At 36.9% G+C, this 69,169-nt stretch overlaps 9 protein-coding genes across 16 annotated transcripts; 2 read left to right on the forward strand and 7 right to left on the reverse strand.

Moving 5' to 3' along the window:
- On the reverse strand, nt 2,751-4,349 carry LOC18792714 (protein PLASTID REDOX INSENSITIVE 2). Its single transcript, XM_007224250.2, has 3 exons — nt 3,993-4,349; nt 3,815-3,910; nt 2,751-3,199 (listed from the first exon to the last, which is right to left on the reverse strand). The coding sequence occupies exons 1-3, from the start codon at nt 4,239-4,241 to the stop codon at nt 3,008-3,010; spliced, it is 537 nt and encodes a 178-aa protein (XP_007224312.2). The 5' UTR covers nt 4,242-4,349; the 3' UTR covers nt 2,751-3,007.
- Nucleotides 5,315-10,000, reverse strand: LOC18790721 (DNA polymerase lambda). Of its 3 annotated transcripts, XM_007226196.2 has the most exons (13): nt 9,602-9,998; nt 9,372-9,509; nt 8,948-9,260; nt 8,725-8,855; nt 8,263-8,325; nt 7,832-8,011; nt 7,683-7,736; nt 7,318-7,406; nt 6,914-7,004; nt 6,452-6,532; nt 6,155-6,222; nt 5,706-5,793; nt 5,315-5,616 (listed from the first exon to the last, which is right to left on the reverse strand). In XM_007226196.2, the coding sequence occupies exons 1-13, from the start codon at nt 9,710-9,712 to the stop codon at nt 5,518-5,520; spliced, it is 1,506 nt and encodes a 501-aa protein (XP_007226258.1). In that variant the 5' UTR covers nt 9,713-9,998; the 3' UTR covers nt 5,315-5,517. The 3 variants fall into 3 exon arrangements, with proteins under 3 accessions (XP_007226258.1, XP_020417283.1, XP_020417286.1); XM_020561694.1 differs by lacking the exon at nt 5,315-5,616 and having other exon boundaries at nt 5,704-5,793; nt 6,445-6,532; nt 9,602-10,000; XM_020561697.1 differs by lacking the exons at nt 5,315-5,616; nt 5,706-5,793; nt 6,155-6,222; nt 6,452-6,532 and adding an exon at nt 6,545-6,802 and having other exon boundaries at nt 9,602-10,000.
- LOC18792606 (DEAD-box ATP-dependent RNA helicase 22) lies at nt 12,957-16,840 on the forward strand. Of its 4 annotated transcripts, none has more exons than XM_020555012.1 (9): nt 12,957-13,906; nt 14,032-14,322; nt 14,477-14,590; nt 14,712-15,133; nt 15,250-15,568; nt 15,904-16,056; nt 16,235-16,286; nt 16,499-16,560; nt 16,656-16,840. In XM_020555012.1, the coding sequence occupies exons 1-8, from the start codon at nt 13,598-13,600 to the stop codon at nt 16,549-16,551; spliced, it is 1,713 nt and encodes a 570-aa protein (XP_020410601.1). In that variant the 5' UTR covers nt 12,957-13,597; the 3' UTR covers nt 16,552-16,560; nt 16,656-16,840. The 4 variants fall into 4 exon arrangements, with proteins under 4 accessions (XP_020410601.1, XP_020410599.1, XP_020410600.1 ...); XM_020555010.1 differs by having other exon boundaries at nt 12,958-13,906; nt 16,496-16,560; XM_020555011.1 differs by having other exon boundaries at nt 12,958-13,906; nt 16,659-16,840.
- Nucleotides 16,944-18,614, reverse strand: LOC18794038 (UDP-glycosyltransferase 74B1). Its single transcript, XM_007224918.2, has 2 exons — nt 17,963-18,614; nt 16,944-17,768 (listed from the first exon to the last, which is right to left on the reverse strand). Exons 1-2 carry the CDS (start codon nt 18,608-18,610, stop codon nt 17,004-17,006), a joined length of 1,413 nt encoding a protein of 470 aa, XP_007224980.1. The 5' UTR covers nt 18,611-18,614; the 3' UTR covers nt 16,944-17,003.
- LOC18790001 (protein NLRC3) lies at nt 28,963-35,937 on the reverse strand. Of its 2 annotated transcripts, XM_007222871.2 has the most exons (20): nt 35,695-35,937; nt 35,292-35,592; nt 34,698-34,910; nt 34,282-34,340; nt 34,017-34,154; nt 33,709-33,783; nt 33,499-33,582; nt 33,331-33,392; nt 33,080-33,149; nt 32,609-32,684; nt 32,342-32,472; nt 31,919-31,978; nt 31,718-31,792; nt 31,524-31,628; nt 31,318-31,413; nt 31,137-31,217; nt 30,951-31,052; nt 29,220-30,838; nt 29,074-29,112; nt 28,963-28,975 (listed from the first exon to the last, which is right to left on the reverse strand). In XM_007222871.2, exons 1-18 carry the CDS (start codon nt 35,734-35,736, stop codon nt 30,770-30,772), a joined length of 1,839 nt encoding a protein of 612 aa, XP_007222933.2. In that variant the 5' UTR covers nt 35,737-35,937; the 3' UTR covers nt 28,963-28,975; nt 29,074-29,112; nt 29,220-30,769. The 2 variants fall into 2 exon arrangements, with proteins under 2 accessions (XP_007222933.2, XP_020411406.1); XM_020555817.1 differs by lacking the exon at nt 35,695-35,937 and having other exon boundaries at nt 34,698-34,917; nt 35,292-35,377.
- On the reverse strand, nt 37,270-39,951 carry LOC18789400 (IAA-amino acid hydrolase ILR1-like 1). Its single transcript, XM_007222997.2, has 5 exons — nt 39,445-39,951; nt 38,788-38,913; nt 38,374-38,688; nt 38,149-38,277; nt 37,270-38,040 (listed from the first exon to the last, which is right to left on the reverse strand). Exons 1-5 carry the CDS (start codon nt 39,784-39,786, stop codon nt 37,654-37,656), a joined length of 1,299 nt encoding a protein of 432 aa, XP_007223059.2. The 5' UTR covers nt 39,787-39,951; the 3' UTR covers nt 37,270-37,653.
- Nucleotides 44,885-46,393, forward strand: LOC18789516 (peroxidase 41). The gene has a single exon (XM_007226594.2). It carries the CDS (start codon nt 45,271-45,273, stop codon nt 46,273-46,275), a length of 1,005 nt encoding a protein of 334 aa, XP_007226656.1. The 5' UTR covers nt 44,885-45,270; the 3' UTR covers nt 46,276-46,393.
- LOC18793003 (chaperone protein dnaJ 16) lies at nt 46,480-50,911 on the reverse strand. 2 transcript variants are annotated; one of them, XM_007222644.2, is made up of 12 exons: nt 50,490-50,909; nt 49,410-49,533; nt 49,126-49,208; nt 48,921-49,032; nt 48,729-48,833; nt 48,574-48,624; nt 47,970-48,059; nt 47,759-47,867; nt 47,497-47,645; nt 47,361-47,414; nt 47,008-47,231; nt 46,480-46,916 (listed from the first exon to the last, which is right to left on the reverse strand). In XM_007222644.2, exons 1-11 carry the CDS (start codon nt 50,624-50,626, stop codon nt 47,013-47,015), a joined length of 1,233 nt encoding a protein of 410 aa, XP_007222706.1. In that variant the 5' UTR covers nt 50,627-50,909; the 3' UTR covers nt 46,480-46,916; nt 47,008-47,012. The 2 variants fall into 2 exon arrangements, with proteins under 2 accessions (XP_007222706.1, XP_020411407.1); XM_020555818.1 differs by lacking the exon at nt 46,480-46,916 and having other exon boundaries at nt 47,101-47,214; nt 50,490-50,911.
- LOC18789189 (zinc finger protein 5) lies at nt 58,956-60,264 on the reverse strand. Its single transcript, XM_007226848.2, has one exon. It carries the CDS (start codon nt 60,146-60,148, stop codon nt 59,351-59,353), a length of 798 nt encoding a protein of 265 aa, XP_007226910.1. The 5' UTR covers nt 60,149-60,264; the 3' UTR covers nt 58,956-59,350.

Below are 69,169 nucleotides of genomic sequence, written 5' to 3' on the forward strand. Positions count from 1 at the left end.
CATGGACAGAGAATGACGTAAATTGTTGTTGCTCGTTCAAACTAAAATTTTAGAACTTGAATTATAGGGCTCAGCCAATAATGGCCAAGTCCTCCAAAAATGGGCGTATGCCGCTAATCGCAGTGCGCACACGGTATTCTTTAGTAAAAGGCGAAAGAATAGTTCGCTTTGTGCTCATTGCACGGCTCCGTGATTTGTACTTGAAGCTCAAGCTGCTTAATATATTAGCTTCTCAGTCATTGGCTTGTCGTTCTTTCCGATGTGGGACTTTGTTAAACCATCCCTATCTTCACTTCCTACCTAATCGGACTTTAAGAGCATTTTCATTTGGGAACCTTTCCTCTGTATTTGGTAACGACCATCACTTTTCTCACAGATAATCGAAGACAAACTACATAAATTATAATATATATATATATATATATATATATATACACGGATGAATCAGGTGGTGTGTTGAAACTTTCTCTACGTCTATGACGATAGTTTTTTTGTTTTTGTTTTTGTTTTTTTTTCGGAGAAAGAGAATTCATTTATATAACTAAAGACGTATAAAGAATGTCATGATACAGTGGCCTCGTTAAAACTTTTTTAGGACAACCTCATGGGACAAACCCCAGAGGAGGAAAGAGTACTACACATGTCATGAACTAACAAGAGAGATAGATTTAGGTCACTTTGAACCATTACAATAAAAGAACAAATCAAAAAAGAAAACTAACACATAGACCTCCGACGAGAATCACAACTATAGACCAACACAGTAGACTCATATAAGAGGACTGTAAAACATCTCAACTTTTAAAAGAAGCCTTCTATGAGCAAAATCATAGTCCTTTGACACCCATACAAACTACAAGCCATACCAAAGCAGAAACTAGGAGAGAATACGTAGGAGAAACACATAAACAACAGTAAAAGGACCTCTGAGAAGTACTCAACTTCAACTCAGAACCGAACAAATAAAACCTCCTATGACCAAGCATAGTTCTTTGGTCGGTGCAGAGTAGAGAAGAGCACCACATCTCAACAACTACCACCAGCGTTGCTACTGCCGTTGTCGTTGAAACAGAGACAAAACATCAGTCACCATATATCACAACTCTCCCAAGGAGAGGCACAATCCAACGTCACCACATAAACAATAATTAAAAGACCCCTGAGAAGCACTCCACTTCAACTCATTATCAAACAAAGAAAACCTCCTATGACCAAACATAGTTCTTTGGTCAGTGCAGAGTAGAGAAGAGCACCACACCCCAACAACTACCACCAGCGTCTCTGTTGCTGCCGTTGTTGAAACAGAGACAATTTATCAGCCAGCAGGTATCACAACTCTCCTGAGAAGAGACACAATCCAACGTCACTACTGTCGTCGCAGTCGAGACAAGACAACACTAGCCACCTAAAACACTACAAAAATAATCAAACAAAACAAATAGACAAACGACCTAGATCCAAATAGATCTAGACTATCTAGAGAGGGGAAGAGGAAAGGAAAAGATGGGAGAAAAGGAAGGGGAGATGAGGAGAGGAATGAGAAGATGGGCAAAGGGAAGGAGGGGCAGTGGCCAACTCCCCTCTTAGCTTCCTTGCGGTTGATTGTCGACAAAGAAAAGGGGGACCAGAGTACGGCTAGGATTTTTTTAGAGACGTCTATATATAGCACTTAAAAGATGATTTCAAGAAGGCAGGAATATCAGTTAAAATGTTGCTCACTACTTCTCATATAAAATCAATTATTTGACTTACAATGTCTATTAGCTTCTTCACTCCGAGATGAACTTAATTTCGTGTTGATTGATAAAGCCCTTCTACAACTAGAAATTAGATTTTCACTTAAAATACAAGCACACAGCTATTTTTGGTTAACATTGACATAAGAAAATAAAAAGGGCTCTACGCAATTTTGATCGCATTAAAGTTACAACATTTCAGATACAAGATTAGACTGTAATTGTAGGGCACCGCACCACAAGAATGATGCACCCTTGAAAAAAATAGTCGTATGCCAATATTAGCGGCGAGCACACGGTATTCTTTAGTAAAAGGCGAAAGAATAGTTCGCTTTGTGCTCAGCGCACGGCTCCGTGCCTTTTCACCGTCAGCGCAAGAAGCACAATGTAGTAGCTCTGTGGTAGGTTGTGCAACTCCCCTAGTCGATGTGGGACTTTCGTTGCAATTAACTTTCAACACCTTATCATTTGTCTTGTACTATACGAGTTTCTATAGATTGCATTCGAAAACCTCATGGGATGTTTGATACATTGATTGGGTGGTTCAAAATTTAACTTGTTTATTTAAAAAACAAATCTATATCAAATTGGGTCTATTCTGTAAGACTTTAAAACCATCTTTCAATATCCTTCTTTCCTTTCCTTTTTGTCCTTTGGAGGTCTCATGGCCTGTCTTTAATCATTATATTTTTATTATGAAGCTATCCAGCCTCACCACGAATGTGTTTTACTGAGCAGTAGCATTCCATCCCCTTGCACGCCAAGGTTAGGGTCAGATTCCAAAATTGGACGATTTCCATGAAATCGGATTAAGCCTTTGTTAAGAAAATTGATTCAAAACAAGAACGCAGAATTTGAATGATATTTCCTCATGACTGGATCCCAGTGTGGTCAGTATGATATTTGCATAGAAGACCAACAATGAGAAAGCTTAGTCGCCTATTGCAAATTTCCAACACTGAGTACTTTGACTATTGGACAAAGATAAATCACAAAGACAAGAAGCAAAAGATGAGATCATAAGGTAGAAAGAGCAGCTTTTCATTGATGGTTGGACCAAAAGCCTTCAAGTAGACACTCCCATCCCCCAGGAGTACATTTTCACAGCATAACATTACAACAAAAGGCAACTAATTGACTTTCGAATTTTTCCCTCGTCATCAGTTTTACAAGCATAACAGGAATCAAAACTGCTTGGCTAACTCTATATATAACCTATGCTTACACTAGCAAACTACAGAGAAACAATCTTGCAGAACATGAGCTTTCTGTTAATTTTTGTCACCAGTCCATTCATTCCAGTCCTTGTCAACATGATTTTGTGCCCATTTGATTGCTGCACGCGCAGCTTGCTGTCCACCAGGTAATCCACGCTCATTCAGAGTATCAGCCATATCAATGAAAGGAACTACCAAGAGTGTCCCAGGACCACCATACTCGGTGTGCAAGAAAGTACTAAATATCTGTGGCAAAGAATCATTAGGGAAAACAGTTTAGTGCCTATATACTTCCATTCAAATCAACAAGAATCTTATCCCTAATGAGACGATATATAACACAAAGTATCCAAATCCATACACAAAAGAAGTGGCTTTGAAAGTAGAAGCTCTGAAATGACAATATTTCAGTGCAGAAGCATTTCTATGAACAGCTTCAAATAGGAAAATAAGGAATCATTGATAAAATTGTACACTATTGTAGGACGAATATAACGGCAAAGAACGTGCTAGACAATGATGCAATGTGAAGAACTTTCTCTCTTTCTATTTCCCAAGGAACTCATATAACACATTATGATTACCAACATATCTGGCAACGATTGAGAACTCCCAACGCAAATTTGTCATTACAAAAGAAATATCAGGTTTATGGATATACAATGCCAAACTTAATTCAAGCAAGGATTTTTGTTCTCCAAGCTACTTAGTCGCTTGCCCTGAGTAAATTCCAAAACATAAACTGATAAACTTTAAACAGCTAATCAAAATATTTGGTGTTAAGCAGGCAAAGTCGTTTTTATCTCCAGTCTCTCTCTTACAATTACAAAATGAGGCATACAAGGGAAGTTAACTCAGTACCTCAGTGCAGATCCCAACGACCTCTTCAACAGAGTCTTCATACAAATCTTTCTTGGAAAGCTTATTCAGGAGATGGGTCCTAAACTTTTCTGTCTCCTGGACCCCAAAAAAACCATAAATCGAATAAAAATCAATTATTTTTAGAGAAGGAAAAGATGGTGAGTTGTAAGAGACTCACTTCATCAGCAAATTCAGGAATTGGGTCGGGAAATTTGTATTCTGCTGCTCTGCATATTTGCTTTCTTAACGACAAAGATGACGAAGATGAAGAAAGGTATCTGATACTAGTTGGTCTAAATCTCCATGACAAGCTTAACGAAACCCTAACACTTGAAACCGAAGAGGAAGAAGAAGGCAGGAAGGAAGAGGATGAGTCAAGTTTTGAAGGAGTTACAGATAGAAGCGGAGCTACACTACTCCAGCTCATCTCTTTCCCTTCTCTTATCTAAAACCTCCTCTAAATCTTAGCAATGTCTGCTCTTGGAATTATGGGATTTTATTATAAGGCTGACAGCCTCGCTATTCTTATATTACAATTTCACCCCTGCACCAGGGAGTAGAGAGCTGCCATTTTCACAATTTAGGACAAGAGAAGAGTTTTTATCAAAAATAGTCAAAATTTATCTTTTATTTTCATAAATGTCAATTTTTAAAAAAATTTTAAAAATAGAAAAACACTCACTTAAATAGACTCAAATGCCCTCAAAACTAAAACTCACGTGAACCGAAAAAAATAAAACCTGCAATCTTTGTTTTCATTTGATTTCCAACCTATATTCTCCACTATGTTTCGATCAATGTTATATCATTGGAGGACTTGAACCATGAAGCTTCCCTACAGTGCCCCCAAGCCTATATATCTTTCACTGAGTTGCATAGTAGTACAACTGCTGGTACATGCGTAAGTCATTTGAATCATGATCACCATATGTTTGCTCAAAGTCCTGTGTTTGATGATGCGCTTCTAATTGCTTCGATGGTACCTTCCTGTTCCAATGATATAACATTGATCGAAACATAGGGGAGTTTACAGGTTGGAAATCATATTCATGGTTCAGTCCTCCAATGATATAACATTGACTGAAACTTTGTTTTTATTTTTGAAATAAACTTGAAAACAGAGATGCAGGCTTTGCTTTTTAGATTGACATGGATTTTAGTTTTGAGGGCATTTGAGCATTTTAAAGTGAGTTTTTTGCTATTTTTAAAAGTTTTTATAAACATTGACATTTATAAAAGTAAAGAGTAAATTTTGACTATTTTGAGAAAAACTCACAAGAGAATGTATTATCTATATCGTGCCAATGCGAACGACAGCAAAAATTGTAGAATCCAGTAACTCTGAACTTTTTTTTTTATTTTTTTACTTTTGCATTTTATTGAATTTTAACAGTAATTTTCATTTTTATGTCCCATTTGAATTTTTTTTCTTTCTTTCATCTAGCAGTTGTGATTTGTGTCTCTGAAAAATGAGAAGCTCATCATCCTGATCGTTAGACTGTATTTAAATAGTTCTTCGGATTAATTGAAGATAATCATAACAATATCATTCGACAGACTCAAAAATTTGCAAGGGTTTGTATGTGAACAAGACTTTCCCTCTCTCTCCTTGTCTGCAAAATTGGAACTGAAGTGTGTTTCCCTTACAAGGCCGAGTTTGTTTACTTTACATGTACACATTGCTCATACAAAACATTCACACGTCACAGATTTCTCTCATGTGGTTCAAGCCAAGGAAACCCAAGGAAATCAAACACCTCCTTTTCTGTGTCAAATTTCAAGCTTGCGCTAGCTCTCACCCCCTGTAACATGCAAGATACAAGCATGCATTCAGTGAACCATGAAGAGATACAAAGTGGGGGAAAAGATACAAAAACCAACAAGCCATTACCCGTTTACTGCCGGAAGAGCCATGAGTAGCTGGAAACAACCCTGTATCATCAAGCCGGAATCCTTTAGATTCAGCTAGTAATCTCAACCTGCATTAGATTGTGACAAACTTGAAGATGGTGTATTGAATTTCTCACCAACAGAAGGAACAAAATAGATAAAATTTTACAAACTTTTCGACTTAGCATTTGGGTGAATAACACTTTACCCCCCAATAGCAGATCAGAAAGTAAAGAAGTGAATGATAACTATGTACAGATTCTAATTGGTATGAGGGAAAAAGTAGATACGGAGAATGTTCAAGTAACACGGATCATCGAGTCGTGATGTTTATAGAATCTACAAGACTGAGAAATTAAGAGCCTTGCTTTTTCCCTCTAAATTGAGAGGATGCTTAAAAAATATGATACTATGCCTAACATAGTATAGAAGTCAATAAAGAAAACGAACCTCCTATTCAATACATCATTCCCTGTCCAAGCTATTAGTCCAAATGCATATATCTCCAATGGGTAAACCTATAAAAACAAACCAAAGACATTAGAATATATCAGAAAATTGATCATATATAATAATGTGACTCTCCCATAAACAATCACAAAAAGCAGGCCATAGTGTCCCTGCCTGGGAGGAGGGACATACTACACAAGTATAATTGTACAAGTATGAAATGAAAAATCGAAAAATAAAGACTTTCGGCTAACTTTGTGTGATATAATAAAAAATGATAGAGAGATCACCAAAAACCTTAAGATCTATGCGATGTCGCAACTCTCTTCCTAGATATGTGCAAAGTCCGAAATATGTGTCAACGCCAGAATCAGTACCCTGCTCATGTTGTTGAAAAAATAAGTTAATGCAAGCAAATTTATGTCATGGCAAGTGCATAATAATATCATAGCATCATAAACAAGAAAAATATTAAGAGAACATTAAAATATATTTTGAGAAGTCAGATGACTCTGATGTTCAACGAGGGTATAATACATTTTGCAGCATTCTAACTTGACTGCTTCTTAAAATTATCACCACTCAACTAGTTAATGAAAACCTGAGTTCAATTTATGACAGCATGTGTGTAACACTGACATATGTACACTGCAAAAATCATGAGAAGAAATGGCTAAAACAGAGAAAAAAAAATATATGTATGCTAAAACAGGAAGAAAAAAAAAATACGTATACATATATATATATATATCATGTTACCTCCTCACTATGCGTACTGAAAATCAAATCCTCTCGTAGGAACTTCATATCCTTTAACTGCTTTACATATTTTGGTAGAAAACCTTTATGACTGAAAACACAGACCAAAGTAAGTAATCCTTTCAAAACTAAAACCAAGGAGAAATTTTACTGGTAAATAGCAAGAACACAACTATAGTAGTAGTATCAAAGAATGGGATCTGAAACAATGATGAAAAACATGGACTAAGAAGAAAAATGCAAGCTATCCACAAGGAAAATTACAGGCAAATTAAGTAGCATCTAACCAAATTGAGCCCAGGGTATAATGAGAGCTCCCTTTAGCTGGTATACATCATTATTCCAGAATACATGTATTTTTTTTAGTTTTTTTCAAAAAGGGATGAGAAACAATGGCTTCATACCTCGTTCCATCAGGATGTGTAATTACAATGTCTAGATCCCCACAAGAAGCTTTCCCGCGTCTATATGATCCACCACATACAATGACCACCTACAGGTAGATATAGCCCACATACAAATATCAAGCCACACACTAGAAGAGAAGAGCAAGACTAATTCTTTTAAAGAATGGGTCACTGAATGTTACATTGATCCACATTCATTCCTCTAAAAGGTCATACTTAAACAAGGAATTAGAAAAAGCATACGTTCAATTTGGCTCAATTAAATCCAGTATATAGTAGCAGTGCCATGCCAGTGTGAACATGCAAAACCAGTTCTTTTTTGCCTCACATGGCAGTTAGTTCAAACATTATTATATGCTCACCCCGGGCAAAACATTCTCTCCAACTTTCTGTAGAAGATGTTCCATCTCTTCAGCCTATTGAATAAAAAAAAACCAGTTTGTTGTGGGTAAGTAGATGCAAAGGAATCAGGTTAGCATAGAAATCGGGAAAACAAATATTATAATTAGACCTCATGGCGTGGGATCCTCTGTTTGATATCGTCATAATATCTTAACCCCAACTTTTGCGAATTTGTTAATGAATCTTCATTCTTCAAATCATCTAACGTGCGGTGTCCTTTCTCATATAATTTCAGTGCAGTAGCTGGACCAACACCCCAAATTTCCTCAAATAAGGCGAGTGTTCGTACCTGCAATTCATTAACCAAATGAAGAAACCAGAATCGTCAAACAATAAAGAAATGAAGTTATAGCCTTAGAATTTGATAAAATAGTGCATTCCCTTGCACACACAAACATAAAACATAAGTGAATCAGTGTCTTTACACTTTAAAAAAAGGAAACATCTACTGGAGCATGAGTTTAACAAAAAGAAGAATTCAAATTTCAAATTAGCAGCAGAATACTGAAACCATAGATTTACTGAGAACCTTTCCAACACCTTTTCATCTGTTTCAAAGTGCTCCAACTTGGATAACTTCCCAGTAGTCACGATCTCCTGAATCTGCAATCACAGATCAAAAGCTTCTGTTATCAGATGGACAAAGTAGGAAGAATTCACCATTCCTCACAGAGAGGAATATGCATACTTTCAGAATAGGAAGCTCCAAATGAAATATAATCTCTCACGTAGCTGACTGATATCTAATTATAGTTTAAGTAACTGAAAACAATTTCTACTCGACTATCTCTTCATGATGGAAGCATAGACCATACTAAATTTCAAAACGCCGATAAATAGTAAGAATAATATCATAAGACTTGTGACTTCACAAAGTGCACCTAGTAACATGTACTTGACACAAAACATATTCAAAGAACTAGCAAATCCTCCTCTATATACAAACCCATATCGGAACAGAATCCTCCCAATACAAAATTTAAACTTAGGCATGTGTCTCACATGATCTTGCATAGACTTTCCAATGTTGGGTAGGTCTTTAACTTGGTCCACACTTTGAATCTTGAAAGGCAACTTCTCTATAACTGGTACAGCCTTGTAATAGCTAAACGATCTTCGGTCATCACCCAAGGCTTTAATTGAAACACACAAGATTACCACCAAACATCAGAATTCTGGAAACCAAAAATGCAAAGTGAACAAACAGATGTTAAAGAAATCCCACCTCTATAAATATTGATAAGTTTCCCGAATATCTGGGTTATGTTCTTATTCAAGTCAGGTGGGTTGTAGGGCACAGCCGACTGCAATGCAGTGATCTGATCCTTATTTGGAGATTCAGGGGTTTTGGGTATTGAAGTGTGAGCCAAGTCATCAGGAGAAGATGATCTTAGCTTTTTGGGTTTTGGCGGTTCATCATCGCTAGAAATGTAATCATTGGAAGACTTGTCTGCTTCCAATTTTAGATGGTACATATCCTCAGATACCTTCTCTCCTGAGCTCAAACTATCCTCTAGCCACTGATAAACTACAACTGTCTGCAAACCACCACAAGTTTGAAACTTGGAAGATTATACTCCATTCTAAAACTGAATTGAATTCAATTAATCAAAGCATTAAAGAAAATGAAATGGTGAATGAAAACTCACTCCTTTAAAGTGCGCCAAGCGCTCACTACCCAGTTGTTGTAAGAGGGCTTCTGGGTCCATAGCAAGTATGTGAGTGACCCTTTTGGTTAGGCTGTCTTCGATTGTAGCCCCCATTTGGACCAATTTTTGCTTCCAAATCTGAAAACTTAGGCACCAATGCTCAAAATATGAAGAAGAAGCTACAATAAAAACGCATGGGCCATGGAGTCGAGAAGCTATGAGTGTTTTACCTGTAAACGACGGCTCTGAACTCGTTTTTCGACTAAGAATACGACCAATCCAGCGAACATTCCCTGAGGATCGGACGGTGGACTTTGATTTCTGGTTGTCTTTGGCGCCATTACTTTGACTGGGTTTCGTTTATTTGGGTGTGTTGGGGGGCCTTCTACAACAAGCCGAGGGCTTTTTACAGTTTTACATTTGAATTGGGTGAGCTCGTCATCTGCGAGCTTTGCGTGCAACCGCTATCAATGCTGTCAAATTTTCAATCCTGATCGTTGGAGGACACGTGTGTTTCGAGGAGGACATCAAAAACCGTTTTTCCCTTTGATGGGTGACAATCAAATACGTAACAGATAAAATATGCGATGTGTATTTTTTTTTTATAAATATACGATAACAAATTTGGCAATTATATCACAATTTAAATATTTTTAGTTCTTTTCAATAGTACAAGAACAACATGTATTTATTATAATATATTTAATAAAAGTGAGTAAGAATACTTAATAAGTGCATACGTCTATAATACATGAATAAGTATATTGAAAAGTATAAGAATATTGAAGAGTCTATTACAAGTACATACGGAGCCTGTTATATGCAAATTGGGTTAATGACCTAAATGGTTTCCCAACTATTGCTCTAGTATCATTTTGGTCCACCAACTAAAATTTTCATTTCAAACGTCTTTAAACTTTTTATTTTGTACCAAGATGGGTTTATCCGTCAAAGTCTGTGTATTTTTCCGTGAAATCGAGGGATAAAACCGTATTTTTAGGTCAGTATCCTCCTGTAAAACGACCAAGGCAACGTAGGAATGCATTCCCTCCCAAAAATCCTTTACGCTCCACCGCCTAGACGACGACGTTCCAGTCGACTTGCCTTTCGACCAATTAAATAAAAAATCTAAGCCACCAACGCTTGCTTCTAACCCCACTGCTTGTATACTCCTCACATACCTTTATTTTTTTGGGTCAGAACTCCTCACATACCTATTCCTCCAAATTCACAGCTTGGCGACCGCGCATTCTGGGGCAGGTAAGGTGAAAGTCGTGCTCGTAGCTATCGTAGCCAACCACTTGGTCGTGAACCTCACGCTTGCCGTAAAAGGAGCAATCGAAGCCGCGAGCCGAGTCAGGAACACCGAAACAGAGAGACCGATTTTGCTTGGATCTGACGGCTCGGGAAAATTGCTTGGATAAGGGCATATGGCGTCGTAGGAATTAGAGGGGGCTGGAGGCAGTGGCGGACCTCATGGCAGCCATAGAAATGGGCTTGAAGGTCCTTGTTTGCTGGTGATGCAACTTTGAGTTCCCACCAGTTGCTCGACGGAAGTCCAGAGGAAGAGAATGATTTTTGTTGGGATCTAATGGACCAAAATCTTTGGAATTCAACCTCTTTGTGAGGCCATCAAGTCATTAAGGATCTGTGCAGGGTAAGGAAAGGGGAGGGGTTGTGTTTTGGGGATGGTCAGGGAAGACTAGATTTGGCTGGGGTGGGTTGTTTCTCTTTCTCTTTTTAACTTTTTGTTATTTTATTTTTGTATTTATCTGATTTTTAAAATTAATTTAAATAATTGGGAATTTTTTATATTAATTTTTAAGTCAATCTCAACATTTTTATATGAAAAATAAATAAATAAATAAAAAGAAGAAGAAGAAGAAGAATTGTGGCTGGTGAGTGGACTACAGTTGGTGGTGAGATTCAAGATTTTCAATTTTCTAAGTTTTTTCTAAGTTTTATAATAGGTTTCTAATTTTTAATTTTTTTAATTAATATTTTAATTTATGTGGACAATTTTACCCCTCAATTTAATGGTAATATTAACAGTTTTTAACGGTGGGACCGTTTTGGTACCAAATAAAAAGTTGAAGTACTATTGAAATGAAAATTTTAATTGGTGGACCAAAATGATAATGGGGCAAAAGTTGGGGGACTATTTAGGTCATTAACCATATGCAAATTTATTTGTGGTTTCACATTTTTAAGTTGAGATTTAAATTGTCTTTGTCTTAAGGATCTAACCTAGTGTTGAGGCTAAAAAAAAAAATCAAGGTTGAGCTCAAATATATTTTCGGCCCAGTACAACACCAAGCGGAAAATCCTTATTTAAACAACATGACACGCTACAAGCTTAAGTGGGCCCAAGCCACGGGAATACCTGGGGCTTGCTGAGCGGGTTGTGGTATGGATGGTTACGAGTATTCACGAGGCTCATTAATGGTCCAATGAGTGGAAGTTTTTGGCTATTTGGGAGCACCAAAACTCAAGCTCATTCCTTGAGCCCAAACATATGGGTAAGCATGAGAGAAAACCTAGTAGCCCATCACCTTAAGAAAACCTAATAGCCCATAAAAATCCCACATTAGCCAAAGCTTCCAGCAGTCTGACGAAATCAAAGGGAACTCACAAGCCGTTGGAAACAAAACAGCTCAGCACCTTATAAAATATCTAACGTCGTGCATCTCTATTAAAACCAGATCGCAGCCAAACCACCAAAACCAAGCAAACCCATGTGCTGATCACCTTTTTGAGCAAGCACCCTTACCCATTCTTTCCTCCTTAAGCTTTAGTGAGAAAACAAGAAACAAAAGTGGGTGGCTCTTCACCCGTATGGAGAAGTCCAGCTGCCTGAGGACCTTGGAACTCCAAAAAGCTTCATGCCTACATGCTCAGGCTATAGAAGTTTCACCAAATAAGGTGGAATGGAAGAAAGTGAAGGAAAATGGGAGAGGGTGGCTTGACAAAATTAAGGTTTTCAGCCCCTATAAAAGGAAGCACTTTCTACCTAGCAAAAACAACTCACCTTGGTCGCTGCTAGCCTCCCAGCAACCGTAAGAATTCATCGAAGGCAAGCATCCCCTCTGGAACCCTTCAATTTCATGCTTTATTCTTCCATCTTCCTCTTTTCTCTCTTTCAAAACCCACATCTAGAGAGAGCAAGCATCATCTCTCATCGCTGGAACCCTTTGATTTCAAGTCTTGTTCTTCCATTGCTTCCCATTTTCTCTTTTGTCAAATCACCCAGGAGCTTGACGAAGCTTTCGTCAAGCTACTGGAAATATGCTAAAGCCACCCATGCTTCTATTTTCTTCCTCTCTTTCCATAAACACAGATCTAGAGAGCAATCATCACCTCTCATCCTTGAAACCCCTGCAATTTTGAGTCATATTCCTCCATCTCCTCCCATATTCTCTTCTGGAAATCGCAGCTCTTTCTCTCTCATGCTAAACTCATGAATGCTCAGCTCCCATGCTACAAGCTTCTCATGCCAAACCAAGAATTTATCTGTAAGTGACTGTTGGTTTTATTGGTAGAGAAGACCAAAGTGTTTCCTAAGGCTCAGCTACCCTTTCGAAACACTCTTGGGATCTGATCCTTGAACTCAGACTCAAGGAGCAATTTCATACATGTTTTTCTTTTCGGCAGCCCAAGCCCATTCATCAGGCTGCCGGAATAAAAAGACCCCTACACCTAGACACACACACTCTTGCATATCTACGCACTACTAACGTAGTATATTCGTTACATACTTCTCACTTGTAACACAAGAAGACTCGAATATCCTTTTTTCTTGAATAAAAAATCATACTACACACCATCTTTACTAAAAAATTAAAATAAAAAAAATCATACTACCACGATACCATCATCCTCATGTATGTATAAAGCCATTTGTGATGGAACACGTTTTCCCAATATTCATATTTGTTTTCTGCTTAAATTTACAGTTTGGAGGTAAATTCCAAAGAATTGAAAAAACAAAAAAACAAAAAAACAAAAAAAAAAACAAAAAACAAAAAAAAGAAGAAGAAGAAAGGAATTACAAGATTAGCGGTCCTTGATCCACGAATTATCCAACGGACTCAAATGCGTCAGTCAGGAACTGCTTTCACTGTCGCTGTCGCTGTATCTTCTTCATAAACCTCTCCCTCCATCGCCAAACCCAATCTTTTACAGCAAGGGTTTATCCATATCCCATAAACCCTAACACAAAATCCCAAATGATACTCCATCGCTCAGCAACAACAATGCTTCCACTCTACAAACTATCGTCATCTCCCCCTAAACTCTTCTCTCAATTCAGATATTCCTACTCTGTTGTCTCCAATTCTTCATCTTCGTTCCGGATTAGCTTGCTTTGGCTGAGCCACCCCCGCCGTTTCGGAACCGTCACTACCGCCGCGTATCGGAAAGAAGGAGGAGATACGTTTTTCACTGAAGAAAGCGTTTCATGGACTTCCCTTGGAGTATCCGATAAGGTTTCTCAAGCTCTCTACAATGCCGGCCTCGGCCAACCATCTCTGATTCAGGTGCCAAGTTCAGTCCTAACCCTAATCTACTCTTTAATTTCTCGATGTATTGGTTCGATTTCTGAAATCATTTAAAAAGTTCGAACTTTTTATTGAAACTTTTGTTTTTGTTTTTTGCATTTTAGGCTGCTAGCATACCATCTATACTTTCAGGAAAGGATGTGGTGGTTGCAGCTGAAACTGGTAGTGGCAAAACGCATAGCTTCCTTGTCCCTCTAATTGATAAGCTATGCAATGAACAGAACGATTCTGCGAATATTGCTTCTTCTGATCAAGGAGTCTCCCAACCCCGCAAGATTTCTCTTGTTTTGTGTCCAAATGTAACACTGTCTGAGCAAGTGGTTCGGATGGCAGACGGTCTTTGTGACGAAAATGGCAAACCACTTCTAAGTGTTGTATCCCTATGTGGGAGACAGGTATTGATTGTTCTTATTATTCTGTTCTGGGTATAGAATTCTGTATTTATATGGTGTTACTTCTATTACTGAAGGATGCAATTCTTTTTCTCTTTGGCTTTGCGTATTAATTTTTTGTAATGAGGTTCTCACAAATAAGAAACTTTGACTGCAGGGATGGCGGGTTAATGAACCTGATATTATTGTTTCAACACCAGCTGCTCTTCTGAATAATATTGACCCAAAAAATTTCCGTCGTACGGATTTTATACGGAGTGTAAAATATGTGGTATGTTTTAGTTTCATTCATACTCTGCATGATTTTTTTTTGTCTTCAAAATCGCATATGTGAAATTTCATGCATATAAATAGAAAAATCACATGATTTATGACTCATATGGCATTTGCAGGTGTTTGATGAAGCGGATATGCTTCTCTCTGGGGGCTACCAGAATAAGGTTATCCGTCTCATACACATGCTCCGCTTTGACGAAAAGCTATTGTCACGGTCAAATGAACAAAATCTACCAGAATCTGAAACTTCATCACATTTCAGTTCAGAAGATGAAGACAATCTGCAGGATGAAGATTTGTCAGAAGAAGAGGGAGATGCTGTGGAAAATGATGACTTAGATGAGGAGCTAGAGGCAGGGCATGTCAAAAGTACAGACTGGAGGAGAGTGAGAAAAGTTTATAAGCGCAGTAAACAATACATTTTTGTTGCAGCCACTCTTCCAGTAAATGGAAAGAGAACTGCCGGGGCAGTGTTGAAAAAGATGTTTCCCGAGGCCAATTGGGTTAGTGGAAACTACCTCCATTGTCACAACCCCAGGTACACCATGTTTTAGCTACCAGTTACTGTCTGTAATTTTCTTTACCTCCTCACTAGTCAACTGTTGTGTTGTGTTCATTTCACAACATTTTTTGGTTGCTTCTGTTATATTTCAGATTAAAGCAAAGGTGGATTGAAGTTACTTTTGATACTCAAGTGGATGAACTTATAAAGGCTGTGAAGCATGGATTTGAGTCGAGATCAGTTTCTGGTCAGTGCCGAACAATGGTATTTGCAAATACTGTGGAGGCTGTGGAATCAGTGGCAAAGATATTGATGAGAGGTGGCATTGAATGCTACCATTACCATAAAGATTGCTCCTTGGAAGACCGAGCAAAGACATTGGCTGATTTCCAAGAGAAAGGTGGTATTCTTGTGTGCACAGATGCTGCTGCACGTGGCATTGACATTCCAAACGTATCACATGTTATCCAGGTGCGTCTTAGTTTTTAAATAATTAGCTTGAAGACCAACAAAAAACATTAGTTTTGGTTTTGGGGTGGGGAAGGTGGTGTTGGTGTTGGGAAGGGACAAATGAATTCCCCAATTACTTGCTGCAGGCCGCTTGAGACTCTAGATGGAACTCTGGATGATTTTTTTCCTCATTCATTATGTGCTCTCTGACACTATTTTATCTAGCATGCTTTCTTAAGATATATATATATATATATATTTGTTCTAGTTGTGATCTATTTATTCATTGGCCTCTGTGATGCTATTTATTAGTAGTATGAACAGGAGCTAACACTTGGCATTGTTTACTTATCCAGGCAGATTTTGCCACTTCTGCTGTGGATTTTATACACAGGGTTGGTCGAACAGCCAGAGCTGGTCAATACGGACTTGTAACTAGCATGTATACTGAATCCAACCGAGATCTGGTTGCTGCAGTTCGTCGAGCAGGGGAACTTAGTCAGCCTGTGGTAACTACTGAAACTTGCTATTTCCAACAAGATATGCCTGGTTGTGATTCAACAGTTTTGCAACCTCCTAGTCCTGGATTTTAGATAATGAATTGCATATGTTTATGTTTCTAGTGTTCTGGTTGACGATGGAATCTTTTAGTTGCACCTTGGTAACTAGTTTGCTTTCTTATTACAGGAGACAGCATTTAGCAGGAAAAGAAGCTTTCGAAATAAGCTTAAGAAAAGAGGTAAAGTTCAGATCTTCAACTGTGTAAAATTAAAAATCAGAAGTCAAGATGAAAAAATTAAAAATAAATCAAGTGTACACCCTGCAAAATCTGTAGTAAAGCAGAATTTGAGTTTTGGTTCACTTGCATCTTCAATGGTTTTGTTATGATTAGGGACAGATTGGTTATGATATATAGGGGGCCTGATTCTATCATTTTTGTTCTTTCAGCAGCTTTGCAAAGGATCACAGATTCACGAGCTGATGAAGAGCGTGTTCTAGCATAGAATGGCTAGGTTAGTGGAACAAACTTGCATCTTGAATAATTTTGTTATGATAGATTTCATGTTGGTTATGATATACGGGACTGACTATCATTTTTATATTTTAGCAGGTTTTACGAAAATCAAGCTCATTAGATGTTGATGAGGATGTTCTAGCATAAAAAAGCAGGTTGTGAGGATATTTATGTGTAAAGAAGCATACACCGTTGATCTTTATAGATTTTTTACTTTTTTCAACAATGATTTTGTGCTTCAGTAACTTCTCAATTGCATTTGATTATTAATATGGAAATGACACAAGATGAATCTGTCACTCTCTCTCATAAAAACAAGGTAAGAAATTTAAGTTGAAGAAAAAGTCTTTTACATATAAAAATAGGAGCTAAAAACACGACAACGAACACAATCAACCACTTTATGCTTGACTTTCTCACACATACCAGTCATAATAAAGTTTAATCTGTGGCATTCAAGAATTGCTTTGCCTCTCCTTTCTTGTTAGCAAGCCTCAAATGCTCAACAAATCCAGTAATATTCTTGTCAGAGCTCCCCCCTTCACTAAATTCTTTCTTAGCCAACTCCCTCCACATACTTGAATTCTTCCTAATCTCTTGGCTTCTCTCTCCCTCCATTACTTTCTTCAAACACCCAACAAACTCTTCTTTCCTCACAACACCCTGCTCATCTTCTTTGGCTCTGACCCCAACCTCCCATATCTCCTCCACGAACTTAGCATTAGTGAGCTGGTCGGTCCACTGCGGCACTGCCACCATAGGCACTCCGAGGCTAAGCCCTTCAAGTATTGAGTTCCAGCCACAATGAGTCACAAAGCACCCAATAGCTTCGTGTGCAAGTGCTTCTAGCTGGTTGCACCATGTCACAAACAGACCCTTTTCCTTTGCTGAGTCAGAGATTTCTTTGGGCAATTTGCTGCGTTCAGATTCTCTCACCACCCACAAGAAATGCACCCCACTTTCTTTCAACCCCATTGCTAACTCTTCCATCTGCTTTTCTGTCAAAGACACCATACTTCCAAAGGAGACATAAACAACCGATTTGGGTGGCTTTGCTTCTAACCATTTGGTGCATTCTTCGCCAAGAGGCTTCCATAGGCTTGCTCCATATCCTCTATCTCCCGTAATCTGCCCATCCAAATAAGCTGAAGGGACCATGGGGCCAATCAACTTCCCAGAGAACAGCTTTGATAATCCGTTTGCAGCCTTTCATTGAACTAAAATTAGAATTGGAATTTGGCAACATGATATTTAATTGAGCAGCTAGCACAAATGCATGCAATGCTGATAAGAAAGCTCGCTTATGGACACCAAATGCCTAGCATATGTACTTGATTCATGGAAAGAGATTGATAGTCTAACAACATAACATGTCAAGTTGTCTAGATTAGCATTCGTACCTGGCCTTCTAGTGCCTCGAATGTGTTTACAAAGACCCAATCAGCCCTGTCCAAGTCAGGAAACTGGTTCAGTTTCATCTTCAAGTAAGCTGGGTAGCTATCTGGCTTCTTAAGAAAAGTAGGCAGGTCAGGAAAGTTGAGTGGAGGCAGGCCAGGAACGAACAAGGGCATATCTTCCAGCTTACATGGAAGAGAAAGCAAGCCATGATGAATGCGGCAAAAAATGCTGCACACCGTGGCCGAATTGGTAAAGAATGAAGCTCCATATATGCGACGCTTCTTGGCCACATCAAGAGCCCATGGTAAAAAAGAATCATAAACTACACAATTGACTGGAAAGTCGGAGTTTTGGTATTTATCCAAGACTTGAGATAGGGTTCTTGAGCCATTGGTTTTGAATGATTGAAGGAAAGTGTCCTCATCTGTGGCTTGAGCAAAGCCGGCCTGGTCGAACCCATCGGAGATGGGCTCGATCCCCACGTTCGGGACACAAATGGAGTTGACAGTGTAACTGGTTGTGGCCAATGTTGCCTTGACGCCTTTAGAGGCCAGGCGTTTTGCAAACTGAAGGAGAGGGTTGATGTGGCCTTGGCTTGGATATGGAAGCACCACAACATGACCTCTATATTCGTTATGATGATTCTCCATTTCTTTTGCTTCTGTTCTGTGCTTGGTTTCTTCTAACACTGGCGCTGTTTATTTATAAGCTACCAGAACTACCATCCCATTGTGTCATGATAAAAGGTAAGGGCAAACACTATTCATGTGAATAGTGACTACTCTAGCAATTTTTTGATGTATTTCCACCCACAATTGCCATGACAACGCAAGGGCAATCACTATTTACATGAGATATGATGAGAAGAATTTGTATGGATTTTGGTGTGGGAAGTGAAGAATGTGGCTAGGTAGTTATAGAAGAAAAATTCTGAATTTTTTGGTATTTTGTTTTTAGTGTTTAAATTGGCCATTGACATCACGCTAATGTCAACATGACGTCAACTTGTCCAAACAAGTCTTCCCTTCGGCAAGGTTTACAAATATTGCCATGTATATATTTTAAAACAGAAATTAAATATTTGTTTGCAGTTGGACTTATATTATGAAATAAAATTTGAAATTTGAAAAACAGAAAAGAAAAAAAATTTATTCGCAACCGCTGCCCCTCCCCTAAAACCCCACTACGTTCCAAGGATGCCATCTCTCTCTCTCTTCCTCTTCCTCCCCGTCTCTTTCCCTCTTCACCATTGCCACCAGCGTCCAAACCCTCATCTTCCTTTATTCCCCTTTCTCTGAAATTGATCTTGACAATCTTTGCCATCATCATACTATTTCCAAACCCAGATGCAATACTGTAACTCCTTGGTAACAATTACTTCAATCAATACAATACTGTTGTAAAGTGAGAGATGAAGCCCACATGAATGATGTATTAGTCAAAAGCTTAATGATGATGTTGGAAGCTTAGTCAAAAGCTTAATGATAATGTTGGAAGCTTAATGATAATGTTGGGTAATGAAGCCATCCAATTTGCCTATAAATAGGCTTGCTCATTCAATTGTAGAACACACCAAAGGAGAAAAGAGGAAAGAAAGGAAGAGAAGAAATGAAGAGTGAGAGGAAACAATTTTAATCGTATTTTATTCGTTAAAGCTCCGATTCGAGCTCACTTCGTGTCTATGAACTCATTTCGTCGTGCTCTACGCAACGGTGTATGTGGACTTGTCAAATTCCTTTTCGGTCAAAAAGTCAACTTTGAGTTCATAATTTAGTCAAAGGGCAAAATTGTCTTTCCGCATAATAAATTACTAATTAAATATGAATTTTAGGTTTGGGTCTTTACACTTTTCATACTCTCTTATTTTATTTCTATAACACGTTATCAGCACAAAAGTCTCTCCCCTTTACTTCTAAATTTTCTCAGCTCAACATTATGTGGTTATTTATTTTTCTCCTCTCTGTCATATATTATATTTATTTGCTCTTGTATTACTAACCACTAATAAAAATGGACCCTTGGTAATAGTAAACATATTATCAGTGGAAGGCCGTTAATAATACTACACTTTTCTTATTTTATTCAGTGGTGGTTTTATCCCCACATTTACTTTATTTCCCGTATGGTGTAGGTTTATTACCCATACAATTTATTTACTGTATGGTGTAGGTTTATTACTCATACAATTTATTTACTGTATGATGTAATTTTATTACCCATACAACAATATTTATTTAAAAGTGTGGTGCGGGTTTATCTTCCACACTACTGCCTTTATTCTTATTTAAAAGTATGGAGTAGAATTAATGCTCATACAATCACATTTACTTTATCACACATTTACTTTATTATTTAAAGTATGGTGCAGAATTAACGTTCATACACGAGGCAATTTAACTTATGAATTTACTTTATCGCACATTTACTTTTACTTAAAGTATGACGTGGAATTAACCCTCATACTTTATGAATTTACTTTATCGCACATTTACTTTCATTTAAAGTATGGTGCGGGATTAACGTCCATATGGCAAGCAATTTACTTTATGAATTTACTTTACGGCATATTTACATTTATTTAAAGTATGGTGAGGGATTATCGTCCATACCAATAATTTATTTACAAGTAATTTAATATATGAATCTATTTTATCGCACATTTACATTTATTTAAAGTATGGTGCGGGTTTATCGTCCATACCATCAATTTAATTTATGAAATTATTTTACTGCACATTTACATTTATTTAAAGTATGGTGCGGGTTTATCGTTTATACCAGCAATTTATTTACAAGCAATTTATTTTATGGATTAATTGTGCGGTATGATGAGTTTTTACAGTATATAGATCAGGACCAGAAACTCCTTGATCCTCATCATACAACTACATCAGGACTTGAAGATCCTTGATGATGATATTGATATGAGAGCTAGCAGTCTCTCCAATACTGTATTTGTAAACAGGTGATCGGATTTGAAGATCCTTGATCCTTGACATATAAATAGGGACCTGGAGTTCTTTGATGATGTAATAGTACCGTATTGGTTAATAGTGCCGTACACATGAATAGTAACTATACTGGAAAATGTACTATATGCATGAATAGACACAAATTTCATGACTTGGTGAATAGTACCGTATACATGAATAGTGATGTATGCATAAATATTAACCATTTTGGGTAAACCGTCACTATATACAAAAGGGAATATGCAATTCCTTAAACTCATGGATGAGCAATTAAATGAGATGCCAGAAGTTCCTTAAAACATGGACAATTATGTAAGGGCTTGAAGTTCCAAAATATATACAAGAAATTATAAAAATGTCCATACCATGAGAATATGTGATTTTGGCCCTATGTTCAAAATCTGACAATATTGAGAACATGAAAGTTCCAACAGTTAAATGGACAACCCTTGAGGTATTATTGCAAATTGTTGTACACCACATATTTCTTTGGTATAAGAAAATGGTGAATTTAATAAAGTTTGATTTTGTTACAATCAACACCTCAAGAAAGAAATATATTTTGTGAATTCTGGCTGTTAAGAATACACCGTGAAATGGATAATATCAGGATAAACCTCAAATGATGAATTGAGGCTCCCCATATATTTTGTTATATTATATGATCTGGGCTGAAAGCAAATGGATCCAAATATATGAGAGATCCCGAACCTAAAGTTTTGGGCATATAGTAGTTAATTCTCTTTACTACTATATTGCAATATTATCATGGCTTTTACTCAATTTATATTTCATGCCCATTTGAAAAGGGGAAATAAATTATGAGGTCATGTTTAGACCGAGCCAGAAGTTCTGGACTCACATGCATTGAAATATGTAATTTTGAGAGATTTGATGTGATTATTTGAACCTATAAGGCACAAGGTTCCAAACCGTCATTTTAAAAAGACGTAACAACCACAGGTGCAAGTTTAATAATTTGCGCAATTATTATAATAGGAAAGAAGACATACAACATATAGATTTTTCCACCTGCAAGGAAAAGCAGGCTCTGCAAAATCTATAAAATTACATTTGTTCTGGAGGCCTCTGAAAGAAGATGACGACTCCTCTTAAGCTTAGCCATGAGCCTCTCGTGGTCTCCCAGAATCTTTTCATTGGAAACTTGTAGCATGTCTAGCCTTCTCAGCGTATCAACGGAGTATGAACTCACCAGTTTCAACAAGACATTATTTTCCTCTTTATGTTTCTCAACCTCCTGTTGAGATTCATGAAGCATTCTCTGGAGAGACGAATTTTCAGTGGTCAGCTCCTGAACCTCATTTGCTCTAACACGCAAACGATCAGTCATGTTAGAAACAGAAGCAGCACTCTGAATGCTAAAAGCCATTGAGTCATCAATAGCCTCTTCATCTGACCTCATTGATAACAGCATTTCATCCATTGGAATAAGGAAATTCCTAGCTACTATGACAGCAGTCGCATCATTCATCATCACAGAATCATTAACCGTAAGATGACGATTTTGGGATACAAAGGATGGACGCTAGACTTTGGCGTCACGAGTTGTGTTGGGAGAAACATTTAAATCAAGATGGTTTGGGCAAGAAGAAGAGGAAGCCATTTTAAGAAGGTTTCGAAGAAAGTCTTAGAAAAACTGAAGTTTCAAAAAATGAAGGAAGTTGAGTTGAAACGCAGTTGCTCCAATCAAGTTTTGCTGAGGCAATATCTACAGGCGAAAATATGGCTACGGTTTCCAAGATCTCAATATTATCTCGGATCCCCATATTCTCTTTTTCTTTCCCAGATTTCAAAACTTCACGCAGCCTCCATTAATGTTTGTCGGCACTTTCGGCGTTTTCAAGTATTATTTTGGTCAAAGCCGATCTTGCTTTGCGGATTGCACGGAGCTACTTTTTCAAAAGCACCGAGAACCTTGCAAATTTTTATGGTTAATTTATTCACCGGTTTTACCTATTCCTCTTATTTGTGTATAAATATGTTACTAACGAAATTTTCTTTCCAGAAGACATCCAGTTTTCTCTATACCTAGTGATGTGATATCCACTTGTTTTTCCTGTCAGTGAGCACTCTATGTGCTTGAGAAGTGAGACTATCTCTGATCATCAATTCAGGAAGCAAGACTATCTCTGATCACGTTTCCGCTACATCAGGGAAATGTAATGACGACCACATGCTCTGATCTCCTGGAGTTCTTCTAGACTAGGAGAAATGAGAGTTTATTGTCTACTTTCATCAGCTTTCTCCCCTGATTGCTTACCTTACCTTGCAATTAATATCACAATTTTTGTATCTTTTCTTTCTTTTTATAACTCTCTGTTCATAAGGGATTTTATTTCTTTAGAACGAACATTCGAAGAAAGAATCCATGAAGTGATCCTAACTCTGAGGGTTATTTGTTTTGACAGAGGCAAAAGAGTTGTGATTTTTGCTCTTGCAGGATATAACTAGATCATCAAGCATTACATTGTATTTGTTGAATCGATACGAGCTTGGAAGATATTTGAGCAAAGTCTCTCCCACCTAAGGATGTAAGCAATACTTATGTTATTTTATACTTGTACTCTTATTTTGATATTTTGTACAACATCCTTGAAGGTGATAAGGCCGTTCCAGAAGAACACCATGCAAAGGACCATTCCAGAAGAATGACTTGCATTATAGATCGTTCCAGAAGAACGACTTGTATTATGACCATTCCAAAAGAATGGCTTGTATCATTCTGATATGTATTCATGAATTATTAATGCAAATTTCATAGATTGCAAGTCGAATACATTAACGATACACTGCATAGATTAAAGTCTCATAAGAACAAAACATGGGTATAGTAGTGATCAATATGATGCACGCCTGTTGCGTAGCAAATTATATGAATTGAAGTCTTGGAAGGACAATCCTTTAACATGTCAATATTGATACGAAGCACGCCTAATACGTAGCAAATTATATGGTTTAAAGTCCCAGAAATTAATTGACATGTATTTATTAATCTGTGGCATGCCTGCAGTATGACAAATATATGAGTTCTAAATGTTCCAACTCCCTAAATGGAGATTATCCACACCCTACTGTAAAATAACGCTCCATTGGAGGTTATGATCTACATTATCACATAATTCATCTTATAAGAGATGTCTGTCTGGAAAGAGACAATAAAAGCCCCTCAGAAGTGGCTTGGGTACCCAAAAGCAAAGAAATGCTTATAATTGATGCATGCGCATGCACATGAGAATGATGTGATCATGAATTGATGAATGAAAATTTTTGATTTTAGAGTAACTACTCAAATCATCAATGGGCTGTGTTGATTGAAACCACGTTCTATTATTAAATGTCGACAATATCATTGGCCAAAATGGAAAGAGGCAACTCCACTGTAGATGAGAATGAATGTGAAAGAACAAACCCACAGTACGAACCACAAAATATGTTAATACTGAAAGTTATACTTGGGTGTTCGAAATAAAAGGGAATATACCCACTTTGTATGACACAATGTTTTTGGCAGAAACAAGAAATGTTGGGTTTTCTCTATATTTACAGATTCAATTGTGCCCCCTTATTGCACATTTGCGGAGACCAACATGTTATTTTTAGGGGTTATTAGAAGCGATTCCCCAAAGATGTATAAATAGCTGGGTTAAAGCTATATAATGTGTTATAAAGTTTAATCCCTTAAACAAAATCCCTGAAAGAATTGCAATTGCATGAAGCAAGTCCCTGAAGGACATGTGCTTGAAGTACAAAACCTGTACTCAATACTAATGTGCATAAATTCCCTAAGTGAGTACATTGATTATAATATGTTTGCAACACATTAAAACTCCTGAAGAGTTCAAGAAATATTTGTCTTGGCCTGAAGATCGAGCATTATGCCAACGAGATTCTTGCTTATACTAAGAAGATATTGAAGTATTTTTATATGGATTATCCGTTGGGCACTTAAATAATTTTCTAGAAGTATACTGGACCGGATATTATATTTTCTATATTGGGCTCAGCTCCATCACCACCACTTTGGAATGATGTGAGGCATATTTGATGCGATCTCCGCAAAACACCATATATGGGCATATTCTTTTCAAGTGAACTTACAAATAGCCCAGATTTTGTTAAATACGCGGACTCTGGAAATTTCTATGGTCGCTTACTGGAAAAAGTTAGTCATGAAGATTTCAAGAGGAGATTTTTCAGGGCGAGCATCCAACAATATTACAAGATTGACTTACAGAAGCAGTGTCAACATATGATCAACAGTATGGCTTAAGGATATTTTGCCAAGCATCAAGGGAAGCGTGCTATCAATAAAGACCTTCACACACTGTACTTTTTTTTTTTCCTTCGTCCAGGTTTTTATCCCACTGAGTTTTTCCTAGCAAGATTTTAACGAGGCAGTGTCGCACGCGTGTTAATATACACAGAATTTTATGTTACCCATGGTTATGTACTCTTTTTTCTTCGATTAGGGTTTTTCCTAGCAAGGTTTTAACGAGGCAACATGAGCGCATTTAACATTATCCTTATGTCCCAAATAAAGTTGTCCTCTTTTTCCTTCGCTTAGGTTTTTTCTCACTGGGTTTTTCCAAGCAAGGTTTTAATGAGGCAACCAATCTAGGGACATGTGGTTTCCAAGGGGGAGTGTTGTAAAGTGAGAGATGAAGCCCACATGAAGGATGTATTAGTCAAAAGCTTAATGATGATGTTGGAAGCTTAGTCAAAAGCTTAATGATGATGTTGGAAGCTTAATGATAATGTTGGATAATGAAGCCATCCAATTTTCCTATAAATAGGCTTGCTCATTCAATTGTAGAACACACCAAAGGAGAAGAGAGGAAAGAAAGGAAGAGAAGAAATGAAGAGCGAGAGGAAACAAAAGAGAGTGAGTTTCCATATGAGAGGAAATTCTGTTAGTGTAAACATCACAAGAGCAAATACAATTCTACTCTCAATATTCAGGGGTACTTTTCATACTCTATTTTTTATTTTTATAATAAATACAAAATTCTCTCAAAGGGTCTCTCTGTTTTGTATTCACTCTAACATTTCTCAACCATTAACACAAACACCAATGCTTCCACTATTCCATTTCATCATCATCATAATCATCAATACTAGTTTTCTCTACCTCTCTTTAAACTCTATTACCTAGGTCCCGTTTGGTTCATGGAATGAATTTGAGGGGAAATCATTTCCTATGTCATTCTCCAAGGAATGAGAATTGAAGATTCTTTTCCCACGTTTGGTAATACTGAGAAAGTAACCGGGAAATATCACTTTATTTCCTTTCCCATATTTGTTTTGAGTAGGATTGGAAAACAAAGTTTGTATAAATTTTCAATTATACCCATATTAAATCAAATAAAAAAAGAATGCATTTAATGATATATTGTAATTCTAAATTGTTATTGGGGATAAAATGGTCATAAAAATATGTATTTAATGTTAGCATGGCAGGTATATGGGTGGCAGTCATGGCAGGTAGTGTGGAGAAGGGTGGCAGTCATGGCATGTTTTTAGGATTATAGGTGTTGAGTTCGGGACGGGTTGCTGTTGGGAATTCTCTTTTTCTTAAGTTTTTCTAATTTTATTTCATAAGATAAAAATTAAGAAATAAATCCAGCTGTAAAAAAAAGCTTAATTTCTATTTAAAGAGAGGTAGGGATATGGGTGGCAGTCATGGCAGGTAGTGTGGAGATGGGTGACAGTCATGGCATGTTTTTGGGATTAGAGGTGTTGAGTTCGGGAGGGGTTGCTATTGGAAATTCTCTTTTTCTTTTTCCTTTTTCTTATGTTTTTCAATTTTCTAATTTTATTTCATAAGATAAAAATTAAGAAATAAATCCAGCTGTAAAAAAAGTTTAATTTCTATTTTAAAATAGACATATGACAATATTTGAATAAGAGTATCATATGCTGACGTGGTACATCCGTACTATTCTATAATTTCTCCTTACCTTCGGGCTTGTTCAATTTCGTGGCTCACTTTTGATCATGGACTATTCCTTTGCGGGTGGTGTTCTTGCAATTTCAAAAGAGGAGGAATGAAAATGCTCTTAAGCGATAAAATGTTATTGCAATTGCATGTATTATAAAGGCTGTATTTTCACATGAAAACTCCATGATTGCCCATGGGGTCATCGACAGGAGGAAGGTGCCATATAATTATTAAAGAAGCTGGTAGCTGCTGACGCATGAAAACACTCAGCAGGCCATCCATATTTTGCGGTTTCATAAAGGTACACGTACAACACGAAAGGGGAAAGGAACTTAAAAGGAGTAGTTGAGATCAACCCCTATGGATTCGACACCAATGGTTTTTTACCAATTCAATTCAATCTAAATTTTTATTAGATTACAAAATTTACAATTCAATTTAATATGGTCGGATGTCAGGATCCAATCTAATCTGATTTAATGTATATTGAATTAGATTAGGTTGAATGATTGGTTTGTATGAAAAAATAATCATCACAAAAAAAAAATTCATAATCTTTCATTATCATATAATACAAAATTCAATATGATCAAAGATATGACATTAATATAAATTAATATAATAATATATTTAATATGTTAATGTTTTTTAATTTTTTTCAAAAATAATTTTAATATATTAGTGAAAAACAAAATGAAAGTGTAGATATTATACAATATGAATGTGTATTAATGTGTACATTGGATTGGTTCAATTTAGGTTAGATTTTCAACTTTTGATCCGTCATCTGAACCGATTCAATTGAATTTTTATTTTTCTAATCCAATCAAATATGCCAATGTCGTCAAAATGAATGAAAATTGAATTGAATTGGATTGGATTGGTCGATTTTAGCAAATTGATTTGAATCCTGCACAGCACTAAGATCAACTATTATTTGTTCTTCTCCTGGGTTCACATGACAGGACTGCCATGGAAATATGGATGTGTATAACGTGAGCAAATTGGGTGGTAGAGATTGTGCAGCAGCAAAAACAATAGGGGGGCGTTGATGGACAGGTTCTGCTCCTTTGGAAAGAATACGTCAGATCAACTTTGAGTGGCTTTTAACCAAAGATGTAAAGCCGTTCTCATGAACTTGAAAGGAAGGGATACGATTGGTATGAAGAATTTCCCTGCACAAGTTTTTATTTATTTATTGTTACAAGCACTATCGGGGTAGAGGAGACGAGCATCGGACTGAATCCTAAGATCTCGAGTGCAAAAATAAATACTTTTTAACCAATTGAACTACAAATCTTTTATTTTCCTCCACAAGTTGAAATTAGAATAATTTTATATTTTTGACCCACGGTGGATAAAACCCGAAATAAATCGAATTCCTAGGTGTATCGGTTGTTCTGTCCAGTAATAAAATGGACCAAAGAGGTTGGGTTTTATGATTTCAAAAAGAACAAAAAGGGTTGGGTTTTAAGAGCATTGGACGTGAGAGGAGGAGATACAATCATACAGATACACAAGTCTGCAATATTTATTATTGTTCGCTACAACTTACAACAAATAACACAAGACTCATTAACTGAACTCAACATTGATACAAAGAAAGAAAATACAACACTCACTGATTAAATATCTGAAATTTATTTCCTAGTGCGATTTATTTATTTTTGGTTTTTTCAATAATTGGCCTTGATTGGAAATATAGTAGTAATTAAGGGCACTTGAGGCGATTGCCATGGGTGGTCATATCAGTGTAGCACCTTCCACAGGCCTCCCGGTTGCCGGAGGTACCCGGAGGAACACACTTGCACCTCACACAGCAGGTACCGCATGCCCTTGTGCACACGTTTGGCCTTGAGTGCAACCTGCACCTCGAGTTGCATAACTCATCACAATCTGCATTATTATTAATTATCAAATTAATACAAAACAAAACACATTTAATTAACACACACCGCTGTGTTAACGTATGTTATTTATTAAATACTAAATGAACTACATGCATGCATCATAAACAAAGGCAAGGGATTGAGAAAAGGCATACTCAGGTAGGGTAAAAGCCTTCTGTTTGCCCCTTTCACCACCTAGAGTAATCGGTAAGAATGAAGTAATTAAATATCCAGCACACAAAACAAACCCAAAATAGAAATAAAAAAGAAAGGTCGTGGTGATTAGTCTAAACCTGGGTTTCATGGTCTTGTATATTCGAATCAGATGAGACCTGCATGTATGGAAAAACATGTAAATATTTTGGTGAAGGCATGATCTCCAGAGGAAAAGAGTTGAGTAATAAAGGGAAGGGAGTGGAACTTGAAGGCTTTTATTCACCTGCGTCTCCATGCAGAAGAGCAAAACCGCCATAACAAGAAGCAAGCGTAAAGCCATTTAATTTAAACACAAGCAGAAGCAGTGTTGTATATATCCGGAACTGAAAGGCAGAGCTCTTGATATACATAGCATAGCAGTTGCCTCTTAATAATACAGTTACCTTATTGCCCATGTATCTTCTCCCATATTGCGCATGTCTTGTCTTCTACTCTTCTGCGTTTAATTAGATGATGAACACAACAGTGTCGTTTTATTTTGTGATTTTGTTTTCAACTAAGTACGACGCCATCGGGGTCTGAAACCATGACAGACCCCATTTTGGCAGTAGCTGACTTTGTTTTGTAATACAAACATATGATATCTTACAAGAAGTAGATATACTCTTCTCTCTCTCTCTCTCTCGTCTTTCCTTTTTGGATGTGAACCAGTAATAGTATGCATGCATAACATAACTATTTTAGGATAAGATAAGATCATAAAAAATGAATTTGAAATAAAAATGGTGATGGGCAGCAGGATGCAGGAGGCAGGCTACGAGCTGGCTGGATGCATGGATTGGAAGTATGCATGTATACAGGAGACAGATCTGCTCTAGTTGTATTGCATGCATAATGTATGTATGAAAAAAAAAATGAAAATAAAGAGAATGATACGTCATAGTGCATATTTTGTCACAAGATGAATTTTGAATCAATCTTTTGTTACAAGACGGATTTTGAATCAATAATGTCGAACATGTCTGAATTATTGTGTTTTTTTTTTCTTTCAAACAAAATAATATTTTAAATTAATCTAATATACGAAGAAGGTGATAGAACTCAAGTGCAAAGAGCGTATGCACAACTTTACCCAACTGAACTAAACCACGAGTGCAGAACAAAAATAAAAAGTGGGCCAAGGCACAGAAATTGAAACGGTGGGTGTGTCCTGCACTTAAATTTCAAGAGGACCAGCTAGCTCACTAGAAGTTGAGGCGGTGGTGCGGTGACACAACAGTCAATGTTCCCAGCTACGACATGAATGCTGTTTCCAAAGTGAGCCACGCACACGCTACACCGCTTAACAGTTCAACAGAATCATCCATCCAAGGCCATATGGCATTGCATTGCATCGGCACCCTCAAAACTCACTTCTCTAATTTATAAAGGCACCACCACTCATCTTTTCTTGGTTGGTCTTGGTACTAAATACTAATAATAAATCATTACAAAAACTTATCTGAATTTATCAGTACATTGAAAGATACAAAGCTTTGTAGACTTATACTTCAACTCTCTAGTGAATAACACCACCCCCAACCCCCAACCCATGAAAAGAAAAAGAAAAGCCTTACGAACAGTACCTATCTATGACTGAAGAGCTAACTATGATCTCTCAATGTCAAAATTTCCAATTTGTTCCTCAGTAAGTGGAAGTCGATAAGAACTCAAAATTTTCAACCACAAGTTTGGATATTGGAGTTCTTACCCATGCTTCCTGGGAAAAAGAATAAACCAAAAGACCTCGTTTCCCACATACCACCCACATTTCTAGTCTAATAAGTAAGCCTTCTAGAAAAAAATGTTGATTTCTTTTTCACTCATCTCATATACATGGTCTCTTGCATCTGTCAAAGCACTCTGCATCATGCAAAAGTTCATTAAGATGCATGTGAAAACAAGCAGCACAAAATAAAATGCCAAAATGGTGAAAGACAAAAAAAAATAACCCTTAAGAGGATGAGAAGGTTACCTGCCCAAATTTGGTGAGGAAATTACTCGCAAGGTTCAGAGATGTGACTGTCACATCTTCATTGGCCTTCAGTGCTTGAGCAATTGCAAACGCCCCGTCATCCTGAATACAAAACCATTTTCAAATTGTGCAAAATACTGCTAAAATGTGAAAAAAGCGCACGGAAAACACAAAGTCAATACATACTCTGATTTCATTGAACCCTAAATCTAACGAACTTAAAGCTTCATTCACCACTTTTAAGCTACGAGCCAGGCAGGATGCACCCTGCATTTTCCAATGCATAAAAAGGAAAATAACATTAGATTGGAGTGATCAAAACGACCCAAATGGAGTATAAAGACATTGATTATCTACAGGAACTAACTTCATTTCGAAGTCCATTTGCCCGCAAGTCCAGAACGCGTATTGTAGTATTATATTTTAACATATCCGCGATGAACTCTGCACCCTTTGCACCAATCTGCAAAAGATTTTTATATTACATTGTTACCAGATCCTCTCAAACGGATACAGAAAACCCAGATCGAAGATCTAGAAATAGATAAGCATATGTGAAAAACAATAGATCACCTGGCACCAGCCAAGCTTAAGGGTTTCTATGTTTCCGTGAAACTTGAGAACTTCGGATAAAGCCTTCACCCCATCAGGTCCCATGGGATTATAACCAAGCTCCAACTGAGAGAAGAGAGAAGTTTCTGCCATTACATTCATGAATAGAAATGAAAAAGGAAAAAAAAGGAAAAGGGCACAGATTAGAGACTTACAAATGTAATGACAGAATTAACTTTCAACGCTTCAGCTATGGCAGTGACTCCCTTGGCATGGATGTTATTTCCTCCCTTTGAGAGCGACCCAATGTTTTTTAAATTAGTATGTTCAGGACCTCTCTTTTTTCGTTTTTAAATAAAATAGAATAAAACATGTACATAAAAAGTTATGCTAACAAAGAAGCATGCTCTTCTCACCAGGTCTATGGTTGTTATTGTCCGGTTTTGCTTCAAAGCATCTGCAATGTTTTCAGCTCCCTAAACATGAACAGGATTTACACATCAGCAAGGATGAACTAAGTTTTAGCACAAACAATGAACTAAGTTCCAAAATAAGTATGTAGATAAAAATTAGTTTTCAATTCTCTTTTATGTCTTAAGCTTGTCAAATGCCAGAAACATCCAAACAGTGATAACTGTCGCAGTAGCAGTAGTTCAAAGCAAGCTGACAACCTTGAAACGACACTTAATGGAGGACTTGATCCATCAATCTAATTTCACATACAAAAATCCTAAATATTCTATGTTAAGTGATTTTAACCAATGAACAGGGAACCAAATAAAAGTACGAGTTCGCATAAGTGTGCGGCAGAAATGGTTAACAACTTGAAAATACCATACCTCATCACCTATATCATTCATGTAAACGTTCAACCATAACAAGCTCTTGGTCTTTTTGACATATCCACCAACATGAAAGGCGCCTTTTGCACTAAAAGAGTTGTTGCCAATATCTAGAAGTGTAAGTTTACCTGAGCAAATATGCATATCAGATCAATTGCTGAAAAAATAAAATAAAATAGCTCAATAACTGATGTAGAACTAGGAAAACTATTCATATGCATTCTACATCACTAACGTTGGCAATTGATATAGTGAAATGCAAACCTTTATGTAATGATAAACCTGACATCAAAGCAGCCACTCCTTCATCTCCAATAGAATTTCCATGCAAATGAAGTTCCTGCATAGATAACATAGCTGTTAACCTCAGATCCCTTACAATGAAGAACTTAATCCATTCTGTTGCGAACTCATCTATTTATATGCAACAATATTGTGACATATCAAAGAAGAATAATGATCACCATTTCTTGGCAACACTAAATAGGGTTTTGTCAATCTCTAAAAGAGTTGATGAAGAGCAGATTTTGTGAATCCATTGTGACTGAATGTCTTTTTAAGGCTTCTTATTACATAGTCAGTTCAGCTATCCAACTACTTGTATTTTCCAGTTAACAGAGGATGTAAAATACCTTCGAAATTTATACAAAATTCTGAGGGATCATCAACATAGAGTGGTAAATTAATTTGTCTCAATGCAAAACAGAAAAAGAGTGGAAGTGACGAAACATGTACCCTTAAAGACTTGTTCCCCTCAAGTCCTTTCGCTAAAGCATTGGCCCCCAGGGCACCACCATAATTGCCACTATAAAAAATAATAAAATGACATCAGAATTTCTAAAAAGAATAGAAGTTAAGTACCACTACAATATAATTTTTAACTTAGTGTGCTCAAGAATAGCCACAGCCAAGCAATACAAACAAACAAACGGTACATATAAACCAGAAATTGTATTATATAAGAAAAAGGAGGAGGGTGCACTAACTTCAGATGTATATTCCGTATTGTGTTGTTCTCAACAAGAGCTCCAGCAAGACTTGTAAATCCCTACCTCCATTTTGCAAAGAGCAAATCACAAATAGAACCAGTTAGTCAACTGTGATTGAAGTCATTAAAACCTACAATCTTAGAATATCTGGAGGCAACTCCTTACAGAGTAGTCGATCATATTGTTGTTAAGTTCGAGAGCACGCAAGCTTGAATTATTCTTCAACATTTCTGCAATAGCCTTTGCACCCTGCACAGTGAAGCCGTCAGCTTGTTAGGCATATCATTCATGGACAATCCTTTCCTCTTGCAGATTTTGAAGGCACGTGTCTGTACTCATCAGGGCACTAGCTTTGATAGAAAGAAGTAAGCTAACCTCATCCCCTAAGTCAGTACTGTTGAGCTGGAGCTTTTGAATACCATTATTATTCGCCAATATATCACATAGGCACTGTGAAGAAGAGTACATCACACAACATTAAGCTCTCAGATTCAAGAATAAGCAATAATATACACATGCAACTGAGCCACAAACTTTTTCTTTGCACTCCCATGGTTGAAAAATGTTATTTTGCGTAGGGAGCAGGGAGCATTTGATGTTCAAAAGAAAAAATTTCCGACACTCAATCTTGCAAGCAAACTAACAAAATAACTTTATCATAAACAGATGGAATTTGGACTGACCTTAATGCCTTCATCTCCAATGGGGTTTCCAGAAAGATTAAGAGTCTTTAACATAATGTTAGCTTGAAGAACACCATCCAAGGCTTTTATTCCAGTTCCAGTTATTCCATTTGCAGCAAAACTCACTTCTTCAGCAGTCTGAAACACAATAAAAGCACACAATAATTGCCCAAAGTCACAATATTTCATAAATTAATAAGATTAATTTTTTATTATATATATAATAAAAACAGATAGTGGAAATATTTGACTAAAGAACTCAAACCTGATTGTAACCCAAACTCTCAGAAAGAAAAATTAATCCTTCATCTCCAAAATTACGCCCTGTCAAAATAAAGTGTTGCCAAAAATATACATGAGTTTTTTACATTTTGTTTGGAAGTATAGTACAATCATTACATTAATTGAATAATAAACCCCGTTTGTATTCAAAAGAAGAAAGAAAGATACAATCAAGTGAGAAAGTTGACAAACAATAATAAACCTCTTATGAAAACATATAACTTGAAATATGAATTGTTACTGAAATTAACACGAATGAAATTGGCATCTAAATGAAATTGATATGAATAATGGAAAATAAGAACGTAAAGTATAATATAATTTTTAGCCAGTATTTTTCCTAAAAGTCTGTAAAAATAGAGAAGCTGCATGCACGAGCATTAAAGCATCTAGAACTACCTGACAAGTCGACACTTCTGAATGACCTAAGTTCCTTGGCGAAGTCATTGAGCTTCAGCTTGGACTCTCTCTCAATCTTTGCACCAAAACCTGTAAGCAAATTTGAACCGGCGGCAAAAGACCACTTCATTCCTTCGGCAGGCGTTTTGTTTTCAACAGATGAAGTCCTCTGCCGCTTTGGAACAAGGATTTTCTCCACCAATTTCCACAAAACTGTCAGCTGAAGACATAAATTAGTGCACCAATTTGGGAGGCATGGTAAACATAAAGATGAAATTATAATGGCGGAACAAAAAAATGACTTTGATTATCTCAAGCGCAATAAAGGGTATTTATCGACAGGTAGGGGAAGTGTCATCCTCGTCTACATTCGGCATTTATATATGGACCAGATTAAGACAGAAACAGAAAAAGAACAATGCTTTTTGCCAGTTGAAATTTGCTAATAATCAATTATAAAGGCTTCTACTTCCTGATTTCTAACCCACATTTCAACCAAGTTAGAGTTTTTCAAGAAGCAAAACACACACACACACACACACAAAAGAAAAAAAAGAACAAAAAAAAAAGAGGAATTGAAAGCAAATTCAGTACCGAAAGTGACGGCAAAGAATGAGGCGGCGGGAACGACGAAGGAAGCGAGCTGCTTGACTGGAGCAACAGGCAATGAGCTCGCGCTCTGTGATTCTCTATACACTCTCCGAGCACTGGCGGGCCTTCTAGGACCTCCCTCAGCCGCAGAAGCCGCTTTTACCACCAAGCATCTCCTCCTTCGCGGAAGGATAGGAGGTAAAAACACAACCTGCGTACGATAGCCCAGCCAAGCACTCCCCGAACCTTGGGATTGGCATTGAGATTGCAGCCTCTGCTTGTTCGTGAGGGGCCGCAGCAGAATCTGAGAACCCAACAGTAATTTCATTATTCAAGTAAAAGAGGATAACAGAGAGAGAGAGAGAGAGAGAGAGAGAGAGAGAGAAAGAGAGAGAGAAGAGAGTACCTTAGGATGAGAGCAGAGAGAGATGGCGGAAGCGGAGCCCATAGGGTGAGTGAGATAGAAGTTAGAAGGGCATAGAGAGGGTTGTTCTTGGCGACGTATGTACGGATATGGCTATGGAGGTTTGTGTTGCAGAGTTAATAGTATTCTGCAGCGGCGGGGTCTCTGAGATTGTTATCGAACAAACCAGCAGCAGGCGATCAGTCTATCAACTACCGAGACACTGTCCAAACTTTGTTTCCCCTGTTCAGTGGACGCTTCACAGCTCTCTTGGGCCTTGCTATTATTGGATACATACATTGTAGGGCTTATCTCAATTTTGTTGGACTGTTTGCCTTTGAAGCCCAAAACCAACAGTCTCGAATTGGGCCTTGCTGGTTTTTTTTTTTTATATGTTATTTTCCAAGCAATATATAGATGACACTTGTCAAATGATACTACAATGAGGGGCTATAATGAGGGGATCTTTAATATTCACCGATCAATGAAAATGTTTCCTTTTTTATTTTATTTATAGAGACGATCAATGAAAATAATTAAGTTCAATAATTTCTTCATATTATTGGACGCCTAGCTGGATTGAAACTCTCAACACACCTCCTCAACGTAACCCTAGCATTATAGAAGCTCCACGTGGTGTCAACGTCAACCAAAACATTAACGCCAATTTGGGAGTGTTTATGTAAAGAAACCCTTATGTTCATAACTACTTTTGCTATAAGCTTTTTTATTAGGAGCACAACGACATTTTTACCAAAAACTCTGAAATTCTAAGATGTGGTGTTATATCTTTATGTGGAAGGGCTTTTAGCTTTCTATGTTAAAATACTCATCATTGAGACCAAAGGTTATGTTTGTTTTTCTTGTTGTTGACTTGTCTTTTTTAATTCCCATTTTTAATTTGTAGGCAAGAATGAAAAGCCAATTAACTATTCAATTTTTCCTAGATAAAATAGACAAACCAAGTCGGCAGAACAAGTTTTAAAGCTCAGAGAGGAGATAGTGCAGAAGCTGACAGCTTGTAGCCTTGTACATTTCTCCATAACGATTAACGAAGTCATAGGACCGACCGAACAAGGCAACCCCATCATCCTGTATATATAGTCTAATCTGTATGGTTAATGGCTATAAGCTAAAAAGGGTAAATCTCTCTGCTATCGAAAGTCAAGGGCTTGTCATGGCTTCTCAGATCACATTGGCAATGTTTGCTTTGTGTTTTGCCTTACTAGTTATGCTTGGTTCTGCAGCTGACATGCCAGGCATGCCCGGTATGGGGGCGGCTACCCCTGCAGCGCCACCCTCTGGCAGTGGCTTCACATGTCCATCAATGGCTGTTGCCTTCTTTGCTTTGGTTGCTGCTTTTGTTGCCTAGAGGAGGAAGAAGCTCTGATCGCTGCCTCTGTTAATCTTACAGTTCGTCTCAGCTTATGGTTTCGTTTGTAATCTGGATTATGTAATTGTCAGCATGGTATGTTTGGAATTTCACATGTCATAGTTTCTGTTTAATTTGTTTTTGTGATGTTGGTAGAAATTTTGTAATAATATGTGCTATAAGTTTATTCAAGCATTGAATGAATCTTTTAATATGGAATAAAAGGTCTCTAAATAAAAAACCTGAAAGGTGCTGGCTGTTACAAACATATGAAACCATCCGTATGCACACTCAAAACACACATACTCGAAGGCACAAACATAAAAGAAAGAAGGAAAAACTTCATGCACCATCTGGTGGAGATATCAAGGATTTGGTTAACAAGACCAATTGAGATGAACGTATAAGTGAGCTGGATTTGTGAAACAGACTGAACTTGTGATATGAATTTAAATCATAAATATATACAAAACCGGCAAGTCTCTGTAGAACTCCCACCATCCAGCTTGAAGAAACACCAATGGAAGAACAAGTAAGTTGTATACTTGACATTTAATGAAATAATTGGAGTAACTAAGAAGAAGGGACTTTCAGATATGAAGGTGCAACTTCCCAGTTGAATCTGCTAGGTAAGAATGGGCAAATGCTGCATGTATTGCAGAACCAATAGGAAGCACATCCTCATCAATGAAAAAGTAAGGACTATGTGGCGCATATATGGCTCCTTTCTTTTCATTTCCTGTGCCTAAAAATAGCATTGACCCAGGTACCTTATCCAAGTAGAAAGCAAAATCCTCACTCCCCATGAAGGTAGGAGCTAATTTTGTGTTTTCTTTTCCTACTATTTTGGTTGAGATGCGTCTTGCTTGTTCGTAAATTCTCTCATCGTTTATAGTAGGGGGGATGCTAGGGTGTTCATTTCCTAAGAATTCAATCTCAGCAGAGCACCTATGTACAGCTGCCTGCCCTTTTACAACCTGACAGGAAGAAAGTGGTTTGAATAAACATTCAAAAAAGAAATGTCTTTGATGTTAAATACCCAATTAGGAACTAATATATTTTGATCTACATGGGAAATTTGTTACCTCTTCTATTCTTTCCCTGATTGCATTGAAGCTCTTCTTGCTAAAAGCTCTAAAAGTACCGGAAATTGTAGCTGATTCTGGGATGATGTTAAATGAAGTCCCTGCTTGAATCATAGCTACAGAAACCACCTGCATTAATGGTCAATGCATTGCTCAGCACTGTCTTACAAAATCCTGCATTTTTCTAAATAATTGCAGACCAAATTACACAAATAAGCAATATACCTGGGAATCTAAAGGGTCTGCCTCTCTCGAGACGATGTTTTGCAAGCTAATCACTGATGCTGATGCTGCCACAATTGGATCAATGGATTGTTGAGGAATTGCTGCATGACCCCCTTTTCCATGAATCTTTGCTTTGAAGCTCCCACAACCAGCTAGAAATTCTCCAGGCCTTGATGCAACAACACCACTTGGATATCTATGCACTACGTGCAACCCAAAGATGGCCTCCACATTATCAAGCACCCCTTCTTTGATCATGTCCTTCGCACCTATGCCGCGTTCCTCAGCTGGTTGAAATATAAGAACAACAGTTCCCTGTAACAATGTGATAGTAGATTTATAAGGTGACCGAAAAAAGATGAAAATCTTTTATATATATATATATATATAATCAAAGAATGATCATAACTTCACCTGTAATGTGTCTTTCAATTGTTGAAGTACTTTAGCAGCACCAAGAAGCATGGCAACATGTGCGTCGTGGCCACAAGCATGCATTTTTCCGTCCACTTTGCTCTTGTGCTCCCATTCCACCAATTCCTATACTCGTATGCAGATGCAATGTTGTCAATACAAAGTGCTTTTTGATTAAGAACATCAAATTGAACACTACAGTTGATGATTTTGATTATTTCTCTCTTTTCCTACATTATGATTTTGAGCTATATAAAGCTTAGCTTTTGTCATGTTCTGTATGACATTGCGGGGGAGATAAAAGGGTTCTCTGTTTCACTTCACATGCTCATCAACAAAAGCTCGAAAGGCTACGGTTCTATGGATCAAGGAAAAGTAGCCTGCTGTACCATTTATGTCTTAGTCGTTTTACCACAATTACTTGTCACAAGAACTTTGATTAAAAGCTAAAGAAAACGAATACAGAGCAGAAATATATACATCTATGTGATTAAAACCCAACAATTGAATTGCCATTGCAAAACCATGGGTAAAACATTTGTATGTGTTTTCCTTGACACAAGTATATAATACAAGGATCAAAGCAACAGAGTATATCAATCTGATCAAACCCAACAATTAAGGTAAAGGAATTTAAACTAAATTGACTTAGCTAACCTGAATGGGCAAAGCATCCATATCTGCTCTCAGAGCAACAAAGGGAGGAGAGCCAGAGCCAATAGTGGCCACCACACCAGTATGCGCCACAGGCCATGTATATGCAACACCAATCTTGTCAAGCTCGCGCCTAATGAGTGCGCTTGTTTTGAATTCTTCATATGCAAGTTCTGGGTTTTCATGGATTTCTCTCCTCACATTCTTCATCCAATTTACTGTGTGAAACTCATTGGCCAGCCCAACTATCTGCTTTTTCAATGAATAATCCTGATATGTGGTAGACAAGCACAAGGTTGTGGTTGTGGCAATGGAGATTAGGAACAAAAGTTGCAGAAGGTCCATGCTGCCAAATGGTAGATTCAATATTTCTAACAAGTAGCTAGAAATGTGTAGTTATATATACAAGAAAATTATATATATATATATATATATATATATATAATGATAGGAAAGACTTTTCTACTTGGAAATTAAATTTCTCCAAGTTAGGGGAGCAAAGAAAATCTGAAACCCAAGCATGGTAGTCAATAAGAGAGAGATTATATATGCATGATTCTATTTAGGATTTTGCTTTTTGACTGTTTGTATCAAAATTGGTCAAAATACGAGGTCTAAAAACATTTCAATAAAATTCACTGTACATGCTGCCAAATAAACGTAAAATTCATTAGACTTAAAGAACCACGTGTCATTATCAGAGTTCTTTCTGATTGTAGATCAACTTCTATGTGGATTTGAGTGATGCCGGCGTTGGATTGGACCCCACCAAATTATGTGGAGCAGATTGGAACAGCAACAAGATGTATGGAAATAAAAGGAAAAATAACAAAAAGTCACGTGTTGAAATTTGGAATAGTAAGAGACGTGTGTTGTGTGAATTTGGAAAATCGCAACGACCCCTCCTTACCCTGGTTACCCGGAAAAACATTTAGCCTAATTGTCATTTCTAGTTGCACTTTTTTATTTTCAATCACAAAAAACGTGCATAAATAAGTTAAGTTGCAATTGAAAGGTCATATTTTCCACTGTCATCCGTCACTGTTTAAGTCTCAAGTCTTAAATCTGGACCTTTTTCAAATTTGCATGTGATTAATGTGAAGAAAATGATCCTTGTGATTGTGGAAGAAAAATATCTGTTGACCAAGCCAAGTCTTTTCATCTTCATATTCCTACTGTCCACAACCAATGAATCATTGTGGCATCTTTGTAACTGGAGTGAGACCAATGGCGGAACCGGAATTTTTATATGAATTGACTAAATTTTTATTTATTTATTTTATTTATAAAATATATGTTATATTATTATTATTTTTTAAACAATAAGTTCATTCACATACCAAACAAATATAATGCAAAGAAATACATAATATATGTAAAACATTAAATTAAATACATGGTCACTTATCAAATTAAATACATTGTCAAACATTAAATTAAACACATATTGCCAAACATCCTAGTGAAGTAGAACCCTACGCTTCTTGAGTTTCTCAAAATCTATGATTATTGAATCTGAATCAATATCCATAAAAAGTTCTTTCTCAATGTAGACAATAAGGGAATCTGTCAAATACTCATCCTTCATCTTATTGCGAAGTACATTTTTAATATGTTTTATAGCTGAAAATGCTCGTTCTGTAGTCGCCGTAAAAACTGAAAGAGTTAACACTAAACGAATCATCCTATCAATCAAATAATATGTATGTGCTCTAATTTGAGCTACTTCGATTCAACACCTTTATATCTTCAACAAAGTTCCTCCCTGGAAGTCTCTTACCTTGTTTATGAAACCCATAAACCAAATTATATGGATTATCAATCCATCATGGGTGGCAACCCACAATCAAACAAACGGATGGCAATCCATGCTTGGGTATAAAACCCGTTAAGTCAATAATGCTCTGCCAAGTGAATCTCCATGCTCCTCCGAAGTCTCCCATGTTTGGGTATAAAAGCTTCTATACAAATTGTGGAGCCATGATATGCTATGCAATAAGGGAAAAAAAAAGTGCCGCAAGACCAAAGCACCATTTTGGCACGCTCTAAGAGCAGCTCCAGCGCTACTATCAAACCGGGCCAAAGGCCCCCCGAGACAGCCCAGACGAGCTCCAGCGCTGCAGACGAAGCCCGGGTAAGTTGCGGGTCCCACGAGCCCGGGCAGGCCCAAGGGCGAAATACACGTGCCAACGGTAAAAAAATTTGAACTTACCGTGTGCTGACGTCACCACATGCAGGCTCCAACGGGAAGATGACACGTGTCGCCACCGGGTGTCTCCGATTGGTTTTTTTCCAGAAATCCTACGGTTCTCATTTTTTTTGGCTAAAATTTTTTTTTAAAAATCCGAAAAAATTCTGAAATTTTAAAAAAAAAAATACCAAAAAAGTATGTATTTTTTCCCTATAAATACCTAACCATTTTATCTACTTTCAACACCAAATCTTCATACAATTTGTTCTCCATACAATATTTTCTACTCTCCACTCACATTATTCATTTTCCACACCAATTCTCCATACAAACTCATCTCCTTCCAATATTTTTTACTCTCTACTCATATTTTCCACTTTCCACACCAATTCCATACAAACTCTTATCCTTCCAATATTTTTTACTATCCACTCACATTTTTGTACTACTTTCCATTTGTAGAAAATAAACAAATGGCATCTTCTGTCGAAATCGGAGGCTCGTGGTCAACCAAGGAAGATATTGCGTTGTGCGAGTCTTGGGTGAACGTTAGTCATGACCCTATCACGGGCAATGAGATGAAGTTCCATCATATGTGGAGCAAAATTCACCATCCTTATAAATACAATATTATAAATAGTCAAAGATTGAACCATACAATCACCATCCTTATAAAATATAAAGTACCAATGTACATCAGTAGAGTTCAATAACTTTAGTTGCCCTTACTATACAAAACTATGAAATGCCAAATATTCAATAAGTACACTACAAAAGTATGCATACATCATTAGGGTCCAAAATACAGTCAGCCGCTATATCAAAAATGCACAACACTAACTGCATCTATTCAAGTCCATGAGTACCTTGATCTGATTCTAAAAGTCAGTCTCAGTAGGGCCTGCATCCCCCTAAAAATAGATAATCTCTACATTGCCACTGTCTTTTATTTCCTGTGAAAGGTTTATAATAAGCTTTCTTCACATTACTCTTGAAACTTCTCCACAACTTTTCAATTGGATGACCCTCATCACCATCTACTTCAATTTATTACCCATTGGGTGACCCTCATCACTCATCATCATCTACTTCAATTTACAAGTAAAACCAAAAAACAACAAAAAAAACTGAGAATAAAGAATATATTACCCATTGTAGTAGTGAATGCATGCTATTTGAACTTGTGTTGAATTCATGCTAATTGATTATTTGTGGTTGTCTATGATTGATTATTTAATGCAGGATATTAGAGGAGGATTCAGAAGCCAAGGCAAAAGTCAATCTAGGGGCAGATTCACCATTACTCAAACTACTCAAAGAGGAATAAGTCAATCTAGATACTAACAATATGGGGAGAGAAACTGCTCTCAATGTTGGGGGAGGGCTTGGAACTCCTCCAAATGGTGGTGGAGGGAGAGGCAATCTTCAAAATGCTATGGGGAGGGAGGAACTGCTCAAACTGGTCAAGGGAGAGGAACTCCTACTGTGTTTTTCTATGCTAGGGGTTTATAGAATGAGTCAATTATAACAACTACATCTATAAAGTATAAATCTCCATCAAAAAAGGCAAAAACTCATCACATGCAGTCCTCATGAACTTTTGCAAGTGTGGAAGTCTTTACCTTTTAATTGATGGATAACTTTTGATTTTGGTGGATGACTTTTGAGTTTGTGGATGGCTTCTTTGATGTAATAAAATATTTGGTTGGTTAGGATTAGACTTATTTTGGGAATTATTATGTATTGTATAATGTATGGGAATGGTTATGGACCTATTTGGTTGGTTAGGATTAGACTTATTTGAGAATGATTATGTATTGTGTAATGCAGGAGAATGGTTATGCATCTATTTGGTTAAAGCTCTTGTTTGGTGTGCAAGTTTGTACAAATTTTATGCATGAATTATCTAAACTTTGTTACAACTCTTGTTTACCTTTGTGTTTGGATAAGGGAATTGTGAAACTTTGCACTCAATTCCTACAAATTTTTTATCACACTAATTTTGTTATGCTTCGCATTTGACATAATTGTTCACGTGTGCAAAATGGATATCAATGTGCAAACACAAACATACTTTAACTTCAACTACATTTCAATTAAAAGCTAAGTACATAACTAGCAGACACAAACAGACCTTACAGACTCAAAAGCCAATAACATAGTTGTTCACATACACAAACAAACCTCACAAATTCAAAAGCCAAGAACATAGTTCTTCACATACACACTCAAAAGCCAAGTACATTGAAGCATTTTCATTACATTAATTCCAATTTGGGTTTTTTCCCCACCCTATTTTTGGGTTTCCAAAACCCATAAACAAACACACATAACATTACACTTAAACAGATTCCAACCCAGAACTGAAGCTTTTTCTTTTCCGCTCTCTGCAACTTCAGTTCCTTTTCCATGCTCTCATGTTTCGCAAGAGCCCATGAATGATTTGCTTCGAATGTTCACACATTTATGTGTCCGCCCACTCCCACAAATCACAGCCACCACTTCTCTGCATCATTGTTCATATCAGAAAATAAACAACAAAAAGCAACAAAAAATTCAACAAACTCACATAATCAAACTCACCCATTCTATTGCACAAACATAAAACCTCCTTCCAGGGTTTGAATCGGTTCACAATGTTCTTATTCGAGCCTCTTTTGGACATTTGCACAATTTCTTCATTTCCTTAGATTCACCGATTTTCCAACTCATTTCCTTAGATTTCTACACCAATTGATCTTTCTCTTTTATAAGAATAGGAGGAGGGAAGCTAAGGAGGGAACTGACAAGCTCATGGTTGTTTTCTAAGTAGATTGGGCTTTTAATACTCCACCTTACCTGAAATTAGGAGGAAAGTAAGAGTTTGTTCATGAAATAACGAATTTATCCTTTAAAATGTGTCATGTTCCTCTCACGTATAAAAACTAACGGCAAAGTGGATGGGAGTCTTAAGGATCTAGCGGTAGGCCCTCAATTGGCGAGTTTTAAAAAGTTCGAATCTTTAATTTAATACCGAAAAAATTGTTAAGGAATTAAATTGACAATATACGAATAATTCTGGGGACAAAACCGCAAAAAACCTTATTTTTATTGAAGAGATAATAACACGCGGTTCTTTTAAGTCTCCTAAATTTTACCTTTGTTGGAGGGACAGTAAATGCGGTTAAAAAAAACATCAGTCTTTTTATCGAATCATATTCTTTAGGCCCAAATTATGGTATCTTAGACAAGGAGCTTCTTCAATAAGAGGGTTATGGTGAGGAAGTGTATTGAGGGGTTTAATCTGGACGTCAGATGATAGATTTGCAAATGATCTTATGGTTGTTAAGAATTCTCTCATTATAACCTCTCGTTATGACCCCTGGTTAGAGTCTTGCAGTGGGGACTTGCCCCAGTCCAACCCAAAGCCATGCAAATTAGAGAGTCAAACACATGCACAGCCCTCCCCTTCCCTTCCCTCCTGCAAATCCTCTCTTCCACAGAACACATGCCGCAACATTCTCTCCTATCTTTCTCCCTACCCTCCATTCACCCACAGGCCACAAACAAGAAGAAGAAGAAGAAGACACATTACATTGATCATGCACATCTCCATCACCACCTAGCAACCTCCTTACCTTCTCTCACAGAAAACAACCATGGCGTTTCATTCCCATTTCCTTCTCTTCTTTTTTCTCACAGCAGGGCTAGCTCTACTCTTCCACTCCACAGCAGATCCCCATCTCACCGAAAACTACTACGAAAAAACATGCCCTAAATTCAACGACATCGTCCAGCAAGTCGTGACCGACAAGCAAATTGCGACCCCGACAACGGCCGCCGCCGTCCTCCGCCTCTTCTTCCACGACTGCGTGCTGGAAGGCTGCGACGCCTCCCTCCTCATCGCCTCCAACTCCTTCAACAAGGCGGAGCGCGACCATGACACCAACGTTAACCTCCCCGGCGACGGCTTCGACACCATTGCCCGCATCAAGACCTCCCTCGAGCTCCAGTGCCCCGGCGTCGTCTCCTGCGCAGACATCATCTCCGCGGCCACCCGTAACCTCATCAACATGGTCGGCGGGCCCCACTACCGGGTCAGCTTCGGCCGCAAGGACGGCCTCGTGTCCCGAGCCGACCGAGTCGACGGCCACTACGCCAAGACCAACATGACCATCTCCGAGATCATCAACCTCTTCGCCTCCAAGAAGCTCTCCGTACAGGACCTGGTCGTCCTCTCCGGGGCCCACACCATAGGCTTCTCCCACTGCAAGGAGTTCAGCAACCGGATCTTCAATTTCAGCAAGACCTCCGACATCGACCCGACCCTCAACGCCAATTTCGCGAAGGGGTTGAAGAACCTCTGCGCAAATTACACAAGTAACCCCGGCATGTCGGCCTTCAACGACGTCATGACCCCGGGCAAATTCGACAACATGTATTTCCGCAACTTGCAGAGAGGGCTGGGCTTGTTGAGCACGGACCAGGCTCTGATGGCGGACGAGAGGACGAAGCCGCTTGTGGATCTCTACGCGTCGAACGAGAAAAAGTTTTTTGAGGATTTTGCTCAGTCTATGATCAAGGTTAGCCTTATGAACGTGAAGACAGGGAAACACGGAGAGGTGCGCCGCAGATGCGATGCCTTCAACAATCTCAAGATTTAAAACAAGAAATTAAGAAGAATATTTTGTCGACTTAAAAACTCATTTTTTGATTTTTGATTTTTTGATTTCTTTTGTAAAGTTTAGAAAGACGAAACTGTTGTATCTTCAAGATACAGAGCTGCAAATTTTGCAAGCAATTGTGCAGCTTATTAAAGGTATAAACTTACAAATTCATAATCAATCACAAACATGGATCCTTGAGAATTTATAAAAAGGAAACTGCTTCTAGTATGATGCCTGTTTAGTACGGCGAATTAGGCCCTTGCATTCATGGAACAAAAGAAACTAGCCAAACAATTGGGTACTTGTGCAGGAGCAAATACATCCTCTGCCATGCTTTTAATTCCATAATCCAAAATAACCACCCCAGCAATGAGTTGACGAATAAACTATGCCAATTTACATGTGTGATTGATAACAATGCCAGCGTAAAAGAATAACAAGGGAATCAAGAAAAATTAAAGAATTTTACAATAACGATGAGTTGCTGTCGTCTTGCCATGCCAGAGTAATGGAGCCAAACATATCCACTTGCATCATTATTTAACACACTCTGGTCTACCAAAAGCTTAGCCTTGTACTTCGCTTCGATGGATGCTAAACAACCACAACCAAAAACTGGAAAGAGACTGTCTGGTTCCCTGCAGCATATAGAGGTTATCTTTAAAATAAAATCAAGATATCGTCAACATGGAAGACGGCAATGTTAACAGTAAAGGTTATGACTCTCACCCTGGTCAGCAAGGTTTTCTTTTGTCGACCTTTAAGTGAATGTTGAACCATTTTTTCCTCTTAGAACGATCTCTAAATGTAGATTTCTTATCTCTCACTTGACCTTCTTCGTTGACCTCCTTAGACTGACCCTTATTCCTACTCCTACTTGAACTCCGCTTCATTGGTGGAGCAATTGTATATGAAGCATAAATTTCATTCCTCTGCCTGAGAAGCTCATCAATCTGAGAATAACCCAATATAGAGGGGGGGAAAAGAAGCAGAAACTGAGTGTACTTCAAAACTATCAATGTGTACAAGAACATCATTTTTCAAATGCTGTAGTTCATGGAAAAAGTTTTAAAGAACGTCACCTCTTGCATTTCTTGTGTGTATCTAGACGTCATCTCTGTAAATTGTGCCAGAACCTGTCAACAAACCATGTGAAAACTAAGATAAAGGTATTTACAATTTATAAAGGTATATGCAGTGCTCATGTCATGTCCAGACCTCTCTGTACTCGGTTTCAAATTTCGACAACTCCACTCTTTTTGTTAGTATTTGAGCTTCCACGGCTCTCAAATTTTCCTTCTCTTCTGTAAAAGGTCCACAAGAAAGAGCTTCTATTGTGTAGCTTGCACTTTTGAAAAAATTGTCACCTAGAATAATTTGCCAATACGGAGGTGGTAGTAAGGTGTAACCAAGTACAGCATAACCGAGAATCATAACATACCAAAGTCGACATACAAGTCAGTAAACAGAAGTCACAAACCATAAACAGCAAACACATGGGTGCCTGCTTTCAGTTCAGTCAATTCACATGGCTGAAACCCATCCAGCTTTTTGAAAAATGCAGCATCAGGATCCTTTGCAGCAGCCATCTATAGCCAAAAGATTTCCAGAAACCATAGTAGAAACAATTAGAAAAACAAAGCTGAAACCATATCAACAATGATTAGAAAAATGAAATTCAAACAGCTCACCGAGTTCAATGTTTGATCCAACCGATATACAGGGAAACCGAGAAAATACATCCCAGCAGATGTAACCTTCCCTGTTTTTGCACTGTCCTCCTACACCAGAAGTATATATGAATGAGCAACTTAAACAAACACGACAAAACAGGCATATGCCCCGGCCATTAGGAATAGGAGACCTGTTTTTTACATATCTCGCGTTATTTGGGGCATGAGAGGAACAATTTATGCATAGGAAGCATCACCAAAGATCCCAATCATTATATTGCAGCTGATACAAAAATGTAATTCTTACGCATATAGCAGTCCATAACAAAAAACCATCAACCCCTAGCCCCATTTTTATTCTCCCTTCCACACCTCCAACTCCAAAGTAAAATAAATTATGTAAGAAGATGGTATGAACATGCAACCTTGATTAACTTCATGACTGTAACTGAAAGCAATACCATGCTCTTATAAGATAATAAATTGTCCCATCTTAATTTCTTCCTATCTGACAGTCAGCTCTATATCTTTCGTTCAAAGTCATAGGAAGGAGCACATTATGGTTCCTTGCTACATTAGTGATCCACAACACAACAGAATTTAAGAAAAAAAGTCTTGGTACCTGTAGGCAAAGGCTCAATCCACCAGTCTCTTCCTGATCAAAATACAATAACTGCAAAAGGACAATTATAATTTATAAGAACAGAACATAAAGGAAATAGTTACTTAGAGGGTAGTTTCCAGGGAAACCATGTGCAAAGAGATCTAAGTTTCAACCTTGAACTTGCTTTTGTCAGACGACTGCACTTGGCACACAAATCCAGCCCTAGCGTCCGCTTCCGTTATTGTAACAGCATAGAAGTGAGCACATTGCTTTTCAACCTGTTAAAATACGGAAAAATAAACAAATAAATGAATTGCACACTATAATTAACTGAATAACCAGGCAAAATACAATGGAAAACTTACCTTTTTTGTTATAGCCTGCCCCAATGGAAGTGGACGGATTGTGACTACGCCATTTAGTGCCTCCTCCAAGACAGTAGCTGATACGGTGGTCTTTATTGGCACCCCAAGTTTACTGATGTGTAAAACATTAATCCATATACCTCATCAGGAATTTTTTCACAAGTTCAGACAAGAAGAAAAAAAGCAAAATATAAATAAACCAAACCTAAAAAGGGCAGCAAACATGGTATTTACAGCGCCCAAACTTGAAAGATCTAGCTCCAAGTCTTGACTTTCTGATTCAACAGCCTAGGAAACCAACAAAGCAATCATGTTCAGCAACAAATACTACCTGAGGATAAAATGCATCTATGTAATCCTAATGAAATGCATGCTAACAGAGAGGGAACAACTGCAATCTCAACAGTCCTAAAGTGTGGGATGAACATTAAACAAAGGTGACTGAATCTTCAATAGTTCACAATATTAAGCACCCCAAAAATATCTCACCTGAAAGCCAGCTGTGTCATACTGGCGCCGTTTGTCTGGATCAGACAAGATATTATAAGAAAAGGTGACCTCCTTAAACATATCAGCTGCTTTAGGGTCATTTGCATTTTTATCGGGATGGTACCTGAATGATACATTGTTAGCATTATCAATATCCTTTTCTCTTTTACGCTACAAGATTTGAACCCACTCAAGACACCCAACTACCACCTGGACTAAGGTCCAGCACATTTTCAAAATCCTCGACATTATACAAGAACATAGCAAAAAGATTATCAAGGCAAAACATATAAGAATGTGGAATTATTATGCAGTACCTTATCCCTTTGGATAAAAAGAATAGTCGATTTAAAATCACATTTTGACCAAAAAAACGCATTAAACTGAACGAACAAGGTATCTGAGAAATTTATATTTTTCTACTGTTAAATTGAACACCAAAACATCTGAAATTCTATTGTCAGAACTATTTATCTAACATAGAGAAGGCAATATGAACCCCGCGAATTTGTCCCACATGCCTACAAACAGATTTCACTTAAGAAATCTGAGACTATCAAATTATTACCTTAAAGAATCTTTGCAAAGCTTAGAAGATAGTAATTAACACATCTATGCAAATATCAGAAAACCTTTAATTTTGACCTAAGCCTTCACCAGAATATCAGGAAACCTAAGATGCTCTCCGCAACCAATCATCAGTACACCAAGAAACCTCCACTTCCAGCTAGTAATAATTCCAGAAAAACCTTAACGTTTATTATGTAATTTATGCCTTCGTCTTTGTGCTCATCTAAGTCACCTTTGAAGTCGAACTTGGAATTAGGCAAATTATCAGCATTTATTGCAACAATAAGGTATCCCCAAACAACAAATTGATATTTAAAAAATCTAAGCAGCCAATTTCACACACTGATATACTCAATTAGAACAGCTACAACTCAAATTTTAAACAACAAATAGAAATAGTTACAAACACACAGAAAACATAAGCTCAAACTCATAGAAAAAATCAAGTCCAACAGTGCCTCAGAACTCAGGAGCTGAGAAAAAAATGAATTCAAATGAAAATTAACATACTTGAGAGCCATTTTTCGGTAAGCGCTTTTGATTTCCTGGTCGGTGGAATTCCTAGTGACACCAAGGACCTCGTAAGGGTCTCGCCGGAGCTGCTTCGTAGCTTCATGCTTCTCCGATTTCGATCGGTTAGTCGGCATTTTCGAATTAACGGCCGATTTGTTCACAAAACCCTAGAAATGCCTACAGATACCTCTGAAAAACCGAAATTCACGATTCTGAAGTGGAATTTTCCCTCATTTTGGAGAAATTTATCGGGAAATCAGCTGTCACACAGCACTGGAACATGGGAAAACCCTAGAGAACCAGGAGGGAGAAAGACTCCATGCACCTCCAAGCTGGGAGACAGACGGGGAGAGAGAGAGAGAGAGACAGAGAGAAAGAGACAAGAGAGGGCGAGAAATTGGAGGGGGAAATTAGGTGTCATGTTGTTATTATTGTTATTATAATTAACTTGTGAGAAATTTGAAAACGAGTGGGTTACTGATAATGTACGCCGGGTGCGCAATACGCATCGGGAAAGTTGACGCCCTTACCTAGCCGGGTAGGGCCTTGCACGCGACTTGCACGTGCGTGTGTGGCGCATAAAATCAAAAGCCGTATGTGCACTGCGCACATGTGCGCACGTTAGCTGTAGCTTTTGGTTTTCGAAAATGGCTCGCAGGGGGCTGGGTTGGATGATTTGGCCATAATCAATGCTAAAAAGCTAAGTATTGAACTCGCAATCAGTGGGGTGGATTGAGTTAGAAACTTGACCTCAAAACTTTGATGGATTTTTTTATGTATTATTTATTTATTGTAATTAGCGTTGAGAGTTGTATTATTTATTTATTTGCTTTTATTTTATGGGAAAATGATTAATACTATGATTTATGGACCCTTAAAATAAAAGCATGAAATCATGGTCCAGCTTATTATGGTGTGACATGCCATCATATCATACGCTTGCTTCCTATCTGGAAAAAGAACAAAATTAATTACTTTTTGGGCAAACAAATTGAGAGTGTGTAAAACATTTTTCCCCTCTATTTTTTCGAATGAGCAATGTTAGGCATACCCACTTTCAATCTTATGTATCACATTTTTAATAAAGAGGTGATACACGAGATGGTATACAAATATGATATGACTAGCATTTTTATTTTCAAATATAGTATTTTCTTAATTAGAAATGCCAAATATTGATTGAAATATACAATATTTATTATAAATAAATATGACAGACTAGATGCATGTTGGCTGCAACCAAATTTTGAGTCAAATATTAAGAAAATATTAAAGGAATGGTGTGACTGTAACCTTTGTTGTTTATTTGATTAAATTGTTTCTAAAAACATAAAGACAAGAACATAAAAACAAAGTTTTAGGTGTCAATGTGACAAGGTCCGGATATATGATATTCTTCCCAAATTTGAGATGCCACATGCTTTTCTCTGCGAATTTAAATTAATTGAGCTTGAAAGCTGGGTAAAAATAATAATTTATTTCTAATGGCACCTCAATTCCATAATGTGTGTGGTGACGCAGAATAAGGTTTAAGTAAATCTATATGTATGGCCACACCCACAACATCAGCCAACTTGATGATATTGCGTATATACATATCCTTTGCCCTTGCTTTTGCAGCAACTTCTTGCTTCTTACTTCTTAGTCCTCATACTTTCTACTTGCTTGCGCCCCATTTTATGATTTCTTTTATTTATATAGAAAGCGATAATCTTGATTATTTTAAATTAATATAATATAAGGAAAGAAAGAGTCAAGTAGGTTCATTATTCTGACTAACTGACATAATCCTACATATGTCCACATTTTATGATTTTAATTTTATACTTCTTCTAAATTCATTAAATTAGCTATCTTTGTTTATTTCTACGCTGGTCTAATTAAATGGAATATCATAATGAGTGGGTTTGGTTTAGCTACAATTCTCTATTAGGTTGAGAACTTGAGATAATTCGTCAAAAGAGTGCCATTGAAGACTATGCAACAAGGAAAAGAAGAAGATGGGTTGGGGAGGAAAAAAAAAAAATTGTTCTTAAATTCGACTGTCAAATTTTGCTTCTTTTCTTTTTATGAGTCTGCATTGAGCTTTGATATATGAAGGTAGGTTTTCTTCTTTGTCAAGAGGGTGACCTGTTGCCTAATCAAGCACTAAATAATCAATTCTGTCACCCAAAACAAAGGCAAACAACTCGTCTTTTAACATCAAAGAGACTTGAAGGAGTTCCCAAGTGTGTCTCATGTGACACATAAAGAGAAAGAGAGATGTAATGCAACACCTTTTGGGGCTGTTTGGTATATAAGTTTGGCTTAGATTGTTAATATCGGGCTCACCAAAAATACCTTTTTAGAAGAAGAAATTATAAAATAATATTGTACCATGACGTCAGCTAGTAATACTCTCATTCAAAATTTGCCACATGTCCATCTCTTTTACAGTCGAATTGAAATTATAATGTTACCCATTTAAAGCATAAAAAAATTATAAAAAAAAAGGTCAACCACCGCCCACCCGAAACCAGCATTGCCTCCCCTCCCACCACCCAGTGGCAGACCTACAAAGATGCAAGGAGGTGCAATTGCACCTCCGGTCGCCGGAAAAAACCATGGAGGTGCTGGATTTGGCCCTTTGCTCTCTAGCGTTTTAAAAGGTGTATCAAGGCGCACCTCATGGAGTCCGTCGATCTGAGGCCGCCTGAAATCGCATCAAGGCACCATTCTTTTAGCAAGTTACATGATTGAGGCATGGTCTGTGTTGTAGAAGGAGTTGCAGAGGCGTGTCGCTTCTGGAGGCTCTGGTTCACGAATGAAGAAGACAACCCTTTTTTTAATTTTCACAAACGACGTCGTCCTTCGTTTATGTTTAATGAAACGCGTGTTTCAATGAGGTTGTTGTTTAAAAATTAAACTCTTTGGTTTTGGTGCAACCTAGATAACAGCAGTTTCAAGATTCATTATTTTGCTTCAATTACTTGGTTGTTATAATAAATATTTGATTATAATAATGTAATACCAAAAGCCTTACGGTACCAATTTGAAGAAGCCCATCTGTCCAAAAAAAAAAAACAACAAAGAAGAAGAATCCTTGCACGATGCTCTCACATCACAATTTGAATATTAGAGTTTTTGTTTAATTAGGACTTGATTGACACAACTTGTTTGTTGATCTAATTATTTTTTACTGTGATAATATGTTATTATTATTATTTTTGTATTTATTTTACCGTGCTAGTTAACCTTAAAATTATCTAAAAGTCTAGTTTATTTCAAAATATATTTTTTATTCAGTCCTTGGGCAGTACTAAAATCATTATTGCCTCTCTCCTGAATAATTCCTGAATCCACCACTGCCACCACCCCCTCCCTCTTTTTCTCTTCCTCTTTGTTTGTCTTCTTCCCTCCATCTATTTCTCTCCATAGAAAACAAAGAATATAAGTTGACAATGGTATCACCCATAAGTTGATTAGGGTTCAATTGGACATGCGGTCCATTTCTCATAATTTTCCAATTTTTTTGGTTCTTTTAATTTTGAGGAAGATGAAAACAACCCATATGAAGAAATTGAAAGATTGAGATCTGGATAACGATGCTAATGTTAAGGAAGGAAAGGGTAAAATTTGAATGTGAGAGAGATAGAGGGAGGAATAAAAACAGAGACGGAAGCGGCAACGTTCTAGCGGTGGCGAAGGTGAATTGCCATTTAGGTCGAGGTGGGTGTGTTAGATATATGTCCTAAAAGCCAATATAAAATTGAAAATTCTAAGAATATAATATTAAATAACTATAATTAATAGAGCATGAATGTTAATTTAGGAAACTAATATATGCAAACTACAAAGTAACAAGTCCATGGATAATGATATAAATGAGACCCTTCCAATTGTATCCTAAAATGGTCCTGGTCATAGGATCACCAATTGGACAACAGTGATCTACAAAGATTGGTACACATTATGTTTGCTCAAGTGGGAGGATGACTAGTCTAAAGTCATTTGTGTATAAGACACTGAGACAAGTGTGTAGGTGCTCAATAGAGATGGAGTTCACTGAACGCGATCAAACTAAGAATTCTTGTGTGAAAGTTTTACTCACAAGTGTCAAACAAGTAATTCTAAGTTATGATAATGTAAATTAGCCCTTAGACCTGAGACGCATAGAGGGACAAATGGGGTTATGCGACCCTATGGCAGCTGGGAAAAGTAGTGGTAAAGCTCTGATGTGACCCCAAGGCGCACACCAAGTGCTCGACAAAATGCCCAGCATAGAAGGAAGAAGCTTGCGCACAGCACATGCCTTGCGGTGCACACACGAGCTGTGTTTTTTTTTTTTTTTTTTTAATAAACCGCGTGGCCAAAATGACGCAATTTTGTTCCAGGCATGTTAATTTTTTTTTTTAAACCTAGCCTCAAAACGACGTCGTTTTGAAGCCAAGTTTTTTTTTTAAAAAAAAAACCGCCAACAACACTAGCTTATCTCTCCTCCCCGAGCTCCTTCATTGCCAAAACCTAATTTTTTTTTTTCAAAATCCCCTCTCCTCTCAAAACCCTAACTAATCCCCAACCTTCACCACACCACCATCAACCAATACAAGGCGCTGCCATCACTTCTCATAAAGTCAAGTGAGTGATAATTTTACATATATTATTTTGAGCTTTGGATAATTTTAATGAAATTGATATATCTTTCATGAATTATAATTTATTGGTATATGGTTATATTGAATGATTTATTTTTTTTGGATTAGAATTTATGTTAATAGATTGATTTTCTTTATGAATTAGAATTTTTTGATATTTTGATATTGAATTATTTTGTTATTTGGATAATTGTATTAGAGTTTATATTTATTGATATTATTATTTGGATTAGATTAGAGTAGTCTTTATAATTGATTGATTGTGTAGAAAAAAATAATCATGGAACGATACTTTAAGAGAAGAGTGGCTATGGATAGTGAGTCTAATCTGGGTAGTTCAAGTGCAAGAGCAAGACCTATTGAATTAGATGAAATATTGGCTAATCTTCAGGTAGACCGTGGATTAAGAACTCAAATGACAGATTGTAGTCCTAATCATCGAGATGAGATCCGAAGAGCATATATTCTTCAAAAAATTTCAACACTTTTACACTAAGACCCCATCAGCTCACAATCCTATGCCTACCACTCCTTACAAGAGTGTACCTCAAATAAGCTAATTTGAGGGATCCCTTAATAGAAGCTATAGGTATACTAGTGATTTGTCCCCTAAATTTGTACATAACTTTTGATTAACTCTTATCCTTTTTTTTAGAAAATTAAGGATATGAACTTCTTTTTTTTTCTGCTAATTTTCCCCTTGCCGTCTAAATCTGCAACATTTCATCCAATTTGCTATTAAATATGAGGGCAAAATGGTCATTTTATATGTTAAAATAATTAAATACAAAAATAAAATAATATGAAAGAAAAAATATTTTAATAAGAGAGGGGCCCATCCAACCAATCACTCTCTCCCTCACACCCACCCTCTCCATCTATTTTTTCTCTCGCCCCTCTACTCTCCCTCTCTCCATATGACTTCCAATGGCCCCTCTACCCCACCCCAACCCTTCCCTCTGTTTTTTCTTCTTCCCCACGACCTCCCACCCCAAATGCTATCCGATGGCATGGAGGTAAATTCTATTAGATTTCATTTGATTTTGATCTTTTTTGCAAATTCAAGTGTTTAAGATTGAATTTTTTGATGTTTTGGTTGATGGGTTTTGTGTGAATTTGGAAAAAGTTTGAGATGGGAGGCTGTAAGGCACTTATAGGAGAGCCACTTATGCCTTATGATCAAGAATTTTACCTTTCGATTATTTTTAAAAGGCTTGGATCGACTGTGAGCTTTTCGAGTATGGAGGTATTGAAATTGACAAAGGAGGTGGGGGGAGAAAAGAAATTGATGGAGTGTGTGGGGAGGGGAGCAAATGGGAGAGAGAGATGAAGAAATGGAGAAAGGGGAGACAGCGACGGCAAAAAGGAGGAAGGTTTGTTGGGGGATGGTGGTGATGAGTTTGTGGGTGAATGAACAGAAAGGGAGAGGAGGAGGGAAGGGTCTGTGGGTTGAAGGGTGTAGGGGTGGGGGATTGGTTTGGAATAAAGGATGGTGGTCATGGGGGAATGGGAGGAGGAAGGGAGGAGATGGAAGGGGTTGGCATTAGGTTTACACTTTTTCTTCAATTTTTTCCAAAAAAATAATTTTTTTAAATGATTTAATTGAAATTGGATAAAATGTTGAGAATTTAGACGGTACGGGTGAAATTGGCAAAAAAAAAAAAAAAGAGTTCATATCCTTAATTTTCTATTTTTTTTAAAAAAAAGATAGGGGTTAATCGAAAGCTAAGTACAAGTTCATGGAGCAAATCACTAGTATACCCTATATATATAATTTAAAAAATAAAAAAAAATCTAGTCCTAATCTAAGTATACATCAAACACAGGAGAAGTGTTATCCAACATAGACCAAGTCAAGCCAAGACAGTACTTAAACATAATCCATGCTAAGACAGTCTTGTGTAACAAACAAAGCATCTCATCCTTAGCTAGACCACAATGATTATCTGTTTTGGACTGGGCCTAAGCTCAATTTGAAAGCCCACAAATGGAGAGCTCTACCAACTTTTTATTGAGACTTGGGCCCAATTAGAGGGTTGTTTAACTTGTCAAAACCCAACTCCATTATGATTTTTTTTATATTTAAATTTTAATACATATGATAATTTAAATTACTCTAATTTATAATGAAGGAGAGTTGAACCTGAGTGTAAGGGAGCGGACTCACTACTTTAACTAACTTGTTTAATCCCTATCTACCATCATGATGAGGTTTAAAAATAAGAAAATAAAAAACACTAACTTCTAATATTGTAGACCTAGTGATCATCTTGCTATCTTCAACTAATTTTATACTACAAAATTCGTGGGTCAATACTAGCAACCATTCTTTCGTAACCATCCATAAATGCCTATTAAATTTACAACTTATAAATGTTGAATATATAAAATTGTAAGAGATATTTATTCATGTATTCATTCTTAGTACTAAAATTATAAATAAATCCTACACTATTTAATTTTCATAAAAAAAACCCAAAAAATAATAGCTAATCCTATTGAATTTAATTTTAATTATTAAATTATTTTGATGCCCTATTGAGTGTTTTGGGCTTTTTTTATGAGGTTTTTAGGTTGGGTTTGTTTTAAAAAATCAATGACAGTTTTGTAATTTAAAAGAAATTAAAAGTCTTTTTGTTATGTTATAAATGGATTTTGAGTGTGAATCTAAAGTCCATTTTATATAGGGTTTTTTATTTATTAATAATTTGGGCTCCTATAGACTAAGGAAGATGAAGTAAAGAGAGAAAGAAAAGGCTAGTCACACACCTCACGTCACGTGGATGTTTTTATATGCAATGTGCATGAACGCGTACTAGCTAGTTTCTAATTGTACGTAACTCAAACTTAATCCATTTCTTAAGTTTTGTAAGGCAAATAAGTCAATTTATAGATAATTTTATGCTTTTAACTAATATTTTAAGCATCTTTGCAATTAAAAATCAATTAGGTGAGAGGATCTAATTGGACCGTTCGACTACCACTACCAGTTTTAATATTAACAATGCATGATTTTTTTATTTTTTTATTAATTTATGAACATATGAAGCTGCCAGCTTCATCGTAATCTTCAATCCAACTCCATATATATATATATATATATATATATATATATATGATAGAAAAGCCATCGAATCAAAGCCTTTTGTTTGTCACTGAAAAAAGCCACCACCCTGATTTGAGTGAGAAGAATAATTCAAACAAGTATTTTATTATTAATTACAGGTTATTCAAACAAACAAACACCTCTGTTAACAACTGATACATATTTATTGTTAACTAATTAGTCGACTAAGCAGTATTCTTTATATATTTTAACATCCATGTTCTATGACCAAAATTTAAGATCCTGTTCTAGAATACTAATGATTCTGCTGGAAGAGGTCAAAACTAATATAAATCTACTTTAAAAGGAAGAAAGAAATTTACATTCGAAACATTATAAGTGGTGTGAAAACTGTTCATTAAACAATTATCAACAAAACATCAATAGGGTGTTAGTTGGATTGGCCTAGACTTTTGATGTGGTCGTGAGTTCAAACCTTGGTATCCACATGTGTGAGTTTCTTCCCCTCCTAACTTTGGCAACAACCAAAAAAACCTACTTGTAGAACATACTATTTGAATCATGTGACCTATTTGTATTAGAGAAATGAGGTTCATGAATATGATAACCTTACTCAACCCCTATGCAACATAATATTCAATTTATCTTCATTTTGGAACTTGTAATTGTTCAATTACGGAAATAAGGGAAATTGAGCTCTTGATCTAGCCTAATCATAACTCATTTCCCACCCACCCTCACTGATTTCCAAAAGCTTTTGGCTGGGCTTTGGAATTTTGTAATTATCATTCAAAGGAACATGTCATATGTACAAAGATAATAAGAAAAACCCTTAAATCTATATTGCAATAATGCGCAATCCTCAGTTAGCATACAATACAAACAATAATTGTCAGCAAACGACATCAAATCCCTGGCTTTGCAGCCAAATAGTGCTCCTCACATTTAAAGGTATTTGATCTAGCATTTCTCTTTGACTATCTGTCTGATCTGCTACTATATATAACAAAGCATATAAATCTGTTTCTACCTATAACACAATATAATGTGATTCAGTTTCTTCTTGTTTTTGCTTTTTTCTCTTTTTGATTTTGGAATATGGAAAAAAAAAATTCTTAAACTACTGGAGAAGAATTTGCAGTGTTTACTGGATCCAGTTAAACTTCACTTCTAGAGGATCTTCGTATCTTTGATGGCAAGCCTAGGCCTAACTGAAGATCCAAAGGTTTACAGCTTTGAGTTGAAGCAGATAAAGGGGAAGGCTTAAAGACGACAGGCCTGCTTTCTCCTGATCTGTCTGTTTGTGTTAAAGTGAACTTGTTATTAGATGCATCTTGTTCATCTGTTTGGGAAGAGAACTGAGGTGGCAGAGCATACCAATTGGATACCTGGGACCCACTTGATCCATTTTGATCAAACGGGTTGAAACTGATCTGGGATTCTTCATGGAGTGTAAACTGATCAGGGTTTATAACATATGAGGAAGGGTCATAAAACCACGAAGATGGTGAAGAGCCATGGTGAAAAGCAAGGCCATTGCCAAGGTTGTTGGTTTGGAAAGGCTGGAGGTAATAGTTGATGCTGGCCTTCCTGGCTTGAAGCTGAAGCCTCTTCTTCTTCATCCTCTCCTTCTTGTGCGCATTCTGATGACCTCCCAATGCCTGTGAGTTTGCAAATTCCTTGAAGCAATATTGGCACTCAAACTTCTTTTCATCTGCTTCACTGGTTGAGCTTTTCTCATTGCTGGCAGGTTTGTTCATATGAACCTCCCTTCCATACGAAATGGAGTTCGATGAATTTACACTCTCATCTCCTTCTGCAAAGCCTTTGATGGAGCTGTCCTCATTCTTGCTTGGGCTCAGCTCAAACCCAAAAAGCCTGAGCTTCTTCTCAACGCAAGATCCAGCAGAATGGGCATGGTTTTGGTCAAGATCCTGATCATGACCCTTTTCCATATCTCTAAGTTTTTGTAATGTGGGAAAGAGTAAAAGGGAATTGAAAGATTGGTCTGGTTTGCACACAAATTAGTTGTTTGGCTTCTCTTCCTTTTATAGTAAACTCTGTGGCTTCCAACGATGCATTGCATCTCAATTTGTTTTGGGATTTTTATATTGGTGAATGGCATAAGCATACCAAGCGCCAATAAAAAAGACAGAAAAGAAAAGTCAGATCAACAGAGAAGCCGTCTCATGCAATATTATTGGGAGTTTTTTTTTTTTTTTTTTTTAAATTTTTTTTAAATTAAAAAAAAACCCCCTTTTCATATTAAGTAAGATGTAGTAGATTAGATTAGATACACAGTTGAAAGAAAACTTGAGCATCATCATAAAGGATTCAGACTGTACGTTTCCATTGTCAAGGAACAAATCCATTAATCTAAGGTTAAATTAATTGTATATACTTAAGCACTTTGTTTAGAATAATATAGGGATAAACAAGCAATTATAATGCCACTTGAGCCATATAAAAAAACATTATATATTCCATGCTTAGTTAAAGAGATGATGAAAAACTAAAGTAAAGTTACTGCTGCGTACATAAATTAACTGCAAATAAACAAAAGTCAAAGAAAGATGGGAATTTTTTAAAAGGGGAGAAGGAAACGAGGGATGAACTTTGCAGACACCAACAAATCTTTCACTGCATATCTTTAGATTATGTTACAACGAAACTGTGTGACTCAGTGGATTCATGTGTTGTCATCTACCAAGAAAGCCTTAAAATATATGAAATAAGTAAGTATACAATTTACAGGTGTTGGTGCCGAGTCCCATCCACCACTACAGAAAATCAATAATGTTTTAATATTAAATTCTGAGATGAGATGCGTAGGTTTGTGATTAATCAGCACTTGAACTAATGAAGCTTCTTGGTAATACTAATTAGGATGATTATCCTAAACCCCCACAATTAAACCACAATTTAAATATGTGTTTAGCTTGACCATATGCTTGTTGTGAGAAGAATAAATATAAATGCAGTTATAGTAAGGCAGAGTAGTTGCTAAACAAAGGAATATGAGAAGTGGGCAATGATGTAAGCATATATACTAATAAGGGTCTTCAATGAGATCTAGGCATATCTTCTGAGAGCAGGGCAAAGCCTAATATTTTAATATACCCAAAAGCATATGTTTTCAGGTGAATCAAGTCATCATCTAATATTATTGTATGAACAAGAGAAAAGCACCCAAATTTTGTCAATTTGGGATGGACAGTTGTTCTGGTTGGACCCCACATTTTGTAGCTTTGGGTTACACATTGTAGAAACTATTAGATTGTGTTGTTATTCCATTGTCTTTACTTGGATTTTGTATGTGGTGGTGGACTTCTTCCACCAATAAATCTCTCTCATGCTCATCAAATTCCCACTCTCTCTCTCATTCCAAATTTCCCAATTGCTTTTTCCTGCTTTTAGGAGAAGAATTCCAACTAGGCATGCTGTCATCAACCATTTTCAATATCTTAACATGTGGAATAAAATGAGGCCATGAGGGAGGGAAGAAGATATAATTGGATTTGATTATATATATATATATATATATATATATATGCATATGGTGGGTTGGTTTGATTGATTGATTTTATCTAATTCCATTTCATTTATCCCCTATAAGGGTTGATAGCTTGACATAGGATCATAAAATGGTGGCCCCTACCACAAGCAACCTCCCCCAAAAGAAAACCCTATTTCCAATCCACTCCATCTTTGCTTCCCTTCTGGACTAATCTCCAAACTAATCTCAATATTTTATCAATCCACAAGAGAAAGCCAAATTTGACTGAGGCAGCAAACCATCATTACCACTAGTTTTATTTAAGATTATAACTACAAAAGTTAAATGAGAGAAGGACATTCATATGTACTATCTCAGTCTTTGTATAATGATATATAGCAAAGTACAGATGCATGCATTATGCATATGGTAGCTTCTGTTCCTTTTATGCATATAGCTGAGATGGTTGGTTTTCTTTTTTAATTTGAATCCAAGGCCTTTGGAATTAATTACTACAAAATAATCTGCGTGGCTACCTGCTCTACAAAATTAACCAATTAACATACAAGATTAAAGAGATAATAGTGGTTAGAAAGTTTGTCACCCCATAATTAAGTGAAAAGAATGGGAAGTAATTAACAATGTTTAGTCCAATTTGATGCCGGCTTAGTAATTTCGAGGAAAGAGGCAGTTTGGGAAATTAAACTTATCTGCATATATTTAGTGGAGCCCGAACAATAAAACACATGCCTTAATAATTTTCAACTATATTCATTGCACAATCCTAGTAAAGTTGTGTTGGATTTTACTTGGAAGCTGTAAAGTCAGAAATGATAATTAGATAAGAAACTTCGCAACAAGCTGTGGATGTTTTGGTCGAAAGATGTATTTTCTTTAGGTACAATATTTTCCATAAATTAAATATGTAATTTTAAATCTGCTTCAAGAGTAGTACAAGGTTGACTTCTTTAGAGGCTGCATATCGCATGAAATTCATTGACCACAGAAAGCCCTACCATAAGGAAATGCATACATGATTGTTTCACGGTAGCTAAATTTAGAAGTCGCGCTTTACTTGTATGTACTTTAAATTGAATATTTAATCATTTTTTAAGCACTTATAAGTGAAACTGTGCCCACTCCTAATTGGTCGATGAGATTTTAAGATTTCTCCTTTTTTTATATTTTATAATCTTACAAAGTTAGTCCATGGACTTTCGGTTTGCAAATTGCAAAAGCCCATTAAAGAAAATGCACACTACCATTACTTACTAACAAGAATTCTATAATGAGGGCTTATCTAAGGCTCTTAGATGAGGTTCTATCTCTTAACCGTTGGATCAAATTGGTCCGTTAGATCAAATTGGTTAATTTGATCCAACAATTAAGATATAAGGCATCATCTAAGGGCCCTATATGCCTTTTTCTTCTTCTTCAATTTACACTTCAATCAAATTCACGATTAGATTATAGCTTCGTCCTCTTGTTGAGGGGAGCATTTTTGCTCACCAATTTAACTCAAGGTATACCCTCACCACCATTTTAAAAACTTGACACGTCCATGTGTAAACCATAGTTAATAACATACTTTTATATCTTTTAAAAAAAAAATTTAAAACCATAAAATAAAACAAAATAACATTATTTTAAATAAAAAAATAAAAAAAATAAAAAACTCCCTCGTTCTCTCTCCCCCTTCCCAACCCAACCTACCCCATACGCCCTATACCCCCTCATCAACCCTAGCCACCATTTCTCGGTGTTTTTGCCGTCGTTGTGGCTATTCTACAACAAGTCATCTGTAATCTCTTCATGCCCAAAAAAACCCTAACTCTAGCGCCTCAGTCAGACGTGGTGACTTCATGTTCGTCTTCGTTTGTTTCAACCACTCCAGTTTCCTCTTTATCTCTGCCTATCTTCTTTCTTATAAAGAAGGCAATAATGACAAGAATACAACACATACTAACAATTATAGCCGAGACATATAAAAGAAGGAATGTGCTGAGTACACACTAAAATTCAATCACAAGATAAAGAAGGAGAAGATAAACAAATTGTCTCACTTGATACATGCTCACGAGAAATTTAATGACAAGCAGACATGTTATAAGCATTACTGATATAATTAGCTATCACATTAAATCGCTATCATATAGTTGCAGAGTTTGCATTTCTCTTTAAAGCACTCAAAGTAATAAGCCAGAGGATTTACCTCAAATGCAAAAGTGGCCACAAATGTGGTCATGACTTGACTGAGCCAAGTACGAAATGAAGGTTGAGCGATGCTGATGGAGATGAGAGAACAAAAAAAAAAGTTGATTAAATTTCGTACATAGAGAGAATATATATATCACTTGACCTAGTGTGTAGTTAAAGTCGAACAATCGAGGTTACGGAGACGGGAAAGTTGCGGGAGAAGTTGTTGTAGGAAAGGAAGATAAGTTGGAGAGCAGTGAGGTTGAAGAGGTCATAAATGGGGAGTGAGAGGTGGGTTCGCTATAAATTGAGAACTTAGAGATGAGCCAGCAAGCTTATGACCTCAAATGACCCGTGTGGAGAGAGTGAGGGAGAGAAGTGAAGGGTCACCCAGAGGTGAGTGAGTGAGGCATTGAGCTTGTAAAACTTGTAAATGAGGTATTGGTGTGTGCATTATTCAAATTAAATGCTTCATGAATATCAAAGGTCATTTACCGGTCCAATATGGGCTTGTCGGGCCCGGTCATGGTCGGGCCTCTTTTTTTTCCTAATTCTTTTTTTATCTTTTGTTACAAATATGTTTTTGGATTTGAGATAATAAGTGCGAATTTTATTTTAACATTTCATGAAAACTAATAAGATAATTACTTTCCTCCACATAAGTTCTAATAACCAAAAGAAAAAAAATGCTTGATATGTCTATTGAGTCATAAAATTTTCATAAGGATTTACAATTACTTTCTTCCGCACAAGTTCTAATAATCATAAGAACAAAAAAACTTATATGTCTATTAAGTCATAAAGGTTTGGTACATATATTCTTGAAGATGTAATGGTATAATACTAGCGACAAAAAAAAAAGAAAAAAGATAACAACCCGAATGACGTTGAAGACAATGGACATTGTAGACTCCTGTCTTTCCTGATTGCTGAGGGCATGACCAATGATTGAATAGCAGTTCTTCAAACAGACAGTTTCTTTGGGTGAAGCACGATTATAGAAAACCCAACAAAGAACTGGGTACTTTACCACACAATAGGTTAGACGAGGCATTGAACACCTTAAGATTAGAAAGCCTCAAGAAGGAAATGGAATCAGATAAACGGTTAACGTAGAGCTGAAGAGTGAGCAGATTGGTCAAATGATTAAACCTCTACGGAATCTCACCCAATAACTTGTTGTAGGGCAGATCAAGTCGGTGAAGATTGAAAAGTTTTGTTATGGTGAAGGAAAAGTCGCCGAATAACTAGTTATGGGAGAGGAAAATGATTTGGAGTCTTGTTAGGTTAAAAGGGTTGGAAATTGGCCCTAAGAGGTGGTTCCCCTTAAGATTGAGAACCCAAAGGTTATCCAACAACGTTAGAAGCTCAAATGTTGTATAGACTGAGATCTTCCCAATTGAGGCTCCGGATCCGGTGATTTCGATTTTACAAAACTCCGAACTAGCTGCAAAAGTCGGTGCTCCTATTCCAATTGGTGAGCATCTTGGATGTGTCTACTCTTGATTTGAATGCAAGTAAATGCTCTAAATCTGGGTTTTATGATGAGGATAGACATGAACAAGAGTTAAGAGTAATAATAGAGTGCGTATTGTCATTGTTGAGGGAGAGAAGTCGAGTATTGCCATTGTTGATGGAGAAAAGTAGAGAGTTTTAGGGTTTATGTGATTGAGGTGGATTGATCAATACATGTCGTGGGCTTCTTTTTCTAATTCATTTTGGGCATCATGTCTGAAATAAATAGGAGCAACATATGATTACTAACACTAATGATAATCAAACTTCATATTCAGGGGAAATATTTTTTTAATTATATATAGGATCTATAATATAAGAAAAACATAACATTGAAGATACATTGAAGTTCCTGCAGAATCGGGAGGTTCAAAACGGAAATCCAACCAAAGAACCTATTTACCTCACGCAGAGTATGAGAGGATTGTTCAAATGGTTGACTGTCGAGGGAATCGCATAAGATAAGTTGTTGTAAGACATATGAATAAGGTAAAGGAGAAAATCAAGGTTACTAAGAAGGAAAAGTTGACATGTAAGTCGTTGTAAGAGAGGAAGAGGAGTTGGGGAATGATGACGTTAGAGAGGTAGGGAATAAGGCATGAGAGGCAGTTACACTTGATACTGAGAACTCATAGCTGAGCCGGCGAGGTTAAGGGCTCGAACGAGTCATTTTGGGAAAGTAAGGGAGAGAAGTGAAGGTACACTCAGTAGGTAATGAGTGAGGCATTGGATTTGTTCACCTCAAGCTGGAGGAAGAGAAAATTGTTCAAATGGTTGACTTTCGAGCGAATCTCGCCGAATAAGTTGTTATAGGACAGTCTCTTCAAGTGCAGCTTGAATTTCAACATTTTCTTCACGTTAAACTTCAACAACTCCAGTTTCCTTTTTATCTCTGTCAATCTTCTTCCTTATCAAGAAGGCAATAATGACAGGAATAAAAAACATACCAACAATTACAGCCGATACATATAAAGGAATGTGTTGAGTACGCACCAAAACCCAATCACAAGACAAAGAATGAGAAGGTAAACAAATTGTCTCACTCGATACATGCTCACGAGAAATTTGATGACAAGCATACATGTTATTAGCTTCCAGATATAAATTGCTATTATATAGTTCCAGGGCTTGCATTTCTCTTTAAAGTACTCAAAGTAATAATCCGGAGGATTTACCTCAAATGCAAAAGTAGCCACAAATGTGGTCATGGCTTGATTGAGTCAAGTACGAAATGAAGGTTGAACGATGATGATGGAGATGAGAGAAAAAAAATAAAAGAAGTTGATTAAATTTTGTACACAGAGAATATATATATATATATATATCATTTGACCTAGTGAGCAGTTAAAGTTAAACAATAGAGCTTATGAAGATGGTAAAGTTGCGAAAAAAAGTTGTAGGAGAGGATGATGAGTTGGAGAGCAATGAGATTGAAGAGGTATGAACAAGAGTTTATAGCAATAATATAGTGGGTACTGCCATTGTTGAGGGAGAGAAGTTGCGTATTGCCATTGTTGAAGGAGAAAAGTCAAGGATTTTAGGATTTACGTGATTAAGATAGTAGTAAGGTTGTAGAGGTTCATAATGGGGCGTGAGAGGTGGTTCCATGAGAGACTGAGAACTTGGAGATGAGCGAGTAAGGTTATGACCTTGAACGACCTGTGTGGGGTGAGTGAGGGAGAGAAGTGAAGGGTCACTCAGAGGTGAGTGAGTGAGGTATTAAGCTTGTAAAACTTGTAAATGAGGTATTGTTATAGATATTAATCAAATTAAATGCTTCATGAAGATCAAAGGTCATTTACCGGGCCTATAAGGATATGCCGGGCTCGATCGTTGTCAGGCCTTTTTTTTTTTTTTTTTTCCATCTTTTGTTATAAATATGTTTTTGGTTTTTAGCTATTAAGTGCTTATTTTATTTTAACATTTCAGGAAATCTAGTAAGATAATTACTTTTCTCCACATATGTTCTAATAAACATAATAATCAAAATGCTTGATATGTTTATTAAGTCATAAAATTTTCATCAGGATTGATAATTACTTTCCTCCGCATATTTTCTAAGAACTATAAGAACAAAAAAACTTATATGTCTATTGAGTCAAAAAAGTTTGGTAAGTATGTACAATTTCTTTCCTCCATATAAGTTGTAATGACCATTACAACAATTAATTTTTTTTTCTTCTAATGATTAAACTACAAAAAGGTGTCACTCATCGGTTCTTCATGTTGCCTATCGCAATTTGGTGCATATATTCCTGAACATGTAATAGTATAATACTAGCAACAACAAAAAAATGATAACAACCCCAATGAGGTTGAAGACTATGGATATGGTAGACTCCTCTCTTTCCTATTTGTTAAGGACATGACCAATGTTTGAATTGCAGTTCTTCAGACAGACAACTGTTTTGAGTGAAGCACAATTCTGGAAAACTTTACAAAGAATTGGGTACTTTGCCGGTCCGTAGGTTAGACGAGACATTGAACACCTTCAGATTGGGAAGCCTCAGGAAGGAAATGGAACCAGAGAAACGGTTAACGTCGAGCTAAAGAGTGAGCATATTGGTCAAATGATTGAGCCTCCACGGAATCTTGCCCGAGAACTTGTTGTAGGACATATTGAGTCGGTGAGGATTAAAAAATAAGTTATGATGAAGGGAAAGTAGCGGAATAACTAGTTGTGGGAGAGGAAAATAATTTGGAGTGTTGTGAGGTTAGAAAGGTTGGAAAATGGCACTAAGAAGTAGTTCCCCTTAAGATTGAAAACTCAAAGGTTATCCAACAATGTTAGTGGCTCGAAAGAATCGTGTCGACTGAGATCTTCCCAATTGAGGCTCCATACCTGGTGGTTTTTATTTTACAAAACTCCGAACTAGCGGCAAAAGTCGGTGCTCTTATAACAATTGGTGAGCCTCTTGGATGTGTATGTCCTTGATTTAAAAACAAGTAAAGGTTGAGCGATGATGATGGAGATGAGAAAAAAAAAATTAAAGAAGTTGATTAAATTTTGTACACAGAGAATATATATATCATTTGAACTAGTGAGAAGTTAAAGTTGAACAATAAAGCTTATGGAGAAGGTAAAGTTGCGGAAAAATTTGTTGTAGGAGATAATGATGAGTTGGAGAGCAGTGAGATTGAAAAGGTATGAACAAGAGTTTAGAGCAATAATATAGTGGGTATTGCTATTGTTGAGGGAGAGAAGTCGAGTATTGCCATTGTTGAGGGAGAAAAGTCAAGGGTTTTATTATTTATATGATTAAGATAGCAGTGAGGTTGTAGAGGTCAATAATGGGGCGTGAGAGGTTGTTCCATGAGAGACGAAGAACTTGGAGATAAGCGAGCGAGGTTATAACCTCGAATGACCTGTGTGGGGTGAGTGAGGGAGAGAAGGTCAGAGGTGAGTGAGTGAGGCATTGAGCTTGTAAAACTTGTAAATGAGGTATTGTTATGGTTAGTAATCAAATTAAATGCTTCGTGAATATCAAAGGTCATTTTCCGGGCCTATATGGGTATGCCGGGCTCGATCGTTGTCGAGTTTTTTTATATTTTCTATTTATAATCTTTTGTTACATATATGTTTTTGGTTTTTAGCTAATAAGTGCTTATTTTATTTTAACATTTTAGGAAATCTAGTAAGATAATTACTATCTGTCTGAAGTAACATTTTAGCTAATAAGTGCATATATTCTTGAACATGTAATAGTATAATACTAGCAACAATAAAAAAATGATAACAACCCCAATGAGAAACTATGGACATGGTAGA

This window comes from Prunus persica, chromosome G1 (genome assembly GCF_000346465.2).
Source record: "Prunus persica cultivar Lovell chromosome G1, Prunus_persica_NCBIv2, whole genome shotgun sequence".
NCBI classification, from domain to species: Eukaryota; Viridiplantae; Streptophyta; class Magnoliopsida; order Rosales; family Rosaceae; genus Prunus; species Prunus persica.

What these genes read in the sequence shown, in the direction of transcription:
- LOC18790001 (XM_007222871.2), bottom strand. Translation starts at nt 35,736, where the DNA reads ATGGGCTCCGCTTCCGCCATCTCTCTCTGCTCTCATCCTAAG. An exon ending in GTACTGACTTAGGGGATGAG is followed by an intron (nt 33,583 to 33,708) that starts GTTAGCTTACTT and finishes TTCACTGTGCAG; the next exon opens with GGTGCAAAGGCTATTGCAGA. An exon ending in TAGGGTTCAATGAAATCAGA is followed by an intron (nt 31,053 to 31,136) that starts GTATGTATTGAC and finishes TTTTGTATTCAG; the next exon opens with GATGACGGGGCGTTTGCAAT.
- LOC18793003 (XM_007222644.2), bottom strand. Translation starts at nt 50,626, where the DNA reads ATGCCGACTAACCGATCGAAATCGGAGAAGCATGAAGCTACGAAGCAG. An exon ending in TACCGAAAAATGGCTCTCAA is followed by an intron (nt 49,534 to 50,489) that starts GTATGTTAATTT and finishes TGTATCATTCAG; the next exon opens with GTACCATCCCGATAAAAATG. An exon ending in ATGACACAGCTGGCTTTCAG is followed by an intron (nt 49,209 to 49,409) that starts GTGAGATATTTT and finishes TTGGTTTCCTAG; the next exon opens with GCTGTTGAATCAGAAAGTCA.
- LOC18789189 (XM_007226848.2), bottom strand. Translation starts at nt 60,148, where the DNA reads ATGGAAAAGGGTCATGATCAGGATCTTGACCAAAACCATGCCCATTCT.
- LOC18790721 (XM_007226196.2), bottom strand. Translation starts at nt 9,712, where the DNA reads ATGGCGCCAAAGACAACCAGAAATCAAAGTCCACCGTCCGATCCTCAG. An exon ending in AGAGGATCCCACGCCATGAG is followed by an intron (nt 7,737 to 7,831) that starts GTCTAATTATAA and finishes TTTATTCAATAG; the next exon opens with GCTGAAGAGATGGAACATCT. An exon ending in GAGAGAATGTTTTGCCCGGG is followed by an intron (nt 7,407 to 7,682) that starts GTGAGCATATAA and finishes ATCTACCTGTAG; the next exon opens with GTGGTCATTGTATGTGGTGG.
- LOC18794038 (XM_007224918.2), bottom strand. Translation starts at nt 18,610, where the DNA reads ATGGAGAATCATCATAACGAATATAGAGGTCATGTTGTGGTGCTTCCA. An exon ending in TCGAGGCACTAGAAGGCCAG is followed by an intron (nt 17,769 to 17,962) that starts GTACGAATGCTA and finishes GTTCAATGAAAG; the next exon opens with GCTGCAAACGGATTATCAAA.
- LOC18792714 (XM_007224250.2), bottom strand. Translation starts at nt 4,241, where the DNA reads ATGAGCTGGAGTAGTGTAGCTCCGCTTCTATCTGTAACTCCTTCAAAA. An exon ending in TTCCTGAATTTGCTGATGAA is followed by an intron (nt 3,911 to 3,992) that starts GTGAGTCTCTTA and finishes TTTGGGGTCCAG; the next exon opens with GAGACAGAAAAGTTTAGGAC. An exon ending in TCGTTGGGATCTGCACTGAG is followed by an intron (nt 3,200 to 3,814) that starts GTACTGAGTTAA and finishes TCTTTGCCACAG; the next exon opens with ATATTTAGTACTTTCTTGCA.
- LOC18789516 (XM_007226594.2), top strand. Translation starts at nt 45,271, where the DNA reads ATGGCGTTTCATTCCCATTTCCTTCTCTTCTTTTTTCTCACAGCAGGG.
- LOC18789400 (XM_007222997.2), bottom strand. Translation starts at nt 39,786, where the DNA reads ATGGACCTTCTGCAACTTTTGTTCCTAATCTCCATTGCCACAACCACA. An exon ending in CAGACCCTTTAGATTCCCAG is followed by an intron (nt 38,278 to 38,373) that starts GTATATTGCTTA and finishes CCATTAATGCAG; the next exon opens with GTGGTTTCTGTAGCTATGAT. An exon ending in TCAGGGAAAGAATAGAAGAG is followed by an intron (nt 38,041 to 38,148) that starts GTAACAAATTTC and finishes TCTTCCTGTCAG; the next exon opens with GTTGTAAAAGGGCAGGCAGC.
- LOC18792606 (XM_020555010.1), top strand. Translation starts at nt 13,598, where the DNA reads ATGATACTCCATCGCTCAGCAACAACAATGCTTCCACTCTACAAACTA. An exon ending in TACGGAGTGTAAAATATGTG is followed by an intron (nt 14,591 to 14,711) that starts GTATGTTTTAGT and finishes TGGCATTTGCAG; the next exon opens with GTGTTTGATGAAGCGGATAT. An exon ending in CTCCATTGTCACAACCCCAG is followed by an intron (nt 15,134 to 15,249) that starts GTACACCATGTT and finishes GTTATATTTCAG; the next exon opens with ATTAAAGCAAAGGTGGATTG.